We start from the raw sequence: 72089 nt of genomic DNA, 5'->3' as shown, positions 1-72089 counted from the left end.
GCTTCTCTGCATAGATCTCCGAGCCTCCACAGTTGGGTTTTCATGAACCTCAATCTCGTGTTGCAGGCAGTCCCTCAGATCTCATCTTGTATCAGGGAGGAGTTAAGGGCACAATGTCTTTGGTTCCCTGGTGGCGAGTAGGGATGCAGGACTTTGAACCAAAGTCTCCACTGCTGGCTGTTGTCATGCAGAGGTGTGATGTCATCATCATCTACTCTGTCCCACCGGACGCTTTGCTTCCTGTTCAGTGTCTCTTTAGTCTCCAGTTGAATCATTGGGTGACGAGTGGGTGTGGCACATTTCTGTTCAGTGGATACAGTTCGCTGTCAGCTGTTGGATCTGGGCACGCCTAATTTTGTGTCTCTGGTCCAGGCCTGGTGCCGTGGATCACTGTTGCCTTGTGGCTGTGGCTATGTGTTGGGTGCTTGTTATGGCGGGGTAGACATTATGGGAGCACTGAAGCGGTCCTGACTGAGACTGCTAACCCTGTGGTGGATAAGGACAAAAATTAGCCCAATGTCCAGCCTGACTAGAATAAAAAATTTATTAATAATCGTCTAAAGCCTCCGTTGCCCCAGTTGTTACCCCTCTTACTCCTGAACGGGCTACTTTTATGCAAATTCTCTCTCTGTTGTTGGGCCCCATTTATGGGCTGCTGACCCGCCTGTTGCGGGACATAAGGTTTGAGGGAACTAAGCTTGAAGCGGTGCAAACGTGGCTTGCTGTGGCTGTTGATAGATCAGTGCTTATGGATTTGGAGGAGGGGCTGGATACGGACTATACAGGACTCAAGGTCCATGTAGTTGTGCTGCAGTCTGCTGCACTGTGGCTTGTGCCATTTACTTCTGCTTTAGTCAGGTCATCTTTTCTCTGCTCTGTTTATTTTTATCTATTTGGCATCTGACCTGAGCTTCCCAGTCATAGAAGTTCATGTATTTTAGTCCTATCCCTTTCAGTTCGGTCTGTATGGTCACAGTCACTGATGATTCTATTGATAACCTAAAAACTGTTCAGTCATGCTATCTTCAAGGAAATCTTTCCCTAGTTTGTCGTTCTACAACTCTCTGATTCTACCTAAATAAGCAGTTCCTCCCTCACCATCCAATGGTGGCATCATCATTATCTTAGAAACATCAACCTTTTTCTCAGTTTTTCTTTTATTATTTTTATCTGAACTGCTAAGAGAGGTGCCTTGTGGCTGGAAAAACTGCAGTTATGCTTGAAAGGGGTCAAATCTTTAAGAGAGACTGAGGAATATTAAATAAAAATATAAAATAATAAAGGGGATCAATTTAAAACTGAATAACCTACAACCTTTGAATTAGAAGTCTCATTCTCTACCGACTGAGCTAGCCAGGCAACTGATTAGTTAAATTTAAAGAAAAATAAAAAATGTGGCAAAACAATGCATTTCTTTAAAACATCATTTCAAAAAGTAAAAGATGGTCGCACACTCTACTAATTAATAGTTATCTTCAAAAGGAATTCTTCCGTTACTGTTCTTGCTCTGTTCTGCTCTCAACTTGGCTCGCTCTGGGTGCCTGCAGTGGAGAACGGCGCACGCAGCTAAGTGGGTAGGGGAGGGGCTGCTCTGTTGTGTGAAAGGCGCGTGCGCTCCGCGCGGAGACGCGCAGCAGCTCTCTGCTTGTCCCCCCTCCTTTCTGCTCTTGTATTTTTGCGTGTTAAGTGGAGTTACCTCTTTGTTTCTCAGTATCCTCCTCAATCTCAAACTCGTACCTGCTCTTAAACGTAGTACATAATCGCCATACAATGTGTTCTTTACTCAGCAACGTGCCTTTCAGAACAATAAATCCTCATTTATCACTCGTGCAATTCAACAGACCAGAGCTTTCGTTGTCACCGTTAGGTTTCGACTCTGCTCTGTTGATTCCACTTTGACAACTTTTATTCACCACCGGTATTCAACATTCATTCACAGTTTTATGCATACACATGTGTTTAATTTCTACGCGGCCCACACTTCTTCGGGGTCGTCTCTCCAGCCTTATGGCTGGCCTCACGTAATATCTGAGGACTTACAATGCGGCCCACACTTCTTCGGGGTCGTCTCTCCAGCCTTATGGCTGGCCTCACATATGTTAGAGGACTTTAGACTGCGCGGCCCCGGTTCCTTTCGGGGTCGACTCTCCAGCGTTACCCGCCGGCCTCACTTATGCTAGAGGACTTCAGACTGCGCGGCCCCGGTTCCTTTCTGGGTCGACTCTCCAGCGTTATTCGCCGGCCTCACTTATGTTAGAGGACTTCAGTGTCACACTGTATCGTGATTTCCCTTTTTACGCTTTATTCCATTATTTAAACTAAGTCAAAAAATTTGGCAGTTCCAATACTCACTTCCAATACTCCTGATCAAATTTAGAGTGTTCAATTTGACTGATTTGAAATAAATAGGTTCAGTCCTACCTTATTTTGACACCGCGCGGTTCGATCAGTTTCTCGGAGCGGGTCTTAGAACAAGTGGTCCGTCTGGGGTCTCAGGTGCTGTCCTCCTCAGGTCTCTGGACCGGTTTTCACAACCATCCTCTGCTACCATTTTGTTGGAGTTGGACAGCGACACACCACCTGGACGACACTCACTGGAAGAAATAGAGCGGTAGACTTCTACGTTACATTTGTTAGCGTTTTATTCAGAAATCAGGATACAAGTAGACATCATGCATGGACCCCCCTCCTCCGCTGGGACCAGTGGCCCCAGCGCTGGAGAGAAGACGCCGGTTCGGAGTGTTCGGCCATTTTAAATAGCCGAAAGGAACAGTTCTGATTCGTCAGGAGATAAGGGGGTGGGGTTTTCTCATTGGCCCTTGTTCCTTTGCTTCCGCCGTTGTCGCTCCTTCATTGGTTCTTCTCGTCTGCCAATGAGTGCATATGTTGTGAAAAGAAGTGTGGGAAGGGGAGATAGTTGATTTAATAGTCCCTCTCTTGTAAGAAGACTCCCTTCGGGGCCGTATCTCTTCAGGAATGGGGCCTGGATCTTCTCCGAAGGCCGTCCACACACCGGGGGCTTCTTCCCATGTGTGAGTGTGTGAGCGTGTGAGGGGGATAGGTGAAGGGGGGGAAAGTGAGTGGCCTCGAGTGTCTAAAAGGAGAATAATGGCCACATCTGGACCCTTCCTATGCTCTGAGAGTATAGAGAGCTCTTTGTATGTGATCACCTCCGGAATGTGTGGATGCGGAGGAGGGGGGGCTCACAAAACCTCACCAAGCGTCACTGTTATCTTACTTTAGATCAGTCAGGCACCAGAGTGCTCCGCTGGAGATTTTAACTTCCATTCAGTGTTTTCCATCTTACACATAATATTTATGCAAACAATACTAGGCTGTGCTAAGACCACTACGCAGACCAGTGGAGAACCACTGCCCAGACCAGTGGAGAACCACTACCCAGACCAGTAGAGAACCACTGCCCCAGACCAGTGGAGAACCACTACCCCAGACCAGTGGAGAACCACTGCCCGGACCAGTGGAGAACCACTACCCAGACCAGTGGAGAACCACTGCCCAGACCAGTGGAGAACCACCTGTCTCAACTGTGACAAAGCTTTTAACAAAGTTAATGTAATAATGTTTGTTTGATCTTTGATAAAGTAATGTGGGTTAAAATAAATATAATTAAATTAAATAGATTTATTTTATCATATTAAATTCATTTGCATATATAGTTATACATTTATATAAGTACACCTAAATAAACAATAAACAAATGCAAAGACAGTTATTTCACAATATGTTCTGGAGTAGTTAGAATTATACCGTGTTAGTGACAACCAGCCCTTTGAGGGCAGCCATGAGGCTGAGGCCCACTGTGAAAATGAGTTTGACACCCCTGATCTAAGGGAACATTTAAAAATGGAGCAAACTGTTCCATGTCCATTCAGGGACTGCAGGGTTAAATCAAATGTGTACTCGACATAAAATTCTCACAAATGCAGAGAACATCAGAATAACTCTGATTACGATGTGTCTGTTGTAGTGCCAAATGAATCAAATGATTCCCAGGATATTGAACTTTTCCAAGATGCAGCTCTTTCAGATGAAGACAATATCTATTCCAACCCAGTGGCTGGTAGCAGCACTGACGGTTTAGCTGACTAATTGGAACATAATTTGGCAGCCTTCTTTTTGAAACTGCAAACTATTCTCCATGTATCAGAGAGGGCAACACAGGAAATCATTGAGCATGTTGATGAGTTGTTTGCACTATCAAAACCTCTTGTAGAAGAAGCTGTTACGAAAGTACTGAAAAAACGTAACTGCCCTTTAACTGCCACAGTTGTAAGTGATATTGTCCAAGCAGTCTCAGAGAGTAACGTTTTGCACAAATCAATGACATCTGATGCTCCATTGTCAACTGCTAAGAGGAGGAAGTCATATTATGAAAATTAGTTTCCACTTGTTAAAGGGGACATATTATGAAAATTCCACTTTTTTAGTGCTTCTATACGTTAATTTGGGTCTCTGGCATGTCTCCCAACACATGGCCTTGGACCGCCCCCCACCACAACTTTGCAGGTAAAGTTTATTTGAAAGTTGTGTTCATATTACAGACATGAGTTATCAAATAAGTCATAAGTCATCAAATACAACGATTTAATAAGTAAACAAGGTTTAAATGCTAATTAATGGAGGTAAAAACGTTACCCCCGCCCCTGCTTGGTCACTTACTGTTGTCAGATAACACTTTAGTTTACAGATGGAACTTTACTCATGTAGCATTTATATCTTTATGGCGTTCCCGTTACTTGCATTAACACAAACACTTTCACAAACAGTAACTTACATAAACACACTGTATTTGCTACATACTCATACATGCACAAACTATTCACGTACTCGAATCTCTAGCACCACAATGCTGTGGAGCCTGTGGAGTACCTTATTGAGTCTTTACAGCATACATTTATGTATGTGCCCATTCTCTCATCTCTGCAGGAGTTGCTGAAAAAAGCAGATGTATTGGAGAAAGTCCAAGAAGCTACCACACAACAGCCTGGTCAGTATTCTTCAAAGTGTCAAGCAAACTTATCCTCACACCTAAACATTTCATTCCGGTTACAGATTAAACGAGGAGCTCGACATCCAGCAGTCAGCAGCAGCCTGTCATATCTGCATGCACAGCTAGAGTACCTGGACAAAGCAATACAATTACAGTTAGTGAGTACTATTTTACACTGATTAAATAATATGGGGGCACCAGATGTTAATGTTGCTGTGCAGGCACAGTAGCTGCTGAAACATACACTAACCTTTGCAGTATCTTTTTTGTTTGTTGTTACAGGCTTCCCTACATAGTTGTACAAATGAGGACATCAGGCGTTGCGCCTGATGTCCTCAAGCTAAGGGTGATTCTGGATGAAGTTAATGCTGAAAAGCTTAACTTGCACTCTCGCCCTGAGACTGTGAATGTCCTCATACTGGAGCTGAAAAATAAGCTCGACCTGAACTATGACTTTCGCCTGCAATTCCAAGACCCTGAATTTGATAATGCCTTATGCAATTTAGTCAATATAGAGGACCTGCCATCTATCGCAACTGTGAAGTTAGTTAAAGTAACTGAATTGGATCAGAGTTCAGCCAGCACAGATGACACAGTGTTGTTATCAGATATAGAGTCACCTGAGCACCTCTGTAGATGGCCTGAAGTTTTTGTTGTTCCGACATTCTCATACGTGGTGGAGTTTGCATTAAGATAGGGCAACTGTGTGTTTGAGAAGGAAGACACAATCTTGAGGTTAACCAGGGATCAAAAACTAAACATACTGGATGTGATGGCTGCGGAAATGTATAGACATAAGGCATATCCGAGAAGCAAACAGATAGGCAAGGCTGCAGATGCCCTTGTGAATAAACACCCCTGCCTGACAGAGAGAGGTTCCCAAACAGGATGTGAAGCATGGAAGAACAGCCTTCGCTTCAAGATGGGCAACTACAGGACTAAGTTGAGCAGAGCTGGCATAAAAGATGTGGCCGTGAATGCAGGAAAGCGCAGCCGCAGCAACCCGGAGGGTATCCCGGGCCAACATTAAACGACCCAGAAGAGGGGAAATCCAGTTCCTCCCTAACTATCCCTGTGGTGAGAACAAGGACACACTGGAGACCAGAAGGATGGAGATCCTGGAGGAATTCAAGAAGATGCCAGCTGACAGAGACATGGTTCTCGTCCATCAGCACATGCAGCGCACCTTTCCACTCCACCGTGAAGAGATTGTGACGTTAGCTCCTCCCATCGCAGAATTGAAAGACAGATGGCCTGCCCTCTTCTCTGAAGCTCAAGTAAGTAAAACATAATGGGACACTACACAAAAAACAAAGGTGACATGCTTTCTCGCAACTGACCCTCTACGATTGAATCGATACATTTTCCTGTTGCCGTCGAGACATTGGGACCATGTTATTTCCACAGGCAGGGCATGAGAAATGATCGTCTCCAAGAAGTATATCAATCTCGTGCCGGCAGTACGTCCACTCCAAGAAACTTCTTTGGACATTTTCAACAGATGTTATGCCAACCTAGTAAACACGATTGCATACTTAATGTTAAGTTAGATGTCAAAGATCCTGTCTTAACATACATCAATTGCATAAATTGTGCATTCAATCTGCTAAATATATAATACAATACACATTTGTTATAATTTACCTACAATGTGCATTACAGCACGAACTGAGAAATACATTGATGGCAAACACTGTGTGGAAATCCATTGTCCCAGGCCCAGTATCCATTTGTTACCAAGTCTTTTAACTGTGGTGTCTGCCGGCAGTGGCAGTTCTCACAGCAGAGGAAGACAGAGGTCATAACGACCTGTTGGGAAACGTAAATCAAATTTACATTTCAGGCAATAAAATGTTTGTGCACTACTATAAATGTGGAAAGATAATTTACCATTGATGTTAATGAAGATTACTTTTTGTCCACCACTCACCGACACATGTTCTGCATCACAACTGCAAATCTTTTTGGGCAGAGCAAATGGCAGGAGATGAACTGTGTAAAAGATAAAGGGATAATAGTGAGTTCTGCCGGGCAAGTGCAGGTACATCATACAGTAGGACAGGATTGAAAATATCCCATTAAAAAAACTATATATACCTTCTTCACAAAGTGATAGCTCACCACGAGCTTCTTTGGCAATGATACTGGATGGAGCAAGGGCTTTGTAGCTGCCCCCTACAAGTAAGAACCTGTTGTGCCAACTGTCTTGCCGATGTACAGTAACATCAGATTTGGAGCAAAGCATTTATTTGGGACGGCAGTCTGTGCAACAAATCACTGCATCTTTTAATGTGCACACTTGGCACAGTCCCTTTGGGACCTTCCCTGCCTCCAGCATGGCCTCAAGAAGCTGAGGTCTTTCTTCCTGCCATCTTTTAATGGCATAAAGCCTGACGTACTGCATACCTGCAAACTCATGAGGGGTGACAGGGGGGGGGGGGGGTCAAGTGACTTTTTTGTTTTTTTTTCACCACACCACATCCACGTTGTTTGAAGCCTCAAAGCTTTTAGAGCCACAACTACAGTCATTTTATTGTTCTGACCACAAATCTAAATCATGATAATAAACAGTTTAACCCTTGTGTTGCCTTAGGGTCATTTTGACCCGAATCAATATTACACCCTCCCCCCGCCTTTGGGTCATTTTGACCCGATTCAATGTTTCACCCTCCTGTTACATTTATATTTACTAACATATTTTACCCTTTGGGTTCAATTTGACGCCAGCAATTAAAACCTCCAGAAAATTATTAGAATTAATATTGTTTTCCAAGTTTAAGTGTGAGGCACTTTATGTTTGTTTGTTGACTACCGAAAGAACACCGACATTAAACATTGAATGGGGTCAAATTAATCCTAAGGCGGGGGGAGGGTGTAATATTGATTCGGGTCAAAATGACCCTAAGGCAACACAAGGGTTAAGAATAAAAGGTCCTCCGCTCTGACTCAGCCCTATAATGATAGTAATAACAAATATACATTGTCATTATATATAATATGGTTAAAGTCATTCATGAACCAAGTTCCTTTTTTTTTTGCCTGAACAGTCCTCATGGACTTTTCCCTGAATCTGTTCTGTCTCTACCTGTTTGTCACGATACTCATATTATAACTTCTATACATATTACATACCTGCCATAAATATCATGATACCCGATACCAGAATTCAATACAATAACATAAAAACAATATGGTACCATAAATACGAGACTGGTATATTTATCTATAATAGTAATAAATAAAACATCTGTATGGTTCACTTTTTACCAACTTTTTCAACACTTAACAAATGACAGTAATATTAGTATTAATACAGCCAGATATGAATGAAACTACATGGTTCCATCATAGCATTGATTATACACTATGAGGCCGTTAGTCTCTGACCAGATGATACACAGTTCATCAGGATGAGCAGCTGTAGAGTTACAGAACTTTACAGACTGAAACATTTCACTTCTGGCATCTTTTTATTTTTTAAGCCGAAGTCGGTCTCTAAAGCTGCGCCACTTCTCTCGCTGTGAGCGCTGCGCAGCGCAGTGTGCGCAGACAGCTCGACACGGAGCAGTGCGTGCGCTCTGATCACTCTCTTAATGAAGTATCGATACTAAAAATATGCTAAATCACATCGTGTTTAACATACGGGTACTTTGTTAGCATCGCTACACCGTGCAGCGTGACAGCAGTAGATGTAGCGGGCTGACATTCAAGCTAACCTGAACCCCCAAACGATGTCGACATCTGAACGCTGATTGGCCGAGACTCGACACGTCCCATCAAAGATGTTTTATTGCGAAGAGCACCACTTCACACTTTTCTTCTCGTCTCACTGCAATCTCAACGGCAGCGGGCCCCCCCTCCCCCCCCAAACAAAAACTCTTCGGATCTCCACGATTCACGTGGATGACCTATTTTGAGTTCAAAACGGTGAATTTCACCGAAAGGTGACAAGTTTGCAGGTATGGTACTGTCCATGTTCGACCATATGAGGCAGATGAGGCGTCTGTAGGATTTGAATCATGATCCTCTTCAACTGCTTCTAATAATTATTGCAGTTCTTTTATATGAAGATCTTGCGAAATGAAAGTAACAGATGTATAACAATCAGACAGATTCATAAAAGAACTTTGAGCTGGCCATTCCGTGTCATGTTGACCTATATTGTTTTAAGGAAACTAAATTATTCTTCAAAACAACATATATTACATTATGATTAAGCTAAACATAATTTGATGATCAGTAATGAATACTTATGAACTTTGAGTAGAAGCAAAACACCATAGTGTCTTGAATGGATTCAATAATCAAAACAAAAACAACGACAATAGTATTGTAACCAAGTGGGAAAGAGGTGGTAACCATTAAAGCCACTAGAGGGCGCTGTACTTTAGAGAAAGTCAGTAGGACCTAACTAGAGAAGCAGGAGAAAACTGTGTCACGTGACGAACTGGTGGCGTGTTGGTGGTTTTCCGTGTGAGTAAATGTGTTTTAAATGTTGTTTCTATGTTAACATATCGAAAGATGTTAACTAATATGAGTACATAGAAGTAAAAAAAATTATTGTATGTCGCTAAATGTGCCGATGGTGATGTAAAGATGTATGTTACGATCCGTGAGGATATTGTAATGTATTGCGTCATTTATCTATTAATGGACCAAATGTTTAATGTTGTTGATTTCAGAGCTAACTGTATGTGTGGTTTGTTGTCTTTTGTTTCTGTGTTAGCAGAAGAGCTACCACTGCAGTTATTGATGTACTAGATATTCGAAATTGAGTTAGACACAGTACAAATGCCAATGTTTTGGACAATCATTTTATAATTTAGAACCAATTGAACATTTCAAATTAATTTAATACTTCTCTTCAAATAAAGAGAAGTCGAGAAATAAAGATCCCTGAATCTAGTGTTGCGTCTGGTGTATTATTGAATTTCACCTGCCTACAGTATTTAGAGGGAATCTTACTAATGTAGTGAATGGGATATCATAATTCACCCTTGTTCCTGGTGTAGTTCTTTACACAATTATTAAAGTAATGAGTCACACACATCGGTATGACTGTTCCAGGATCGCGATCCCTTTAAGTGTTGTGTTGCTGTTTGTGACGTCGAGCCCCATGCGGGTTTGGTATCTGGGCAGCGCCATCTTGTGTTCATTCATTTTGTGATACGAAATAAACGAGACACACACTTGTGTGCTCAACTTGAGGAATTGTGTTTTGCGTTTTAATGCAACTTCCACACTAATCATATTGTGAGCTGCTTGTACGTCAAATGTGAATATGCCTGCAGAGCAACAGATACAGGGAATTAATGTAAATATTACAGTTGAACTAAACTGTGACCGTTGACTCAATATTGCTTCTATGTTTACACGGTTCATTTAGCACATTACCAATACTTTATTTGTTCTTAGTAATACAAGTTGTAATTAATTTAACTTAGAATTACTTTGAAAGTGTGCGAAGTGTGAGCTCCATATGGCCCCAAACACACCGACTATACAGTATATAGGAGAAAATTAAGCAAGAGGTTGATACTGATAGAACCTTACCTTCTGTACTGTCTGCAACATGTTCTGCAGGTAGTACTTGGTTGCTGCATCTGGCAAGGTTTTTTTAAACATTTGGAGTACACTAGGAAGAAAAGAAGTCATTAAAAATGTAATTATAGAAAAGCAAAGGAATAACAGTGACACAGTATGTTTTGGAATACATACTTTTGGTGGAACTGCAACTCTGTATATTCAGCCGGCCAAATTGTTTTTGTTTTCTCCATCTTACTGCAGGCATGTTGATAAAAACGTTGTCACTTCCACACCCCATTACAATTGTTAACACCAGATACATCGCAGTGTGAAGATTGTTACATTACATTTAAATATAACTTTTGGTAAGTAGCAATTACCTCTTCCATTTTTTGTTTGGCACCGAGTTCAGCTTCATCATCTGACCTGACTGGGTATCAATCCTGCTGCTCAGTTCAGCACTCATGTTGAAGATTCTAAACATTTCTTCTATATCTGAATGGGTATCAATCCTGCTGCTCAGTTCAGCACATTTTTCTGAGATTCTAAACGTCCTCATCAGATCCTTCGTTTCGCAGCCATGGTTCTCTGGTGTCTGTTGGTATCAAACAGAAACTGTAGCCTATTTGACAAAGTTATACTATTGGGCTGGCTGAAGACATGAGCTACAGATTCTAATAACAATTAAAACAAATATAAAGCTAACAACATTATTTGTCTTATCTCCTCCCAGTACTTGAGACATAACAACTAACGTGTAGGTTAGCTTAAATGTACAAGGGCTTTCATAACGGACCACCATCGTCCCTGTGCCCAAGAACACCAAGGTCACCTGCTTGAATGACTACCGCCCGGTAGCACTGACCTCTGTGATCATGAAGTGCTTTGAGCGGCTAGTCAAATCATTCATCTGCTCCTTGCTGCCTCCCACCCTGGACCCTATGCAGTTTGCATACCGGTCCAACAGGTCTACAGACGATGCCATAGCCCTGACGACGCACACCGCCCTCACCCACCTGGACAAAGGGAATACATATGTGAGAATGCTGTTCATTGACTACAGTTCAGCATTCAATACCATCATCCCCTCCAGACTCGTCTCGAAGCTCGTAGACCTGGGACTAAGCACCTCCCTATGTAAATGGGTCTTCGACTTCCTGACGGGGAGGCCACAGGTGGTGAGAATCGGTGACCGCACCTCATCTACAGTCATCACCAACACAGGCACCCCCCAGGGCTGTGTGCTCAGCCCCCTCCTGTTCTCCTTGTTCACACATGACTGTGTAGCTACGCACAGCTCCAACCTCATTGTCAAGTTTGCTGATGACACACCATTGTGGGCCTCATCACTGGCAATGATGAGTCAGCCTACAGAGAGGAGGTTGCTACCCTGACTACATGGTGTCAGGATAATAGCCTCTCTCTCAACATCAGCAAGACAAGGGAGATGATTGTGGACTTCAGGAGACGGCAGGTGGAGGAGCACGCACCCCTGCATATCAACGGTTCTGCAGTGGAAATGGTCAGCTGCTTCAGGTTCCTCGGGGTCAACATCAGTAACGACCTCACCTGGTCTGCTCACACAGACAAGGTGGTCAAAGCGGCCCGGAAGCGCCTCTTCTTCCTTAGGAGACTGAAGAAGTTTGGCATGGATTCAGTCATCCTCACCAATTTCTACAGATGCACAATAGAAAGCATCCTGAGTGGGTGCATCACAGTGTGGTATGGGAGCTGCACAGCCAAGGACCGCAAGGCCCTACGCAGTGTGATCAGGACTGCGGAGTTCATCATCGGTAGGGAGCTCCCAGCCCTGCAGGACACATACCGCACACGATGCCTCAGGAAAACTGGCAGGATCCTAAAGGACTGCCATCATCCAGCCTACCCCGCTGCCTTCTGGAAGGCGGTACCGTAGTATCTGGTCTCGCACACAGAGACTGGAGAACAGTTTCTTCCCGAGAGCCATCAGGCTGCTAAATGGACATTGACAGACTATCGACACTTTTGCACTCGTCACTTTACATACACTGTCACTTTCAGATCACTGCTTGTACTTACACTTTTTATTGCACTACCTGCTTTCACTACCTGCTACTCCCATTTGTCTGTAGTTTAGTTTATTATGTGTATTATATGTTATATGTTAGTATTATGTTCAGAGTACTTGTACAGAGTGTATGTCATGTTATGTTATATTATGTTATGCAATGGTAGTTGTTGTGTGGTGCCTTGTCCTAAGAATTTCAGTGCGCTGTGTCATTCTGTGCCCTGTGTCATTCTGTGCATCTGACAATAAAAGACTTGTAACTTGTAGCTTGTAATAACAGATGTAAGGCTTTTCTTTTTGGTAGCTTAGAGCTTTTTGACTCCAACAATACTTGCTACTCAAGCCATACTTATTTTTACTAAACATACTTACCGCTTGATTTCCTTTGCAGTCAAATATTAAGGCGAGAGATCGATTCAGCGCCAGCGGGAAACATGACACGGACAACATTTGTGACGTGGCACGTAGTCAAGTACACTTCTGACAACCCAATAACTAATATAATAGTTATGTATGTGTGTGTGTGTTTGTACTCTTTGGTCGTGCACACTCAAATTATTATTTTGCAGTTGCACGTTGTCTTTAAAATATGTTCAATAGTTCTTGCTCATCTTTGCAGTAGCTCACAGCTTCTCTCTCTCTCTCTCATGTTATTTTGCCATGTGATCTTCAGGCTGGTCGAGCGGCAGCAGCATTTAGCAGTTGTCTGGACCAAAGGACAGCAGTGATAAGTTAGCACAACACACCCCGGTGGCCTTTGGTTTCTGAAATACTTCCTGTCCGGTTTATATAGTAGGCAGACTATAAAAGCAGAGAGTGAGCAAATATGTGTGTGTGCCTGAATAATTGCTCTGTCAAATTAGTTTTAGTTAGAGCACATTTATTAACAAGCCTTATATCTCAAGCTTGTCATTGTGCCGCGGACATTGAGCGAATGTGTGCACTGCACGATAATAAATAGCTAGTCGAGGTATCTCTACTCTATACATGTCCTCGGTCGTTCGTCTTGCTGATTTATGACAGCGGACGCCCGTCTTGAGATCCACAGGATGAACGTCGAGTGTGAGGAAGTGAATGGGCGAGAACTCATGGTGGAATTTTTAAAAAAGGAGAAGATGTTGGTGTGTTATCTGGTCATCCGTGGATGACAGATTTGCCAGCGGTGACGTTTTAAGAACATCAATGTAAAAGTGTTATCGTTAGCTAAACCGAGACCTGTGCCTGGTCTTCCTTGTTGTGGTAGCCAAACAAATACATCAGTTTCATACTATGAAGTAAGGAATCTCCGTCTGTATGTGTGTCTTTCACATCTTTCGAGAACTATTTATCCGATGCACTGTTGTGCACCGACAGATATGCTAGAGAGGTTCATGTCATTTATGTTCGCTTTCTCTCATTCCAGGCTTCCTGATTGTTTTCACCTGTCATCACACCTGTCTCCTATGCTCATCAGTGTCAGCCCCGCCCCTGATTGGTCCCACCTGTGTCTTGTTACCATGTGCTTAAATTCCCCTGTCTCCCAGTGTTCCTTGTCAGTTCGTCTGGTCTTTTGCCATGATCAGGTCGGGTTAGGTTGTGCTCTTGAAAGTTTTGATCCTCACTACGTGAGCGCTTTCATTTTGTTCACGGCAGAACCGAAAAATAAAGTACTTACAAATACTTTATCTCTGTCTCCCGGTCGTGCAATTGGGTCCTACTTCCTAAGTGTCTGAGATCGTAACAGAACGAACTGACCACATTATGGACCCAGCCGACCCAAGAACGCTTCACGCCGCTCTGTCGGTACAGGGCGTGACGATTTTTCATCACGAGGAAAAACTGGACAAAGTCAGCCGGAAATACAAGAGCTGAGAGGACGCCAGGCCGGGTTCAGGAAGAATTATCTACACAGATGCAACAACTGGTTGCCCAAATGAATAATTTTTCACTCATCAACAGACTGCTCCTCCGGTGACGTCATCCACAGCTGAGAATTTGCCTGTCAATACTCCAGCTGACGACCCAGGTCAGGCTGTTTCCTCCCGTTACGGCTGGCTCTTCCGGAGAGATTTTCCGGAGACTCTTCGAATTGCAGAGCCTTTCTGGTACAGTGTGATCTGCATTTTCAACACAACCCAGCAGCTTTTTATCTGAGCATGGTAAAGTGGCGTTTATTGTGTCTCATTTAACGGGAAGAGCTGCAGCCTGGGCTACTGCAGAATGGTCTAGAGACACCGAACTATGTTACTCATTGGCCGATTTCATAGAGACTATGAGGCGCATTTTGACCACTCATCGCCTGCTACGGAGGCCAGCAGAAGACTGTTTCAAATACGCCAGCTCAACCGTCAGGTGGTTGATTATGCCATCGAGTTTCGTACAGCAGCAGCGGACAGCGGATGGAATGTTCCGGCTCTTCGTGACGCCTTCATGACAGGACTTTCGAACCGATAAAGGACCAGCTGGCTCCACTGGAGACACCCCGGGATCTGGAATCCTCATCGCTGTGGCCATCCGGATCGATAACCGTCTTCGAAAGAGAGAGGAGCGCGACGCAACCGAGATGTTATTCCCAGCTTCCAGAATTCGCCTCGGAGGGTCGCGTCGCCAGCGGAGGATTTCCAGCTCATGTTACCGGACCATCAGAGGACTACACTTCCGAATGACTCCGGTGAACCCATGCAGCTTGGAAGAACCAGGCTTTCTCTGGAGGAGAGGCAGCGCCGTCTACGGGAGGGTTGCTGTTTCTACTGCGGCCAGCCGGGTCATCAACTCGCTTCATGCCCGGGAAAAGATCGTGCTCACCAGTCAAAAGGAGGGCGCTGGTGAGCAAGTTTCCTGCAGACTTCCCTCCTCGACCTGTTACTCAGGTAGACATTTGTATTAACAATAAAACCATTGACCAGGGGGTGTTAATAGACTCAGGGGCTGACGAAAGCCTTATAGACTGGGGCCTAGTCAAACAGCTAAAAATAAAAACTGTCCCGCTATCTCATCCTGTTAGTGCCAGTGCCTTAGACGGCCGCTTGTTGTTCACAGTTACCCATTGCACTGAGCCCATACGGATTACTATAAATAAGGACCATACCGAGAGCATGCAATTTCATATTTTTGAGTCGACTCAGCACCCGATTATTTTGGGGTTTCCTTGGCTGAAGATCCACAATCCTCACATAGACTGGCCTTCAGGAAAGTTAAGGAATGGGGAGAGGATTGTAAGGGCAGGTGTAAACTGCAACCTGTTAATGCACCAACAGACTCTAGTAGGATCATTATAGATCACCCTGACTATCCTGATCTACACAAGGTACCTTCCTGTTACCATGATTTAAAAGAAGCGTTTAACAAGTCTAAAGCCTTGTCGCTACCTCCTCACCGAGATTTTGACTGTCCCATTGATCTCTTACCGGAGCCCCATTCCCAAGGGGAGACTTTACTCGATTTCGAGACCTGAGAGAACAGCAATGGATGAATACATCTCCTCTTCACTCAAATCAGGGATTATCCGTCCTTCATCGTCTCCAGCCGGAGCGGGATTCTTTTTTGTGGGAAAGAAAGACGGGTCTCTGAGACCTTGCATAGACTACAGTCCACTAAATGACATTACGGTGAAGAACCGCTATCCTCTGCCACTCATGTCATCTGCTTTTGAACTGCTTCAACGGCCAAGATATTCACCAAGTTGGATTTAAGAAATGCATATCACTTGGTTAGAATAAAACAAGGGATGAGTGGAAGACTGGATTCAACATTCAGAATGGTCACTATGAGTACTTGTTAATGCCTTTTGGACTGTGCAATGCACCGCTGTTTTTCAAGCTTTTGTGAATGAGGTTTTGGAATTCTTGAATATTTCAGTGTTTGTGTATCTGGATGACATACTGATTTTCTCCCCAGACGCTAAATCTCATGTTAACCATGTCCGCCAAGTTTTGCAGAAACTACTGGATAATCAGCTATATGTCAAGGCAGAGAAGTGCGAGTTCCACACAGAAGAGGTGTCTTTCTTAGGATACATAGTCTCACCTAATCATATCCAAATGGATCCTGCGAAAGTCAGTGCAGTATCCCAGTGGCCCACACCAGACTCCAGGAAAAAGGTTCAGCAGTTCCTAGGATTTGCTAACTTCTATAGGAAGTTTATTAGAGTTTTCAGTTCTGTTGCTGCTCCTCTGCATGTTCTGACTTCTCCTAAGGTTCCTTCAAGTGGACCCCCCAGGCGGATCTTGCTTTCAAACTTCTCAGAGATAGATTCACCTCAGCTCCCATACTCACCATTCCAGATCCCCAGCGCCAGTTTATGGTCGAGGTGGATGCTTCCAATGAGGGAATTGGAGGAGTACTGTCTCAACATTCTGCAGAAGACAACAAGATGCATCCATGTGCTTACCTGTCGCGGAAGTTGACAACGGCAGAGCGGAATTATGACGTGGGAAACAAGGAATTGTTAGCTGTAAAAGCTGCCCTCGAGGAATGGAGACACTGGCTAGAGGGTGCAGAGCAACCGTATTTAGTCTGGACAGATCACAAGAATCTAGAATATATAAGAAAGGCTAAGCGTCTCAACTCCCGTCAGGCCAGGTGGACACTTTTCTTTAGTAGATTCAACTTCACACTCTCTTTTCGTCCCGGTCTCAGAATCAAAACCCGATGCTTTGTCTCGTCTTTACGATCCCGAACCACTTGCGGTAGAGCCCAAGACCATCCTTCCACTTAACCGGGTGATCGGAGCCTTTTCCTGGCAAGTGGAGTCAGACGTTAAAGAGGCAAATGTCATGAATCCAGCGCCTAGCGAGTGTCCCAACAATCTGCTGTTTGTTCCTGAGGCTCTTCACCCAAGGTCATCCACTGGGCTCACTCATCTGTGCTTTCGTGCCATCCGGGAGTAGCAAGAACAATGTTCAGGATTCAACAACGTTTCTGGTGGCCATCCATGAAGAAAAGTGTGGCCGAGTATGTAGCGGCTTGTCCGTGTGTGCGTGTAATAAGACCTCATCTCAAGTTAAGATGGGCTTGCTCCAGCCGCTGCCGATTCCCCATCGTCCTTGGTCACACATTTCGATGGATTTTGTGACAGGATTTCTCATCCAGAGGCAAGACTACGGTTCTAACAGTGGTTGATCGATTTTCAAAGATGGCTCACTTCATCCCATTGACCAAGCTTCCTCTGCCAAAGTCACCGCAGAGGTCATGATGAATCACGATTCAGGATCCATGGATTCCCTAATGACATTGTTTCCGACAGGGTCCACAATTCATTTCCGCCTTCTGGAAAGAGTTTTGTCGACTCATAGGTGCCACCGTCAGCCTGTCATCAGGATATCACCCTCAGTCAAATGGACAGTCGGAGCGCCTGAACCAAGAACTAGAGACTACGCCACGTTGTCTCGCCTCCCGAACCAGACCACCTGGAGTGACCACCTCACATGGGTCGAGGTTGCCCACAATACCCTTCCTACGGCGGCCACAGGTCTCTCTCCATTCCATTGTGTCAATGGTTTCCAGCCTCCACTTTTCCCTAACAACGAGGAAGAGGTGATGGTTCCATCGGCACATGCCATGATCAGACGTTGTCGCAGAGTTTGGGCTGGTGCTCGCCAGTCTCTTCTCCGAAGTTCAGCTCGGATGAAGGCTGTTGCGGACGTTCATCGCAGGGTCGCTCCCTCCTACAGTCCAGGCCAAAAGGTTTGGCTCTCTACCAAAGACTTACCACTCCATGTCGCCTCAAAGAAACTGGCTCCGAGATTTGTGGGTCCGTTTCCAGTGTCCAGAGTCATCAACCCGGCGTCGGTACGCTTGCAACTCCGCAGGACCTTGAGAGTGCACCCAACGTTTCACGTTAGTAAAATCAAGCCGGTGTGTGAGAGCACACTTGTTCCCGCCTCCAAGCCCCCTCCACCGCCCCAGTTCTTTGAAGGGGGTGACGTTTACAAGGTCCGTAAGCTACTGGAGGTCCGTAATAGGGGAGGGCAAGCAATTCCTGGTAGACTGGAAGGGTTACGGTCCTGAGGCTAGAAGCTGGATAGCTGCTTCATTTATCGAAGACAAGACTCTTATCCACGACTTTTACAATCAGCCTGGGCCATCAGGAGTTGGCCCTAGAGGGGGGGGTACTGTTGTGCACCGACATATATGCTAGAGAGGTTCATGTCATTTATGTTCGCTTTCTCTCATTCCAGGCTTCCTGATTGTTTTCACCTGTCATCACACCTGTCTCCTATGCTCATCAGTGTCAGCCCCGCCCTGATTGGTCCCACCTGTGTCTTGTTACCATGTGCTTAAATTCCCCTGTCTCCCAGTGTTCCTTGTCAGTTCGTCTGGTCTTTGCCATGATCAGGTCGGGTTAGGTTGTGCTCTTGAAAAGTTTTTGATCCCTCACTACGTGAGCGCTTTCATTTTGTTCACGGCAGAACCGAAAAATAAAGTACTTACAAATACTTTATCTCTGTCTCCGGGGTCGTGCAATTGGGTCCTACTTCCTAAGTGTCTGAGATCGTAACAGAACGAACTGACCACATTATGGACCCAGCCGACCCAAGAACGCTTCACGCCGCTCTGTCGGTACAGGGCGTGACGATTTTTCATCACGAGGAAAAACTGGACAAAGTCAGCCGGAAATACAAGAGCTGAGAGGACGCCAGGCCGGGTTCAGGAAGAATTATCTACACAGATGCAACAACTGGTTGCCCAAATGAATAATTTTTCACTCATCAACAGACTGCTCCCCCGGTGACCTCATCCACAGCTGAGAATATGCCTGTCAATACTCCAGCTGACGACCCAGGTCAGGCTGTTTCCTCCCGTTACGGCTGGCTCTTCCGGAGAGATTTTCGGGAGACTCTTCGAATTGCAGAGCCTTTCTGGTACAGTGTGATCTGCATTTTCAACACAACCCAGCAGCTTTTTATCTGAGCATGGTAAAGTGGCGTTTATTGTGTCTCATTTAACGGAAGAGCTGCAGCCTGGGCTACTGCAGAATGGTCTAGAGACACCGAACTATGTTACTCATTGGCCGATTTCATAGAGACTATGAGGCGCATTTTGACCACTCATCGCCTGCTACGGAGGCCAGCAGAAGACTGTTTCAAATACGTCAGCTCAACCGTCAGGTGGTTGATTATGCCATCGAGTTTCGTACAGCAGCAGCGGACAGCGGATGGAATGTTCCGGCTCTTCGTGACGCCTTCATGACAGGACTTTCGAACCGATAAAGGACCAGCTGGCTCCACTGGAGACACCCGGGATCTGGAATCCTCATCGCTGTGGCCATCCGGATCGATAACCGTCTTCGAAAGAGAGAGGAGCGTCGACGCAACCGAGATGTTATTCCCAGCTTCCAGAATTCGCCTCGGAGGGTCGCGCCGCCAGCGGAGGATTTCCAGCTCATGTTACCGGACCATCAGAGGACTACACTTCCGAATGACTCCGTGAACCCATGCAGCTTGGAAGAACCAGGCTTTCTCTGGAGGAGAGGCAGCGCCGTCACGGAGGTTGCTGTTTCTACTGCGGCCAGCCGGGTCATCAACTCGCTTCATGCCCGGGAAAAGATCGTGCTCACCAGTCAAAAGGAGGGCGCTGGTGAGCAAGTTTCCCAGACTTCCCTCCTCGACCTGTTACTCAGGTAGACATTTGTATTAACAATCAGACCATTGACCAGGGGGTGTTAATAGACTCAGGGGCTGACGAAAGCCTTATAGACTGGGGCCTAGTCAAACAGCTAAAAATAAAAACTGTCCCGCTATCTCATCCTGTTAGTGCCAGTGCCTTAGACGGCCGCTTGTTGTTCACAGTTACCCATTGCACTGAGCCCATACGGATTACTATAAATAAGGACCATACCGAGAGCATGCAATTTCATATGTTTGAGTCGACTCAGCACCCGATTATTTTGGGGTTTCCTTGGCTGAAGATCCACAATCCTCACATAGACTGGCCTTCAGGGAAAGTTAAGGAATGGGGAGAGGATTGTAAGGGCAGGTGTAAACTGCAACCTGTTAATGCACCAACAGACTCTAGTAGGATCATTATAGATCACCCTGACTATCCTGATCTACACAAGGTACCTTCCTGTTACCATGATTTAAAAGAAGCGTTTAACAAGTCTAAAGCCTTGTCGCTACCTCCTCACCGAGATTTTGACTGTCCCATTGATCTCTTACCGAGCCCCCATTCCCAAGGGAGACTTTACTCGATTTCGAGACCTGAGAGAACAGCAATGGATGAATACATGTCCTCTTCACTCAAATCAGGGATTATCCGTCCTTCATCGTCTCCAGCCGGAGCGGATTCTTTGTGGGAAAGAAAGACGGGTCTCTGAGACCTTGCATAGACTACAGTCCACTAAATGACATTACGGTGAAGAACCGCTATCCTCTGCCACTCATGTCATCTGCTTTTGAACTGCTTCAACGGCCAAGATATTCACCAAGTTGGATTTAAGAAATGCATATCACTTGGTTAGAATAAAACAAGGGATGAGTGGAAGACTGGATTCAACACTCAGAATGGTCAATATGAGTACTTGGTAATGCCTTTTGGACTGTGCAATGCACCGCTGTTTTTCAAGCTTTTGTGAATGAGGTTTTGGAATTCTTGAATATTTCAGTGTTTGTGTATCTGGATGACATACTGATTTTCTCCCCAGACGCTAAATCTCATGTTAACCATGTCCGCCAAGTTTTGCAGAAACTACTGGATAATCAGCTATATGTCAAGGCAGAGAAGTGCGAGTTCCACACAGAAGAGGTGTCTTTCTTAGGATACATAGTCTCACCTAATCATATCCAAATGGATCCTGCGAAAGTCAGTGCAGTATCCCAGTGGCCCACACCAGACTCCAGGAAAAAGGTTCAGCAGTTCCTAGGATTTGCTAACTTCTATAGGAAGTTTATTAGGAATTTCAGTTCTGTTGCTGCTCCTCTGCATGTTCTGACTTCTCCTAAGGTTCCTTCAAGTGGACCCCCCAGGCGGATCTTGCTTTCAAACTTCTCAGAGATAGATTCACCTCAGCTCCCATACTCACCATTCCAGATCCCCAGCGCCAGTTTATGGTCGAGGTGGATGCTTCCAATGAGGGAATTGGAGGAGTACTGTCTCAACGTTCTGCAGAAGACAACAAGATGCATCCATGTGCTTACCTGTCGCGGAAGTTGACAACGGCAGAGCGGAATTATGACGTGGGAAACAAGGAATTGTTAGCTGTAAAAGCTGCCCTCGAGGAATGGAGACACTGGCTAGAGGGTGCAGAGCAACCGTCTCTAGTCTGGACAGATCACAAGAATCTAGAATATATAAGAAAGGCTAAGCGTCTCAACTCCCGTCAGGCCAGGTGGACACTTTTCTTTAGTAGATTCAACTTCACACTCTCTTTTCGTCCCGGTCTCAGAATCAAAACCCGATGCTTTGTCTCGTCTTTACGATCCCGAACCACTTGCGGTAGAGCCCAAGACCATCCTTCCACTTAACCGGGTGATCGGAGCCTTTTCCTGGCAAGTGGAGTCAGACGTTAAAGAGGCAAATGTCATGAATCCAGCGCCTAGCGAGTGTCCCAACAATCTGCTGTTTGTTCCTGAGGCTCTTCACTCCAAGGTCATCCACTGGGCTCACTCATCTGTGCTTTCGTGCCATCCGGGAGTAGCAAGAACAATGTTCAGGATTCAACAACGTTTCTGGTGGCCATCCATGAAGAAAAGTGTGGCCGAGTATGTAGCGGCTTGTCCGGTGTGTGCGTGTAATAAGACCTCATCTCAAGTTAAGATGGGCTTGCTCCAGCCGCTGCCGATTCCCCATCGTCCTTGGTCACACATTTCGATGGATTTTGTGACAGGATTTCCCTCATCCAGAGGCAAGACTACGGTTCTAACAGTGGTTGATCGATTTTCAAAGATGGCTCACTTCATCCCATTGACCAAGCCTTCCTCTGCCAAAGTCACCGCAGAGGTCATGATGAATCACGTATTCAGGATCCATGGATTCCCTAATGACATTGTTTCCGACAGGGGTCCACAATTCATTTCCGCCTTCTGGAAAGAGTTTTGTCGACTCATAGGTGCCACCGTCAGCCTGTCATCAGGATATCACCCTCAGTCAAATGGACAGTCGGAGCGCCTGACCCAAGAACTAGAGAGTACGCCACGTTGTCTCGTCTCCCGAACCAGACCACCTGGAGTGACCACCTCACATGGGTCGAGGTTGCCCACAATACCCTTCCGACGGCGGCCACAGGTCTCTCTCCATTCCATTGTGTCAATGGTTTCCAGCCTCCACTTTTCCCTAACAACGAGGAAGAGGTGATGGTTCCATCGGCACATGCCATGATCAGACGTTGTCGCAGAGTTTGGGCTGGTGCTCGCCAGTCTCTTCTCCGAAGTTCAGCTCGGATGAAGGCTGTTGCGGACGTTCATCGCAGGGTCGCTGCCTCCTACAGTCCAGGCCAAAAGGTTTGGCTCTCTACCAAAGACTTACCACTCCATGTCGCCTCAAAGAAACTGGCTCCGAGATTTGTGGGTCCGTTTCCAGTGTCCAGAGTCATCAACCCGGCCGTCACGCTTGCAACTCCCAGGACCTTGAGAGTGCACCCAACGTTTCACGTTAGTAAAATCAAGCCGGTGTGTGAGAGCACACTTGTTCCCGCCTCCAAGCCCCCTCCACCGCCCCAGTTCTTTGAAGGGGGTGACGTTTACAAGGTCCGTAAGCTACTGGAGGTCCGTAATAGGAGTAGGGACAAGCAATTCCTGGTAGACTGGAAGGGTTACGGTCCTGAGGCTAGAAGCTGGATAGCTGCTTCATTTATCGTAGACAAGACTCTTATCCACGACTTTTACAATCAGCCTGGGCCATCAGGAGTTGGCCCTAGAGGGGGGGGGTACTGTTGTGCACCGACAGATATGCTAGAGAGGTTCATGTCATTTATGTTCGCTTTCTCTCATTCCAGGCTTCCTGATTGTTTTCACCTGTCATCACACCTGTCTCCTATGCTCATCAGTGTCAGCCCTGCCCATGTTTGCTCCCACCTGTGTCTTGTTACCATGTGCTTAAATTCCCCTGTCTCCCAGTGTTCCTTGTCAGTTCGTCTGGTCTTTTGCCATGATCAGGTCGGGTTAGGTTGTGCTCTTGAAAAGTTTTTGATCCCTCACTACGTGAGCGCTTTCATTTTGTTCACGGCAGAACCGAAAAATAAAGTACTTACAAATACTTTATCTCTGTCTCCCGGGTCGTGCAATTGGGTCCTACTTCCTAAGTGTCTGAGATCGTAACATGCACTCGTTTTGCGGGGTATAAAAAGGTGTGCAAGCTGGGATCGGCTCCAGTGCCCTGCGATCCTAAAAAGGATAAGCGGTTCAGATAATGGAATGGAATGTATAAATATATCAACCTTGGGGTTGAGGTGGCCTTTTCTTGTTCCAAGATGCATTTAAATGTTTGAACATAATTAACACTTTGTCATGTACACTGTTAAAACAAATGCAACTAGAAAAGTGCACTCTTAATGCTGTAATGTTTGATTGACTGAACGAACACAATGTGTTCCTTACTCAATCGATACAGGAAATAAGATTCCCAACTAAAGCAAGTGTTGAATCTGCAGCTTCTGACTGGAGAAATGCAACATCAGAAGGAGTGCTGCAAATTATTATATGGATCAATGAGCAAAAACACATCAGTCCAACAACAATAGGGTAGGACTGACCAATCTGATGACCGTGTAAATTCGGGGAACTCCTGTTGAATTGGTGGTGATTAGAAATATTAGGGTTATAAAGGTTAATAACTAACACCTAATGTGTGTCGTAAAAAAGTAACAAAGAAAAGCTTGAATTTACAACATTAAAATTATTTTTCAAGTAAACCCTGCAATTCCGCACTCGGCTCTACTGTCTATTAACTGGTGTGCTGGTGCTGTCAGCCAACACTGCCCTCCAGCAGAAACATCAGTGTCAGCGATCGGCGTCTATTTCACTTGCCTGTATTTCATGTCCTTGGTAGAATGTGCACCAAACTCTGCTGATGGTTAGTTTGACATTTACGCTACACCCCCCCCCCCCCCCCCCCGAGCAAAGACAGACAGTAAAATACCAAGTGTTATATAAAAGGCTTGTCCAGATAGGATTTATTGTAACCGAAGAGGTCAAGTTTGTAATTTGAAGTCTTGTCCGGTCCTCCTCTGCAAGGAGGCGTCCAGGACAAATCATTAAATGGAATCACGACAAGACCTAGCACAACCTGGTGATGTAGTCCGGCCTCTAAAGGGTTTAACGTTCATATTTAATTGGTGACAAACACTCAAATAAGTAGTCTGCAGTGTTGCTTTTTACACCTTGAGAATACACAATGAGTTCTAATGACAGTTATTGACATCAGTATCTGATTGAAAATCCTATAATTTCCAGCCCCTATCCTGCATGACCAGCTGGTAAGTAAAAGGTGAGTCCCACCAAAGTAAACGCTTTAGCAAAAGCAATGGCAGTAGTCACTTTCTGAGAGGGAAATGTTGTCAAAGAACAGTATTTTAATGGTAATTAGCATATAATCACCTCGAAAGGTTATTGTGTTTTCGTAAGATTAGAAAGAGCCATTCATTTTTACAAGAGCGACCTCTTCACAGCGTCCTCCATGTTCTGAACACCGGCCAGAGGTAGGGGTGGGTACCAAAACTGTTTTAAAAGGGCCACGTGCTAAATGATGAAAGACCAGAGTGTCACAGTTCAGCTCCATACCCTCCTTGCTCTATTTTTCAGTCCCTCCCACCTCGTCAGTTTAACTTCCTTCACCTGTTCACTCACCTGCCTCTAATCACTAATCAAGTTCCTATTCAGGCCCCTCCCTTCCAGACATACTGTGCCAGATGTTTCTCTCTTTATTTCCTTGTTTTTTCATGCCAGACTCTCTCGCACTCTCTCACGGTCTAATCTCCTCTCACCGACCCTGCCTGACCCGGTTCAACCCGCCTTGCTCGACTCCCGGTGAACCCACCAGCCTTTTGATCCTGACTGTCTAACTCCGCCTGCTGTTTCGGGTGGTTCAAAAATAATGGTCGTAGATCTCTGGAAACTTGTGGTGCATTTGGATCCATATATAATAATAATAGCTTGGATTTATATAGCGCCTTTCATGAAACCCAAGGACGCTTAACAAAGACATACATTAACACAACAAATGTAACAGAAGCTAGGGGCCGTAGGCCTTGGTGAAGAGGTGGGTTTTGAGGAGTCTTTTGAAGGTGTCCAGAGATGGTGCGTTGCGGAGCTCTATGGGGAGAGAGTTCCAAAGTGTGGGGGCTGTCACACTGAAGGCTCTGTCCCCAAAAGGTCTCCGTCTTGTGTGAGGAATGGAGAGCTGACCCGTGCCTGAGGATCTAAGGTTCCGGGTCTGTGTGTAAGGGTGGAGGAGGTTAGATAAATACTGAGGAGCCAGGGCATTGAGGGATTTGTAGGTGAGGAGGAGGATTTTGTAGGTGATGCGGGACTTGACCGGGAACCAGTGGAGGTGGATGAGGGTGGGAGTGATGTGCTGCCAGGGCTTAGTGCGGGTGAGAACCCTGGCAGCCGAGTTTTGCACATACTGGAGCCTGTTCAGGGCTTTGCTGGGAACCCCGGACAGAACTCCATTGCACTAGTTCAAACGAGAGGTGACGAAAGCGTGGATGAGGGTTTCTGCCACAGAGTCCGAGTGATTGCCGGAGACGTGAGATGTTTTTGAGGTGGAAGAAGGCGGATTTGGTGATGAACCTGATATGAGACTGGAATGATAGTGTTCGGTCTAGGATGACACCCAGGTTGCGGACTTCCGAGGATGGGGAGAAGGATAAGCCGTCAACGCCCAGGTGGAGATCTCCAACCTTCCGGAGCAGGGCCTTGGGAGCCACAACCATGAGCTTGGTTTTGTTGCTGTTGAGTTTTAGGAAGTTAGATGACATCCAGATTTTTATTGCATGTAGGCAGTTTACAAGTGACTGTGGGGGTAGCTGGGTGGATGGTTTGGTGCTGAGATATAGTTGTGTGTCGTCAGCAAATGAATGAAAGCTGAGACCGTGGTGGCGGATGATCTGACCAAGGGGGAGCATGTAGATGGTGAAGAGGAGGGGTCCCAGCACAGAGCCTTGAGGTACGCCATGGTTGACTGGGGCCGGGGTGGAACTGGAGTCTCTGATGGTGACAAACTCTTTTCTGTTTGTGAGGTAGAACTGAAACCAGGAGAGAGCAGAACCGGTGAGGCCAAGGTAGTCAGATAGGCGGGTGAGGAGGATGGTGTGGGAGACTGTCGAAGGCAGCTGAGAGGTCCAGGAGGATGAGGATGCTGATGTGACCAAAATCTGCAGCGATGATGAGGTTATTTGTGATTTTGATGAGGGTGGTCTCTGTGTTGTGGTGTGGTCTGAAGCCAGATTGAAATGTTTTGTAGAGCTCATGGTTGGCCATATGTTGATGGAGTTGGGAGGCCACTGCTCTTTCCAGAGTTTTACTCAGGAAAGGAAGGTTGGAGATCGGTCGGTAGTTGATGCTGTCATCCCCCCGTCCTGTCACGGCCAGGACGGGGGCACGGGGAATTGGGACCCGGGGGGACGGGGAACTGGGATCCGGGGGACGGGGAACTGGGACCGGCCGGGATGGAGATGGGGCAGGGGTAGCTGGCGCCGCCGACGGGACCCAGGGATCAGGGGTCGGCAGCACCGACGGGTCACTGGGAACACGGGTCGGCCTTCCACCGACGGGTCCTGGGGCTCGGGTGTCGGCAGCTCCGACGGGTCCTGTGCAACGGGGGTCGGCAGCTCCGACGGGTCCTGGGGATCGGCAGCTCCGACGGGTCCTGTGCAACGGGGGTCGGCAGCTCCGACGGGTCCTGGGGATCGGCAGCTCCGACGGGTCCTGGGGAACGGGGGTCGGCAGGTCCGACGGGTCCTGGGGTCGGCAGCTCCGACGGGTCCTGGGGCTCGGGGTTCAGCAGCTCTGACGGGTCCTGGGGATCGGGGGTCGGCAGCGCTGATGGGTCACAGGAGGCAGTGACCAGCCCCAGCTGCCCGAGGGCGTAGGTCTGCCTCGCCTCCAGGACCTGGCGGTTAGCCTCGGCCTGGTCCCGCCGCAATGCTGCGACCCGCTCGAGCATCTGCTCCCAGCCGGCGAATGTTCCTCTGGCTGTTCTAGCTCCATCCCTTCCAGGTGCTTTTTTTTCCCCGGGGGAAAAGCTCCAAGGATCATTCACGAACAAGGAGGTTCCATTCGATAACATATTTTATTTGCCAACATACAACACACAGCATACCGCAAGCCTGCGCCTGCTCACTTTCCTCCCAACTCCAGCTCTGCTACACTTTTATATGAGCAGCGTCGGCTGCTGACTAACAACCAGCCAGCAGCCGAGGCCAAATTGGAGACAGCCAATTTAGGCCGGGCCTAACCTACTCCCCCCCCCCCCATGAGCGCTTGGGCGGAGGAGGGGCCCCTGGGGGACCGGGCACAGGAGGAGGGGGCTCTGGGGTTGCCCGGGATGGGGAGCTGAAGCCCGCCGGGACAGGGAACTGGGACCGGCCGGGATGGAGACGGGACCCGGGGATCAGGGGTCGCGGGGAACATGGGTCGGCAGCGCCGACGGGTCCTGGGGATCGGGGTTCAGCATCGGGTCCTGGGGATCGGGGTTCGGCAGTGCCGACGGGTCCTGGGGATCGGGGGTCGGCAGTGGGTCCTGGGGATCGGCAGTGCCGACGGGTCCTGGGGATCGGGGGTCGGCAGTGGGTCCTGGGGATCGGCAGTGCCGACGGGTCCTGGGGATCGGGGGTCAGCAGCGCTGACGGGTCCTTGAGGGCCTCCAGGAAATCCTCCACCTGTGCCCGCCGCATCTCCTCGATCCGGGCCAGCATCTGCCCCAAACCGCCGCATTGCTGGTCCGGCTCTTCTCCTTCCGTCTGCTTTTTTCCCCCCGGGGGCCCCCACGTTGGGCTCCAGTGTAACGGTTCTGTGGCCGTCACCCGTGGGTTTCCCCACAAAGTACCAAGGATTCCCAGACACCAAGGTTCTGTTTGGTAACATTTCTTTCTTTGTCACAGCAGACCGCAAGCATTTGCTCACTCTCTCTCCTTTCCACTCTCAACTGAGAGCTTTTATCAGGCCGGCGTCGGCTGCTGACTGGTTAACAACCAGCCAGCAGCCAAGGCCAAATTGGAGACAGCTGCCACAAGCACATACAGGGTAGAAGAAGGAGAGGGAGCACTGAGGCAGGCGAACATCCAAGGTAGCCACGCCCAGTGGCTGAGGTCTGTTTGGAGGGAGGTGGGCAGGCACCAGGAGCTGCTGATGGATGGACTCGACTTTGTCCTGGAAAAAGTCCAGAAACTGAGTGCAGAGGGCGGGGGCACCTGAGGGGAGGGGGGAAGGGGTCGAGGGGGTGAAGGAGCCGGTTGATGGTGGAAAACAGCAGGCTGGGGTGATTTTGTTGGTTGGTAATGAGGGTGGAGTAGTACTGTGTTTTGGCCTGGGAGAGAGCTACTTTGTAGGCCCTCACATGCTCTTTATAAGCCTCAAGGTGGACAGTGAGGCCAGATCCTTTGTAGTGCCTCTCCAGTTGACGGCCGGTGGACTTCTGGGTGCGGAGTTCAGTGGTGAACCAGGAGACGGGACGGGTATAGGAGACAGTCCGGGTTTTCAGGGGAGAGAGGGAGTCAAGGCTGCCAGATAAAGTGGCGTTGTATTGGGCAACCAGCCCATCAGCAGAGCTGTCATGTGGATCTGAGGCCAGATGGGTCGCTATCAGGTCGTTCAGAGCTGGTGTACTCACTGTCTTGTTGGATGGTACGTTTTGTGCGTTGCCTGGGCAGGGTGACAGGAACAGTGCAGAGAGCAGCGAGATGGTCTGAAACCGCGAGGTCCAGGCACTGCAGATGGGAGGGAGTTGTGCCAGTGCAGCACACCAGATCCAGCGTGTGGCCTTTAGTGTGGGTGGGACTTTTAACATGCTGTGTGAAGGTGAAACAGTCCAACAGTGACAGGAATTCAGTGGCAAACCGGCAGCTGGTAGAGTAACAGCAAGGCCGCCGCCACGACCCATGGAGCGAGGCTTTTGTATGTAGACATATCCAGGTGGAGTGGCTTGATTAAGTGCCATGAAATCCTGCTGATTTTGCCAAGTCTCAGTTAGACAGAGAAAGTCAATTTTCCTGTCAGTGATAATATCATGGATGAGTAGAGCTTTATTGTTGATTGAGCGAGCATTCTGCAGCATAAATGTTGCACTGTTAGTGAATGCTGGGGCAGGCGGTGTGGAGGGAACGACACTGTCAAGACAGACCAGGGACCTCAGATTGTTCAGGGTGCACACGTGTGGTTTGTTGTGATGACGCCTGCAGCAGCAGCAGGGAATGTAGCCAGAACAGCAGCAGCAAACAGTGTAGCCAGAACACAAGGTGGATAGTCCTGGAATCGTGGCATGGAGACGTCCAAACGTGAGCAGCGGAGTGACGTTGGATAATCCACAGTAAATTGATAGCGCCGCTTGGTCGGTGGAGCTAACAGCTGACCGGCGGCTAACAGCTAACCGCTGATCAGTGGAGAAGGCGAGCACACAGAGCCAAATGTGCACAAACTTCTGACCGTTAGCAGCACCAGACAGTAAAGTGTAAATACAACTTAAAGTGATAACGTATTCCTACATGCAATAAATGTAGGCACAGATTTAAACAAAAAGCGAAGTTTTCCTACAGAACTGAGAAGCGGCGACAACACGCCAGCTTCCTCTCACGATAGATTGATGAATGTTTTCAATAGCCATCAAAGCGGTTGTGTGGCAGAGCGGGTCGATGGGGAAGTAGTGCTGACACTGTCGCCGCGAGGGGACAGCTCGGACATTCGCTTCCACGCGTCCGTCAAATCGCAACAATGCCGCCCTATGGCTGCTGCTGGCGGGGTGGGAGGGCTAATTGTGTTTCTGTATGACGAGTGTGCCACCTCGAACTGTTACACAGAGTATTAATAAGCCCAGATGCTATTGGTGTTTTGTATTACTAAAGACGGCTATCCCTACCGGTAGTTCTCCAACACGCTTGCATAGTCACTAAATCTGACGCACTCTTCCTTTTTAATTAGCTTCTTCTGCTTGAAGACAGCACCCCTGCTGTTCAAAAAAACACTTGCATGTTACTGTTTAGGTTCGTTCTCACTTCGAGAACAAGTGCTAAACAGCCACTTCATGATGCTTTCTTCATAAGCTGGTGAACAACAAAAACAAAGTTGAAAGTAGAGCAAATGTTAGACTTCCAACCCACCAGGTGGACGCAAACAAAACTCGAAAGGAATCATATTGTTGTTCTGTGGCTGCAGCATGCAGCGGGATAGTAGCCTACACTTTAAATCTTTGAAGAAACAAGACAAACAACTTTATTCCCCCAAAGAATAGGTCAAGGACACTTGCCAAACATGATGCTAGGAGATTTAGAAAAATAACATTTCACAGAAATACCTTGGAGACCAGTTTTGATGTCACTTGTTATTAAACACATTGATGTATTGGATGCGTGATAATGGCTAATAACTGACATACCGAGTGAACAGTAGCCGTTTCTCAATATGCGTTCTTGTCCGTACTTTTCTGTACTTGTGGACTCGTGCAAAGTCATCAGTCGCAGCCTGAGTACATGTTCCAATTCCAAGTTCGCTTCTCGCAAACACGGTCAAAATACCTGGTTGTGACTTGATCCTCCCACTTTCCGTTGGATGCATCATAGAAGATTTGTGCGTACTCTGGCCAGCCGATATCCTAGAATGCATTCGAACCAGTAACCGGAAACAATAGCGAAGGAGAAAATAAACAACTGACAGTTGACTTTTTATAAATATTACTGTTGTTGAGTTACGGAATGTCATTTTAGGATGTTTTCAGGCGAGAAGTTAGTAGTTTAAAAATCAAATCTGTGGTCGGTTTGTTATGATTCAGCCTAATAAAGAAATGCGCCGTAGATTTGAGGTTCTGCTCGCTCAGTAAGCTCCGCAGCGCCGGGCGGTTAGCGCGCTGTGCGGCTACCGAGCAGTCTGATCTCGGCAGGACTTTTTTAAATGCTCCGCTGGCTCTGACGTCTCCGTAGCGGTTAAACATGATTCATAATTCGGTTTGGAGGATCTAACGAGCACAAAGAGTTTATTATTTATTCACAGATAATGTTAAATCAGTTTGACTGAGGGTTAAGATTCATAACTTAATGTTTAAATTAAACTATTGCGGTGTCTTTTTACTTTTGACCAAATTGTTTACAATTACATGTGTAATATAACTATATAGACATACAAATATATATATATATAGACACACACACACATATACTGTATATGTGTGTGTATATATATATATATATTAGTGCTGTGAAAAATAACGCGTTATGATTAAATTACAGGATTAATTTGTTGTTGTTTTTAACGCATTTAACACATGCGCAGAATGAGTTTTCAATATACCTATTTAATCTGAACTATTTCCCGCTCTAATACAGACGGTCGTGCTGTTCATCGGAAATGATCCTTCCGCAGGTTCACCTACGGAAACCTTGTTACGACTTTTACTTCCTCTAGATCAGGGGTGCTCAATACGTCGATCGCGACCTACCAGTCGATCGCGGCGTAGTATTGGTAGATCGCATGACATTTTAAAAAATTGGGCCGCCCCCCTGTAATCTCCGCCGTACGTCTTTGTTCTTTTATTAAACTAAACGTCTGTTGTTGATCGTCTCTACACAGCAGCATGTCATTCTGTCTCTACGTGTCGCGTTAACACTTCTCGGCTCTCCGTCTCGGGCGCCGCAGAGCTGTGTGTGCGTGCATTGGGACGGAGCAAAAAAAAAGTCACTCCCCCCGGAACCCAAAGACTTTGGTTTCCCGGACGCTGCCCGGCGGGTCATGGGAATAATGCCACCGGATCGCTAGTTGGCATCGTTTATGGTCGGAACCTCCGACTTTCGTTCTTGATTAATGAAAACATTCTTGACAAATGCTTTCGCGTTCGTCCGTCTTGCGCCGGGCCAAGAGTTTCATCTCTAGCGGCACAATACGAATGTCCCCGGCCGTCCCTTTTCATCATGGCCCCAGTTCATGAAGAAAACCCACAGTTAGTTTGCCTCACCAGCTGGTTAAAGGAAAACTAGCTAGGAGGGCCTTTAGATTGTATCATGGTGTAGTTAATGGTTGACAAAAGAGAAAAATGTTCTGTTTAAACATTCTGTTTAGGATGAAGATATATTAATGTTCCATATGGAAGAGAACTGCTAAATAACTGCTGAGTTGCAGCACCATGGTTTGTTTTTTTATGAATAAAAAAATAATGTATAAATGTATATATCCGTCTTGTCATAAATCTTTATGTTTTCACAAAAATATACCGAGAATATCGGTAATATGTGATAATCATGATTAATCCACAGAAACCTGTGATTTGATTACAATTTGTAATCGTTTCACAGCCCTAATATATATATACACACATATATACACGCACATATATATATACAAATATGTATATAACATATTTATTGTGTATATATATATACACATATTTATATATAATCTAAACTATATATATACTGTATATATACACACGTTTTCATTTTTTACACATTATATATACAACCATATGTGTATGATTATTTTATTTTGAATTGTGTGTATATAAATCAAGATAAAAAAATATCCACACACAATTCTAAATGAAATGATATTTAAAGGATAATGGAAAAAGTATGGTTGTCATATTTGGTTTGACTGTAAAAAATTATTTACAGTGAATAATTAGAGTAAACTCTTGAGCAAGAACAGCTGATGTGGTGATGTCATCAAGTCAGCTGCTGTTAGAAATCGCAGAAAAAATGTCCTCCCATCCTTCGGAGTCTGGACTCCCAAGTCCAGACTCCAAAAGAACACAAGTCTGTACTCAGTGTGCTTTGAATTAAGAAACGGCTATCATCTCCATCCATCAGAAAAATGCTAATTTAGTTAATCTATTTTTTCTCTTTCTAATGACAGTTTCTCCATTTTTCCCTCTGATAAACTGACACACTGATCATTTCAGTGAAGAAAAGCAGTGTGTCGCATGCAATATCACGAAGAAAAAAAACTAGAATCATGAGCCCAATTTCACAAATTACAAATTTGTCTCGGAGTGCTTTACAATCTGTACACATAGACATCCCTTCCCCAAAACCTCGCATCGGATCAGGAGAAACTCCCAAATAACCCTTCAGGGGGGGAAAAAAGGGAAGAAACCTTCAGGAGAGCAACAGAGGAGGATCCCTCTCCAGGATGGACAGGTGCAATAGATGTAATGTGTACAGAAGGACAGATTTATAGTTAAAATACATTCAATGAATATGACAGTGTATGAATAGTTCATAGGAGGCATGTTCCACGATGGAGACCTCCACGATCCATCAGGCAGATGGCAGCGGGGAGGAGGAGTGGGCGGAGTCTCAACAGGACAGTGGCGTGGTCGGTAGCAGGAATTCCACGACCCAGACCTCGATGATCCATCAGGCAGATAGGATCTATGTCGTCTCATAGGGTCCGATGACCCCATGAGACGTGAAGTCAAAAGGACTCCGGGGAGAAAGCAGAGTTAGTAACGTGTGATTGAGAGATGAAAATTCATCCCTAAGGAGAGAAAAAAGAGGAGATAGGTGCTCAGGGCATCCTAAAACGTCCCCCGGCAGCAATAAGCCTATAGCAGCATATCAAGGGGCTGGACCAGGGCAAACCTGATTCAGCCCTAACTATAAGCTCTGTCAAAGAGGAAAGTCTTAAGTCTACTCTTAAATGAGGTGACTGTGTCTTCCTCCCGGACTGAAATTGGAAGCTGGTTCCAGAAAAGAGGCGCTTGATAACTAAAGGCTCTCGATACGCGCTTCGAGGAAACGCCCCCTCCATTACTCGACACACGCTTCGAAGCGTCGGCACATCTCGTAACAACACTACTTTTTACGTGTTGTGCTTTTTGGGTTCCAGTACCTGTAACCCTTACAGTACAATCTGGCCAGAACATGAACCCAGCCGACACGTTTCGGGACGGAACCTCTGCTCGGGGTCCAGATGTCGTTGTTTCTTCCAGACCTCCGCCTCACTGCGCCCGGGTCAGAGGCGCGCTTGCCTCCACCGAAGCGTTGTTCTGGGGCTCCTGGTTCCTGTCGGCCATTCCTAGTCCAGTGCTCTCTCGCCTTTGAGCTTCAGCCTTCTGCCTTTCCCTCAGAGAGGTCCCAGATGGCGTACATTGTCTCTCTACTCACGGGCAGAGCCAGGGACTGGGGGACCGCTGACTGGCAACGACAGTCGTTAAGCTGTTCTTCGGTCCAGCTGTTTTCCGAGGAACTGCTGAAGGTCTTCGATCACGCCACACGGGGAAGAGCGCTCGAGGTTTATTAGAGCTGAAGCAGTCGGCGAGCCCCGTGTCGGAAGATTCCATCGAGTTCCGCACCAACGCAGTCGACAGCCGCTGGAACGCTGCCTCGCTTCTTGATGCATTCTACCACGGCCTTTCGGGCTGCATCAAGGAAGAATTGGCGGTTCGAGATCGTCCTGCTGGTTTGGATGAATTGGTCGCTATCTCCATCCGTATCGACAGTCGTCTGCGGGAACGGAGAAAGGAGAGGGATTTTCCGGCCGCTCGACCAATACCGCTCCACCAAGCAGCTTATCCTCGCAGGGTCCCGTCGGAACGGGGCTTTGGCGGTCCGGTCGATATTCCTGAGCCTATGCAGCTGGGGTGGACCAGACTCTCCACAGCTAAACGACAGCGCCACCTGCAGCAGAATCTATGCCTGTACTGCGGCCAAAGTGGTCATTTTGTAACCTGGGGATAGCCCTGGCGGAACCCATCCGCGCCACGGCTTTAGACGGTCATCTCCTCTGCAGGGTCACTTATCAATCCACTCCTCTGCCGATGATCGTGTCAGGTCACAATGAGACACTCTTTTCATCTCATCCATTCACCACAACAACCGGTCATTTTGTGCTATCTGTGGTTTAGGAGACATAATCCACACATTAACTGGGCTTCAGGAACTATTGCAGTGAAGTGCTCATTGCTATGCTGTATGCCTAAATTGTTTCATCGTTGGCTCCTAGTCGGGTTGTCCCCTCTGACTTTACAGATATTTCCGGGGTTCCCAAGGAATACCTTGATCTGAAGGGGGTATTTAACGAGACCCGGGCCAGATCGTTGCCGCCGCATCGTCCATACGACTGTGCCATTGACCTGCTTCCAGGTACAACCCCTCCCAGGGGTAGACTGTTTTCACTATCTGCTCCAGAGACTAAATCCATGGAGAAATATAACAACCCTCTGGTTGCAGGTCTCATTAGACCATCTTCGTCTCCTGCGGGGGCTGGGTTTTTCTTCGTTAGTAAAAAGGACAAGAGCCTGCGGCTGTGCATAGACTATAGAGGACTCAATGACATTACTGTCAAGAACAGGTACCCTCTTCCCCTTATCTCCACTTCATTTGAGCTGCTACAAGGTGCTACCATTTTTTCCAAGCTCGATCTCCGTAATGCTTACCATTTGGTAAGAATTTGAGAGGAGGATGAATGGAAGACTGCCTTTAATACTCCTAGTGGACATTATGAGTATTTAGTTATGTCGTTCGGCCTCATCAATGCTCCTGCAGTCTTCCAGGGGTTGATCAATGAGGTTCTCCGGGATCTGCTCAATGTTAGCGTTTGTGTATCTGGATGACATTCTTGTCTTTTCGAAGTCTCCACAGGAACATGTGGTGCATGTACGTCAAGTCCTCCAAAGGCTTTTGAAGAACAACCTCTTCGTAAAAGCAGAGAAGTGCGAGTTCCACACCACAACGGTATCGTGCCTGGATTTTGTCATCTATGCTGGGGATATCCGGATGGACTCTGCCAAGACGAGAGCAGTCGCTGACTGGCCTGTGCCTGTCATACGGAGGGAACTTCAATGCTTTCTTGGCTTTTGCCAACTTCTACCGGCGGTTCATTCGTAACTACAGTTCCGTGGCTACCCCCCTCACTTCTCTCAAATCCCAACTCGTGGTCATCTGCGGCCGCAGAGGCTTTCAGTGAGTTAAAGTCCCTGTAACAGCTTCCGGGCAGTTACCCGTGGGTTTCCCCCCAAAAGCTCACCATACACCAACGAGGTTCCGTTAGATAACATACTTTATTTGTCACAGCAGACTGCAAGACTGTGCCTCTGCTCACCTCTTCCTCTCTATACTCTCAACTGAGAGCTTTTATCAGGCCAGCTCCGAGGCCAAATTGGAGCCAGCTGCCACACATCCCCACCACCCGATTTAGGCGGGGGCTCCATTCGGCCTAACCTACTCCCCCTCCCCACCATGAGAGCTTGGGCGGAGGAGGGGGCTCTGGGGGACCGGGCACAGGAGGAAGCTCTGGGGTCGGCCGGGACAGGGGGACGGGGAGCTGAAGTCCGCCGGAACGGGGAACTGGGACCGGCCGGGATGGAGACGGGGCAGGGGTAGCTGGCGCCGCCGACGGGACCTGGGGATCAGGGGTCGGCCTTCCGCCGACGGATCCCGGGGAACAGGGGTAGTCGGAAGCTCCGACGGGTCCTGGGGAACGGGGGTCGGCAGCTCCGACGGGTCCTGGGGAACGGGGGTCGGCAGCTCCGACGGGTCATGGGAGGCAGTGACCATCCCCAGCTGCCCGATGGCGTAGGTCCTGGAGGCCCTCCAGGAGCTGGCGGTTAGCCTCGGCCTGGTCCCGCCACATCGCTGCGACCCGCTCGAGCATCTGCTCCCAGCCGCTTAACGGCTCCTCTGGCTTGTCTGGATCCATCCCTTCCAGGTGCTTTTTTCTTTCCGGGGGCCCCACGTTGGGCTCCACTGTAACAGCTTCCGGGCCGTTACCTGTGGGTTTCCCCCAAAAGCTCCAAGGATTACCAGACACCAACGAGGTTCCGTTAGATAACATACTTTCTTTGTCACAGCAGACAGCAAGACTGCGCCTCTGCTCACCTCTTCCTCTCTCCACTCTCAACTGAGAGCTTTTATCAGGCTGGCGTCGGCTGAAGACTGATTGCCAATCAGTCAGAGCAGCTGACTGATTAACAACCAGCCAGAAGGCGAGGCCAAATTGGAGCCGGCTGCCACAGTCCCGTTTTACCTCTGCTCCCATCCTCATGTTTCCAGATTCTGCCCGGCATTTTATCGTGGAGGTGGACGCGAGTAGGAGCAGTCCTTTCTCAGCGGTCGGCTAAGGACCAAAGGGTTCACCCATGTGCCTTCTTCTCCCGGAAGCTGTCCCCTGCAGAGAGGAACTACGACATTGGGAGCTGGGAGTTGTTGGCGGTCAAACTGGTATTGGAGGAGTGGAGACACTGTTTGGAGGGAGCGGAGCAGCAGTTTGTGGTCTGGACGGATCAAAATAATCTGGAATACATCCGCTCGGCCAAATGACTAACCTCTCGTCAAGCTAGGTGGGCACTTTTCTTCAATCACTTTGATTTTTTGCTCTCCTACAGACCAGGCTCCAAGAACATCAAACCCGACGCCTTGTCCCATCAGATCCAGCCTGAGAGCTCTCCTTTTCACCCTGAAGGTATCCTCCCTCCAGAGTGTGTTATTGGTACAGTAACCTGGGAGGTGGAGGACAGGGTAAAACGTTCCAATGCCGAACATCCTGCTCCCAGTGCTTGCCCGGTTAACCTTTTGTTTGTTCTTGCTCACCTCCGTTCGCAGGTGCTCCAGTTGGGTCACTCTCCCCGCCTTGCTTGCCATCCTGGGATCCGACGCACACTAGCAATGCTCAAACAACGCTTTTAGTGACCGTCCATGGAGGAAGACACCAAGGGATTCATTAGTGCTTGCCAAATCTGCGCTCAGCACAAGACCTCCCGCTAGGTAACACAGTTCTCCTCACAGTCATTGATGGATTTTCCAAATCTGCTTGGCTTATCCGACTAACAAAATTGCCTACCGCCAAGGAAATGGCCGAGATTCTGTTACAGGTTTCGCTTGAACGATCTGCCCATGGATGTGGTCTCCGAACGAGTCCCACAATTCACCTCTCGGTTTTGAGCCGAGTTTTGCAGGCTACTTGGGGCCACAGTCAGTCTGTCGTCAGGGTTCCATCCTCAATCTAATGGACAGGCGGAACGCATGAACCAGGAGATGGAGACAGCGTTACGATGCCTCTCCTCCCGCAACCCGCAATCCTGGTCAAAGGAACTTCTGTGGGTTGAGACAACACCCTTTCCAGCTCAGCCACAGGGCTCTCACCCCTCCAGTGTGCCCGTGGATATCAGCCCCCACTCTTCCCGGAGCAGGAACTAAAAGCCAGTGTTCCGTCAGTCCTGGCGTTTATCCAGCGGTGCAGACGCACTTGGAGGCAGGCCCGCGCCATGCTGATGCGCACTTCCGAGCGCTACAAACGGTAGGCCAACAGACGTTGCCTCCCTGTGCCTCAGTATGCTCCAGGACAACGGGTCTGGCTGTTTACACGGGACCTTCCCCTCACGGTTGAGTCCAAGAAATTGGCTCCTCGTTTCGTGGGCCCGTTTCCTGTGTCACGGATCATTAATCCTGCAGCCATCCGGCTGTGTCTACCACCAGCCATGAGAGTCCACCCCACCTTCCACGTCTCCAGGGTTAAACCTGTCGAAGAAAGCCCCCTTCACACCTCCCCCAGACCCCCATCACCCCCCCGGCTCCTCAACGGGGATCCTATCAACACAGTATGTCGCCTACTCAAATCTCGGCGACGGGGTAGGGTACTTAAATACCTCATGGATTGGGAGGGCTATGGGCCGGAGGAGCGACAATGGGTCCCCACTCGTGACGTACTGGACCCCTCCCTGATCATGGCCTTCCACCGTGCTTATCCGGACCAGTCCAGTGGGACGTCAAGGGCTGTCCCTAGAAGGGGAGGTTCTGTCACGACTTCACCACCTTCATAGTTATATTCATCCTGCCTGCCTGTTTAATTAACTATCCTGTCATTCCAGATCCTGTCATCCTCACCTGATTGTCTCTCATTCCCTTCACCTGGTCCTCACGCCCTTCTCACCTGCAGCCCATCCCCTCATTAGTCCCTCAGTATTTAGCTCCCTCACTTCCACTTGTCCTCTGCCAGATTGTCTTGTGTCATTGCCAAACTCTCCAGCGAATTCCAAAATCTTAATTCTGATCTGCCCGTTACGACCGTTTGCCTGTTGACACGATTTAAGATTTTTACCTGCCCCTTTTTTGTTTTCTTGCCTTGTTTGACGGACCACCCGGTTTTGACCCTGCCTGAAATCACCAGGTAAAGATCCTCCTCCTGCATTCCTGTTTACGTGTCGTGCTTTTGGGTTCCAGTACCTGTAACCCTAAACTATCTACTTGAATGTTTACAACAGCTTGGACACATATTACGTTTTAAAGCTAACCTATCTAAAAACCGAGGCCATGCCTTTTGGCTCCCTTGCAGGCTCTCCGCCACCCAGTGGTTTCCCTTTTCATTGGTCACAGAGAGATAACATGCCTTGGAATTAGAATTGGCCCCTCCCTTAAAAAACTTGTTAAACTCAATCGCATCAGGGAAGACTTGAGTAGGTGGGTAACGCTACCAGCTTTCTGGCTGGGCAGGATAACCATGCTCAAAATGAATATACTGCCTAGGTTACTGTACCCCCTACAGATGCTGCCAAATTCATTTCCAAACAGCATCTTCATTGACTTGGATAAAATATTCACACAATTCATCTGGCAAGGCAAAAAGGTTAGAATCAAAATAAGTAAACTACAGAAAAGCAAGCAGCAGGGAGGACTGGGAGTCCCTAAAATAAAGTTCTACTACTGGGCAGCACAAATGCGTTACATATGAGTGGGTGATTCCAGAGGCTACAAATGCATGGATTGACATGGAGTAGACAAATTGTGGATTTCTCACTTTCAAGAACTGTCCCTTCGTAAACTACAAAAGAACAAAGCTGGAGGTGCAAAATAACTTTATTGTATGAAATATATGAAACACCTGGAACAATGGTCTACTTTAGATTAAATACTAATGTTTCACTCTTGGCTCCCATATGAAGGAATCCGGATTCCCCCCCCCCCCCCCCCTCCCCTCATGTCAAGATTCTGTGTTTAGGCTCTGGCGTGAGAAGGGTCTGGACCAGCTTATCAAACTCTATGAGGGAGACGCAATGGACTGGTTTGAGAAACTGAAATACGCTCTCCTGCCGTCCCATTTATTTCGCTATTTACAAATAAGACATATACCAAAAAACGTAGATGCCGCAAACATGTGCTTCCTGGAAGAAATCCTCACACAATCCATACCAAAGAAATTCATCTCATGTCCATTTAACCTTCGGCCTAAAGCTTAATTACTCCACTGACCATATCCGAAAACAGTGGCAGATGGACATTGAGTGTCAGAGGAAAATTTATGGACATCAATTATGGTTAACACACTGAACATCCTGAGCTATAGCACAGATAGAGAACGAATATTCAAAATATTACAAAGACTGCATTGTACATGAAAGACTATCCTTAAGCTCTGGATTTCTAAAGATAGCCCCTCTATGGATGATTGGTACAAGGGGATTTTGAAAGTTATCCCTCTGGGAAAGTTGACCCAAACCCTCCATGACAGTGGTGCCAGGGTTACGGCCCTAGGGCCGGACTCGGCCCGACTGTACGTCACATCCGGCCCGCGGGTGAAAAGGGGAGAATTTTTTTTATCTCTTTTTATTTTTATTTTTTTAATCTGTCGACTGCACGTCACACCTGGTCCGCGGGTGATAAGGGGAGAATATATATATTTTTTTATATATAATGTTTTAAATTTTCGGTGGAATCTGTCAATTGGTCTGTTGCTTCTTCCCGCCTCAGCTGAAGCAGCCCCGGTAGTGCTGATCGAGATGTCGTTTTCAAAAAAGAGGAAGGTTGACACTGAAGGTCGCATCTTTCAGGAAAGATGGAAGGAACAGTATTTATTTTGGGAAGTAGGAGGCAAACCCGTGTGTCTTATTTGTTCTCAACAAGTGGCTGTAGCTAAGGAGTATAACATCAAAAGACACTACGAGACTCACGCCAAGAAATACACGGAGTACACAGGGCAACTTCGGACTCAAAAGCTAAACGAGATAGCATCATCGCTACAGAAACAGCAAGCAGTATTCTCCAAATGTCAAGATACACACGAAGGTTTGTTTTATTTTTATACATATCTTCTGCAACTATTATTTATTTTTTACTGCACCGTTTCTGAAAGAGGAGTGTCTCAATTGTTATACCTATAATGACAATACATTTCATTTCATTTCAAGGGGCAGTGAAGGCAAGCTACATCATCGCTTGGGAAATTGCTAAGGCATCCAAGCCTTTCTCAGAGGGTGCATTTGTCAAGACCTGCATGTTAAAGGTAGCCGAGCTAGTGTGTCCTGACAAGCGACAAGCTTTAGCTAACATAAGCTTATCGAGGCCTACAGTGACGGAGAGAGTTGAGGAACTTTCTGGTGATTTGAAGTCAACTAAAAGACAAGGTTAAGTCCTTCATTGCATTCTCTATTGCTCTCGACGAGAGCACTGACGTGACTGATGTAGCCCAATTTGCGATATTTATTCGCGGAGTGGATGCTTCCCTGAATGTCACTGAGGAGTTTGTGTCAGTGGTGCCAATGACAGACACCACCACAGCTAACGACTTGTTTGTTAGCCTTGTCGGGGCCCTGGACAACCTGGAGGTGGACTGGAGTCGCGCTGTCAGTGTGGCTACCGACGGTGCGCCTTCTATGATAGGAAGGAAGGCAGGAGTAGTTGTGAAATTGAGAGAAAAGGTAAATGCGGCTAATCCAGAGCAAGTATTCTGGAACTTTCACTGTATACTGCACCATGAGGCTTTGTGCTGCAAGAGTCTGAAAATGGACCATGTCATGCGTGTTGTTATTGAGACTGTGAATTTTATCAGAGCCAGAGGACTTAACCATAGGCAATTTGACGCTTTTTTATTGGAAAACGACATTCATCATGGCCTTCCCTATCACACCGATGTGCGTTGGTTGAGCCGAGGCGCAGTGCTCAAACATTTCTACAAACTACACACAGAGATAGCCAAGTTCATGCAGGGTAAAGGGAAGCCTGTGGTGGAATTGGACGACCCAGAATGGACCAGGGATCTTGCCTTTTTAGTGGACATTACGGAACACCTAAATGTGTTGAATGTTTCTATGCAGGGCCGCAACAAACTCGTCACAGAGTATTATGATAGTGTTCGTACTTTTCAAAGTAAACTGGAGTTATGGAAGATGCAGCCCACTTCCCCTGTCTAAAATCTCAGCCTGTCAATCACCAGAGTATGGACCAGTACGCAAACTTGCTTTCCGGACTCAGGCATGAGTTGGACAATCGATTCACGGTTTTTACTTTACTGGAAAAGGAGTTTGCGCTTTTTCGCTCTCCATTCACCATTGACGCTTCCGAGGTCCCAGAGGCGATCCAAATGGAACTGATAGAACTGCAGTGTTGCACCCGTTGAAGGATAACTATGCATCTTTTTCAATCGAATCATTCTATCTGTCATGATCTGGAGTTTGTGTCTTGTTTTGAAGGCCTTGTGTCGTCTGTCTCCCTGTGATTGTCTGCCCTGGCCCTGATTGTTTCCTTCTGTGTGATTGCTGGTCCTGACTTCATTGTGTTCACCTGTGTCTCGTTCCCCGTTGTCCAATCACCTCCGCCTGCCTGTGTATGTAAACCCTGTTCGTCTCATTCCCAGTCTGGCTTCGTACTGTTTGGTCAGCGTTTTTGTCGTCCGTTCTGGTTTGTTGGATTAAAGATTGTTTTTTGCAGTAATGTCGGCATTTGGGTCCTCTCTCTCTGCGACATCCGTGACTTATCATGACAGAACGAAGCCACCAATAATGGACCCAGCCTTCAGTTTCCGCTGCACGGTTCCTGCCTGGCCAGCTTAGGCTCATGTTCTTCTCGAGGAGATGTGGGAGTCCCTCCGGGCCCTGGAGTCAATGACGCCAGCTCCAGTCCCCAGTGTTCCATCGCCGGTTCCAGTCCCCGGTGTTCCGTCACAAGCTCCAGACCCCGAGGTTCCTGTCCCCGGTGTTCCGCCGCCGGCTCCAGCCCCCGATGTTCCAGTCCCCGATGTTCCATCACCGGTTTCAGTCCCCGATGTTCCAGTCCCCGGTGTTCCGTCACCGGCTCCAGACCCCGGTGTTCCGCCGCCGGGTCCAGACCCCGAGGTTCCAGTCGCCGGTGTTCCGTCACCGGCTCCTGTCCCCGGTGTTCCGCCGCCGGCTCCAGCCCCCGATGTTCCAGTCCCCGGTGTTCCGTCGCCGGTTCCAGCCCCCGATGTTCCGTCACCGGCTCCAGACCCCGGTGTTCCGCCGCCGGGTCCAGCCCTCGATGTTCCAGTCCCCGGTGTTCCATCACCGGTTCCAGTCCCCGATGTTCCAGTCCCCGGTGTTCCGCCTCCGTCCTGCACAGCTACGGTTCTCCCCATCCCGCCTCCGTCCCATCCAGCCCCAGTTCCCCGTGAACCGTCCCGTCCAGCCCCGGTTCCCCATGTCTCGTCTCCTGGTCCCACAGAGCCCCCATCCCCAGACCCCGGTACCCCTGTGACTTCCTCTCCTGAGCCCGGTCCCCTAGCTCCCCGCTCATGTCCTCCGGCCCGCCCTTCAGAGCGCGCCCCTTGGCCTGGTAATCGTCCCCGGACTGCTTCTGCAGCTAGTGAAAATGTGCTCACCTGTGTGCGCGCATCACGGCTGAGCGATGCGCGCGCTACTCTGTGAGCGCTGCGCGTGCAGACGGCATTTAACGGAGCGGAGCAGCGTGTGCGCTCTGATCGCTCTTTTAATGAAGTATCGATACTAAAAATATGCTAATTCACATCGTTTTTAATGTACAGGTACTTCGTTAGTATCGCTACACCGTGCAGCGTGACAGCAGCAGATGTAGCGGACTAACATTCAAGCTAACCTAACTTCCCAAACGCTGTGGACATCTGAATGCTGATTGGCCGAGACACGACACGTCCCATCAAAGATGTTCTATTGCGAAGAGCACCACTCCACGTTTCACTGCAATCTCAACGGCAGCGGGCGGGCCAGGTAAAAAAAATTATAAATCGGAACGCGTCTCTGGTATTGTTCAAATGTGTAGCAATTCAAACAAATTCAGTACGATCGACAAACAAACAAATCATAATGTATTAATATGTACATTGGAATGTATTTGTAAATCCTGTGTGCATATACAGGACTGTCTCAGAAAATTAGAATATTGTGATGAAGTTCTTTATTTTCTGTAATGCAATTAAATAAACAAATGTCATGCATTCTGGATTCATTACAAATCAACTGAAATATTGCAAGCCTTTTATTCTTTTAATATTGCTGATTATGGCTTACAGCTTAAGAAAACTCAAATATCCTATCTCTAAATATTAGAATATCATGAAAAAGTATACTAGTAGGGTATTAAACAAATCACTTGAATTGTCTAATTAACTCGAAACACCTGCAAGGGTTTCCTGAGCCTTGACAAACACTCAGCTGTTATAAACTTTTTTTTTACTTGGTCTGAGGAAATATTAAAATTTTGATAGGATTTTAGAGTTTTCTTAAGCTGTAAGTCATAATCAGCAATATTAAAAGAATAAAAGGCTTGCAATATTTCAGTTGATTTGTAATGAATCCAGAATGCATGACATTTTTGTTTTTTTAATTGCATTACAGAAAATAAAGAACTTTATCACAATATTCTAATTTTCTGAGAGTCCTGTATATATATTTGTGAATCTTTGCATTTGAGTCTGTGTGCATTTGCAATTATTGAGACTGATCTGACCCGATACACTGGCTCCCTGTAACATCAAGAATCACATTAAAAATTCTTCTCCTCACCTACAAAGCCTTGATTGTTGATGCACCATCATATCTTAAGGCGATTATAGGACCATATTGCCCCACTAGAGAGCTGTGTTTACTAAATGCGGGGCTACTTGTGGTTCCTAGAGTCCTAAAAGGTAGGATGGAGCCGGAGCCTTCAGTTATCAAGCTCCTCTTTTATGGAACCATGCAGCTTCCACTTTCAGTCTGGGGGGCAGACGCAGTCACCATATTTGACTACACTTAAGACTTTCCTTTTAAATAGCCCTTATAGTTAGGACTGGCTCAGGTTTACCCTGGTCCAGCCCCTAGATATGCTGCTATAGGCGTATAGGCTCCTGGGGGACTTTTTAGAATACACTGAGCTCCTCTCGCCTCGCTCGTTATGGACAAATGTATGTCTCTTCATTGCACATTACTGTAGCAGGTCTCACGCCGCTACCCGTGGGTTTCCCCCAAAAGCTCCAAGGATAACCAGATAACAGCGAGGTTCCGTTGGATAACATATTTATTTGTCAACACACAGCAGACAGTTCGACAACGCGTCTGCTCACCTCTCTCCCTACCTCCAGCTCTGCTGCCCTTTTTATATGAGCAGCATCGGCTGCTGACTGATTGTCAGTCAGCAGCCGAGGCCAGATTGGAGTAAGCTGCCACAATTACTAACTCTACTTCTTCCATGGAGTCTTTGTGCCTTCTTGCCTTATAGGACCTGGCTGTATCTGAAACTGGTCCTTGTTTCTGGGGCTTGCCCCTGCTTCCTGCCTCCTTTTTTGTGCCTCCTGCCTCAAGGACCTGGCCTCCTGCATGGCCCTGCCGATGCCCCATGCTGGATCTGTCAAGCATGGACAAAACCTTCCGGATACACTGATCTATATAAGCTTCATGCACCGCTTTTTCAGTCTGTTGTCTTAAGTCCAGTTGATCTGGGCTCAGCTGTAGTTTCTCTGCCAAAGTTCTTCTTTCAAATGGGTCTTGGAGAGATTTTAGTGGGTCGGGTCTTCTCGGAAGAGAAGTGCTCGCACTCCCACTCCCGCAGTCATATCATATTAAAAAAGCACCTGTTGAGAACATGCACCCTTTGGACCAGATGACTTTGGCCCAAAGCTGAATCTATTTTAGGACGCTGATAAGCTCATTTATATCTTGAATCAGTAATAGGCTAAACTGCTTCTTAGACCCGTCTCTTCTGGGGCAAAAATGATTCGGCCCCAGCAATATTTATAAATATTATTGATATTCTTATTCTAATTTTTGTATACTTTTTTTTCGTGGCTCAAATTGGGTGGGGCCAGGCCTCATGGCCCTCTATTGGCCAGCCACCACTGGTCAAAGAGTTTTATTTTGCAGTGAAGCAATGCTTTGGAATACAATGAATGGCAAAATATGGTGACAGGACATTTAACTTCCAGTTGCAAATTAATAAACGTTTTTTGTTGTGTCAAATAGACCATTGATATCATAAAAATAAAAGTTGCAACAGAGAGGATCCAATATGACCAACATTTCAGTTAAAGGGTAAACTGACCTGAAAATTAGATGCTTTTAATAATTAAGATGATAGACAAAATACAATTAAAATTGTTTTAAATCATTACAAAAACTTCGCTGCACATCAGCCCTGGTCTCACACCGCCTTGGACTTCATGACAGACCTGCCACCCTCACAAGGGAACACTGTCATCGTCACGGTAGAAGACCCCTTCTGCAAGGCGGCCCACTTACTTGCTCTGCCCAGCCACGGGACTCATCATGATCTGCCTGATTTTAACACGATAAGCAAAGGTTTTGCTCAAGCTGAATCTGCAATTTGGCAACTGCTACTATGATAACTCGACCTGATCATCCACAAAATGTCTAATATAAAAACATGAACGATACTAAAGCAGCACCCAAAGTAACAACCGAGTCATTATTTGAAACTGAAAAATGTCTTGTTCATCTTCAAAATAACTTGAAGACTGAAGACTAGTCCTGCTATATAGCCTTTCACAGGCCGCTGAGGCAGGTAGGTGTGTTTAGCTTCAGACTAGCTTACATACACCATCACAATTAAAAGATCAGACACCCTCCCCCACCAGGGAGTGCACTCAGGTATGTATTGCTCTCCATACCTGAGTGCAATGACACTCAGGAATGGAATTTTTAAACTGTTTCAGCAAGTCATACAGCTCCTTAAAACTCTCAACCTTTAACGCAGAACACCAGCGCACAAAAGGAGCTGTCAAGTCACAGGCAAATTTAAGGTGTGTCTGCTTATTCCCTTTACTCCACGCCTGGAAACATTGGTGGTACGCCTCTGGGACTAAGTCGTTAGCTTTTAATACAGCTGACTTGATTCAATAATTTTTACAATCTGCCTACGAAAACGCTCCAAGGCCTCCTGTGCTCCACCGTCAGTGCGCATTGCAGCTCTCTCGTGTCAGCCACATACTCGAACAGAGAAAATTCTGCAACAAATGCAGGTTACCCAAAATATCAAAAGGCCCATCCGAAGGCTCCGGTTACAGTGAGGAACTCTCCAGGTCGACAGAACTGACAGCTACAAATGTACCCAAATGTCAGCAGAGATAACTTTGCTTTTTCATTCTGGTTGCACAGTTGTTCCAACGCCAATTGCTTGACAACCAGTCCAACCCTTTCCAGGATCGTGTTTTTTTTTTAGGGGAATTTTTTTTCAATGAATGCAAATGACACTGTGGTGGTTAAAATGTTTCAAATTGTGTGATTCCACAACATATAAACATAGTGTGCAGTAAACTTTTCCATTGTGTTATATTAGACAAAGATGAATGAGAGGGCACACACACCTCTTTCCTCTGAGATGAGGTTCAAGAACGCCAGACATAGATAGACACAGCGGCCTTGTGCTTCTCCAGTCTTAACCGGTAGAGAGGAGACTGCAGAGCGAGGACCAGGAGGCTCAGACACAATAAGATAAGAGAAGTAACGAGGGGAGAGACGTCGGCAAGAAACCTCCACATTCCTTAAAGTAACTGGCTAGGACTGGGACAGAGGTCAAACTAATATGTAATGAGGGAGTGGACGGAGGCGGCACATGAGTGTGATAGTATAAATAATATGTCAATGTGTTTGTTCGGCGGTTGGGAAAGATGGATGTGGAGGAGGTTCTTGTCTTTAATACCGGACCCAGCTCAGGTTTATTTGTGAAACTGTTGGTTACAAATAAATCTATGTGAATTGAACTCTGATCCAAACTCTGTGTTCTGTGGGTGTTTGATTACTGAGGTCCAGTGGGTGAGTACCCTGTGGCGTCTCACCAGCAGTTAGATAGGAGAGAGAAACAAGTTTATAAGCATCAGGTTAAGAGATTAGTCAGAATGGACCAAAAAGGAAGAAATCCAGCCACAACAACACACTCATTGGTTTTAAATCTGACATTAGGCTCTTAACAAAAACTAGAAAAGCACACCACCGTCTCAAACACTTCAAGGACCTATATCTGACATTGCTTATGCTGGCTTACGCTTGACCAACTTGTCTGTCAAGGACCTCAAAAAAGTTCCCTCTTGTGAGAGTTATAGGGTTCTTTGCCATCTAAAAATAGAACTACCTGCCCTGAACGGTTAATAACTGCATGTCGGCTGAAAATGGGGAATGTGGGGATAGAAAAGAGCTGAAGAGGTTGGGGACTGAGAGCGAGGGCAGAAGAAGTAGCCTGGCATTAATCAGAGTGGACCGAGTGGCTGACTCCACAGGATGTTAATGACTTGTATCAGCAGTGGAGAGGGATTAACAACATGCTTTGTGTAAGTGTTAGAGAGGGAGAGAGATAGATCAGCTGGATGAAGTCGCTTATCCATACTGGTATTGTACAAAGACCCTTCAACTCCCTATTAATCTTACACACACACAGCTCCATACACGCGATTAGAAATGAATCGCGCACTGCAACAAGGCGCCAATCAGCAGTAAAAGGACGGGATAATGAGATGGACGGTGGAAGAACATGAGACGTGTGACGACAAAGAGACGGAGGTTAAGAGTCTGACTCAGCATATGTTTTTCAACAAAGACTTTAATTCAATTCAATTCAGTTTATTTGTATAGCCCAATTTCACAAATTACAAATTTGTCTCGGAGTGCTTTACAATCTGTAGACATAGACATCCCTGCCCCAAAACCTCACATCGGACCAGGAAAAACTCCCAAATAACCCCTCTAGGAGGAAAAATGGAAGAAACCTTCAGGAGAGCAACAGAAGAGGATCCCTCTCCAGGATGGACAGGTGCAATAGATGTAATGTGTACAGAAGGACAGATTTAGAGTTAAAATACATTCAATGAATATGACAGAGTGTATGAATAGTTCATAGTAGGCGTATTCCACGATCCATCTGGCAGATGGAGGTAGAGAGGAGTGGGCGGAGTCTCAACAGTGGGCGGAGTCTCAACAGGCCAGTGGCGTAGTCGGTAGCAGGAATTCCACGACCCAGACCTCGATGATCCATCAGCCAGATAGGATCTATGCCGTCTCATAGGGTCATCGGACCCTATGAGACGTGAAGTCAAAAGGACTCCGGGGAGAAAGCAGAGTTAGTAATGTGTGATGGAGAGATGAAAATTCATCTCTAAGGAAAGAAAAAAAGAGGAGATAGGTGCTCAGTGCATCCTAAAACGTCCCCCAGCAGCTATAAGCCTATAGCAGCATATCCAGGGGCTGGACCAGGGCAAACCTGATTCAGCCCTAACTATAAGCTCTGTCAAAGAGGAAAGTCTAAAGTCTACTCTTAAATGAGGTGACTGTCTGCCTCCCGGACTGAAATTGGAAGCTGGTTCCATAAAAGAGGAGCTTGATAACTAAAGGCTCTGGCTCCCATTCTATTTTAAGACTCTAGGAACTACAAGTAGTCCCGCATTTAGTGAGCGCAGCTCTCTAGTCGGGCAATATGGTACTACAAGCTCCTTAAGATATGATGGTGCATCACCAATCAAGGCTTTGTAGGTTAAGAGAAGAATTTTAAAAGTGATTCTTGATGTTACGGGGAGCTAGTGCAGGAGTGATGTGTTCTCTTTTCTTAGTTTTAGTGAGAATACGAGCTGCAGCATTCTGGATCAACTGGAGGGACCTAAGAGACTTATTAGAGCAGCCTGATAATAAGGAGTTGCAGTAATCCAGTCTCGAAGTAACGAACGCGTGAACCAATTTTTCTGCATCTTTTTGAGACAAGATGTGCCTGATTTTTGAAATATTACGTAGATGAAAGAATGCAGTCCTTGAGATTTGCTTTACGTGGGAGTTAAAGGACAAGTCCCGATCAAAGATAACGCCGAGATTCTTTACAGTGGTGTTGGATGCTAGAGCAATGCCATCTACAGAAACCACATCACCAGATAATTGATCTGAGGTGCTCAGGGCCGAGTAAAATTACTTCGGTTTTGTCTGAGTTTAACATCAAGAAGTTGCAGGTCATCCATGTTTGTATGTCTTTAAGACATGCTTGAATTGTACTTAGTTGGTTGGTCTCCTCTGGTTTTATCGATAGATATAGTTGAGTATCATCTGCATAACAATGAAAGTTTCCTGATAATATTGCCCAGAGGAAGCATGTATAAGGTAAATAAAATTGGTCCAAGCACAGAACCTTGTGAAACTCCGTGACTAACGTTGGTGGTTATCGAGGCTTCATCGTTTACAAATACAAACTGAGATCGATCTGATAAATAGGATTTAAGCCAACTTAGTGCGGTGCCTGAAATGCCAATCGACTGCTCCAGTCTCTATAATAGGATGTCATGGTCAATGGTGTCGAATGCAGCACTAAGGTCTAATAAGACCAGTACAGAGATGAGTCCTTTATCTGATGCCATTAGGAGGTCATTTGTAATTTTCACCAGTGCTGTCTCTGTGCTGTGGTGTTTTCTAAATCCTGACTGAAACTCCTCAAATAAACTATTATGATGCAGAAAGTCACACAACTGATTTGCGACCACTTTCTCAAGGATCTTGGAGAGGAAGGGGAGGTTAGAGATCGGTCTGTAGTTAGCCAACACCTCTGGATCCAGAGTGGGCTTCTTCAGGAGAGGTTTAATTACAGCTACTTTGAAGGAATGTGGCACGTGGCCTGTTAACAAAGACACATTGATAATATCTAATAGAGAGCTGCCAATTAAAGGCAAAACGTCTTTAAGCAGCCTCGTCCGGATGGGGTCCAAGAGACAGGTAGACATGTTAGAAGTAGAAACCGTTGAAGATAATTGGTCACGGTTGATGGGAGAAAAGCCATCTAAATATACACCAGGGCATACAGCGGTTTCCAAAGCCATTCCACTTGAGGACAGATTGGCACTGGTTAAGGGCAAGAGATTATTAATATTGTCCCTAATAGTTAGCTGTGAGTGGGTTTCTGTACTCTCTAACTGAAGCCAATCAAGTCCAACAATGAGATGAATGCAGCACTAAGGCAATCATTATCAACATCCACATGATTATTAAAATCTCCTACAATAATAACTATCAGTTTTAAGAACCAAGCTTGATATAAATTCTGAAAATTCAGGTATAAACTCTGAATATGGACCTAGTGGCCGGTACAGAATCACAAATAGAATTGGCTGTAGTGTCTTCCAGGTTGGATGTGAAAGACTAAGAACAAGGCTTTCAAATGAGTTGTAGTTTAATTCAGGTTTAGGATTTATTAATAGGCTCGAGTCAAAGATGGCTGCTACTCCACCTCCTCGACCGGTGCCTCGAGGAATGTGAGTATTAATATGACTTGGAGGAGTCGATTCATTTAGGCAGACATATTCGTCATGACGAAGCCATGTTTCAGTTAGACAACATAAATCAATGTGATTATCTGATATTAAATCATTTAGTAACACAGCTTTAGATGACAGAGATCTAATATTTAGGAGACTACATTTAATAGTCCTGTTTTTTTGCACTGCTGAAATAATGGTGTTAATTTGTATAAGGTTATTGTGTACGACTCGACTCCTCTTCTGCTTACTTTTGATTTATTTAATTCAAGTGGCCGTGGGACAGACAGTCTCTACTCTAGAGTTGTGGGTGGGTAACTGCTCGAATGCAAGAGCAGAGAAGGGTGTTAAACTACAACTCTGCTCCCGGTTCCTGATCTGAACCCTGGGTTGTCATGGATTAGGTCCGGTGATCAACTTGGTCATATTCGCAGAAATGAGACGTGCTTCGTCCAACGTGGAATGGATGCCGTCTCTCCTCATCAGATCAGGTTTTCCCCAGAAAATCTTCCAGTTGTCTACGTAGCCCACATTATTCGCCGGGCACCACCTCGACAGCCAGCGGTTGAAAGACAACATTCGGCTAAACAATTCGTCAGTCAGCAAATTTGGGAGAGGGCCAGAGAAAACTACGGTGTCCGACAATGTCTTGGCATAAGCACACACCGATTCCACATTAATTTGAGTGACTTCCGACCGGCGGGCTCAGGAGTCATTACCACCGGCGTGTATTACAATCTGACTATCTCCGCTTGTCCTTAGCCAGCAGTTTCAAACAAGACTCCACGTCGCCCGCTCTGGCCCCCGGGAGGCACACAACTGTGGTCCGCGGCTTCGCTATTTTCACGTTCCTGACTATAGAGCTCCTGATAACCAGGGTGTGCTCCTCAGCGGGTGTGTCGCTGAACAGGGAAAACTGGTTTGAAACGTGAAGTGGTTGGTGCACAGCGGGCTTCTGTCTAGACTTACTACTCCTGCGAACAGTTACCCAGCCTCCCGGCTGTTCGGGCACTGCTGGAGAACAGCTAGCAGCTGACTGTAGCTCCGCGCCGACTACGGGAGAGGGCGGGCTAAATAGCATAGCTGTCTGAGCTTCGATGGCACGTAGCCGTGCATCTAACCCACTTAGACCTGCCTCCAACCTAGCAAATAAACTACACTTGTTGCATGTATCGTTATCATTCAGGGAGGCAGAGGGATAAGTATACATGTGACACACTGAGCAAGAGGGAGCGGGAGGGAGAGAAGAAGAAGTCATGCTCGCTGCTGAGCTGGCAACCGGAGCTTACCGGAAGAGTGAGATGATGCATCATGTTAGCTCCTTGGTCACTGGTCACGTAATTGCTTACAGCAATAAGTGCCTCAAACTCAGCTGCGGCCTCTCAAGCTTGTTATTTATTTTTGTTTAGTACTTGAAATCTTCTTCGTCGAGAAATGAGATGAGCGAATCGATACACCATGAGCCACCAAAAAACAACTGAGGAAGGAGTGAAACAGGTGCAATCACCAAACCTGTATGTGACCGGAACGCCCCAGACACAGGGTCCTTAGAGGCCCCACTGTTAACCTTAACTGCTGCTCCTCTTGAGAGGCAGTCGACTCAACCTCCACGAGAGCCCTCATGGAGGTTGTAGGATCAATGTCCTAAATGTCCTTCACTGGGAGTGTTCATGAATGATTCATCACAAGATCTTTGCAGGAAGACAACGCCGCCGCCAGTTTGACTGCGGAATCCGCTGCACCGTTTCCTCTGGTGACAAATCTGACGAATTACCATGAACTGCACATTTAACAATGGCCAATGAGGCCTGTAAAGTCATGGAGTGCACAAGTTCTGCAATGAGAGAACCGTGCGTGGTTTACCATCCGCACTGTTAGAAGTGGGACAAATAAATGCGAATTTTTCTGGGATTAGCAAGGGGATCCGTGGACCAGGCCGGGAAGTATCGAATGCGGAATGTTAGTAATAAAACAGATCAAAGGTGACCCCAGTTCAATTAGACTACAACAACAGGAAAGCAACCAGGCATCCATCAGGCCGACGGGGAGAGTGGCTGTAAGATCAAATAAAAGCGTTGAGGCGATCGCTGGGACGATAAGCAGAGAGCCAGGTGCGAAGAGAACAAGGGTCCTGAGTGGTCAGCTGAGGCGTTTACAACCGGTGACCCTCTGACTGAACTCACTCAGGGGCCCCACTCGACACAAGATGTAAACATGGCACCTCTTGTGATATTCAAATGAAGACTTGTTTAATTATGTGTTCGGAGCCCATAGCCCAACCATATGGGCCCAGAGGTGATGTTACTGCGGAGTGAATAAACACAAGCCTGGATTCATGTATGCTAACCTGCCTGTAGATCAATGTTCTTTGATATGATAATGTAATCTATGTCTCCCATATGTTCTGTATCCTGACCCCCGGTTAGAGTGTGTTTGATGTCACTGCCCGCGGGAAGTCTCACCAAGTCTGAAAGGAGCTGTAAAGAGGGTACCCTAAGTGCCTGAGAGATAAGAGGAGACACCCGGAGACAGGTCACAGAGGTGACCCAGCTCATCTAAACCAGCTAAGACAACAGTCCTCCTCTTTGATGGGGAGACATAGAGTCTCCCCAGAACCACCCAGGAAGAGACCCCCCCCCCCCCCCCATCAGCACCCCGGGGGGGACGGAGATCCGGTAAAAGTAGGAAGAGCCAGAGGGTATAAAGGTGACGAACAGAGAGGGAAGAGAGAGTTTTTAGTTGTTGTGATTTTGCTTCAGGCTTCCGTGAGAGAACTCAATTGTACTTGTACTTTGTTTATTTCTTCTTTCTTTTTTTGAATAAAATACTTGCTGCCTTGCAGTCTTAAAACTTTACCCTCGGTTTGTGGACCTACTTTTTGTGAGACCTATTTCTTCACCTGTCGACCCACCCGAGGAGACCGAAGGCGGAGACCCGAGAGCGGCACGCGCAGCCCCCGAGGTGAGTGAGCTACATCTGCACGGCTACACCCACTGACCTCAGTTACCAAAGCACATACTGATTCCTCACACACCTCCACTGACATTTTGTACTGACGAGAGAAATCGCTGCAGCTGGTAGACCTCCGGCTCTCGGCCGAGCCGTGGTTGGTTCTGGGACCGAGAGAGGGATTCGTAACCCTCGAGTCCTCGTCGTGTCCCGCCAGCCGCTCTACGAGCCTTGTACCCTCGAGCGTGTTGGGGTGAGACCAGATAATTGAATACCCAGCGTTTCTCTCCGCGGAGATCGTTCCGACATCATCTCGGGGTGTCGCGCGCCGAGCAGAGCACTGTCGATGTGCACGCGCATCGCTCATCAGGCCCGAACGGTCGCAGAATCATATAGAGGGAGTTCCTGATCTCCGCCTCCCTCCCCCTTAACACGGTCTTCGCCCTCGCTCGAGTTCCTCTTTCCCCCTCGAAGCGCAAGGCGAGGATACCGTGACCGGGGTGACCGTCAGACGAGAGGCCGGGCATCGTGACCCGTGGCCCCGCGTCCTCTCCTGAGCGACAGGTTGTCAGCGCGCGGTGAAGCGCTGCGCCTGGGCGTCGCCGACGTGCTTTTACAACAGTTTGCTACACTTCTGTCCTTAGAGCATGCTTATTTCCCTCAATAAAGTTACCGGTGTGAGCCGACTCGCACCTCAAACCTTCCCCGCTCCTCTCCCGTCTCCTTCCCCCCCCTCCCCGCTCCTCTCCTTTCCTCTCCTCTCCCGTTTCCCATACACGAGAATAAGCGGCGTGACTTTTCTTTCCGTCTTCCACCCGAGGCGATCGAATCGTTTACGCACGTTCTCAACGGCACGCATTAAGCCTCTGCCGGAGAATTGCACCATTGAAGTGACATACACCATTTGCGTATGCCGAGTCAGTGTATATATTATATACCCTGTCTTAACCGACAGGCAAGACAGGTAAGAGCTTTTAACTCACCTGCCTGTGCAAACAGAGGATAGACCAACACTTCAGCCAAGAGGGTCTGGAACGAGGTTGACTCCGGTGTGGTAGAAACCACAGCAAAACCTGCCACAGGACCCGAACTTGATCTAAAAATGAACAATCAAAAAACAGAGATCTGGGGTGACAGTAATGGCTCGGCCTCCATTAGCACGCGCCTGAGTAGGTCGTTGGCTACTGCCATGTAATCGTGAGGAATGCCTTCATGAGGAAGGCCCGCTTGAGCGTATTGTGCGGCTGCTAAACCCCGGTAACAGAGAGGTATGCCTCTCTCAGCGGCATCGGGTTGCGTGCTAAAATAAGTTACTTATACTTGCTTATGCTCACCTTTTTGCTGTGTCAGGACTAGGGTTGGGTACCGGAAACCGGTGCCAATGTGGTACCGGTTCCAATACAACCGGTATTACCCGGACCGAAACGCAACGCACATTTCAGTGCTTCTTTCCGGTGCCTGAGCCGATTGAAATTGAAAAAAACTATTGTTGTGAACTTCTCTGGTGACTCCGCCCTGTCAGCAGGTTACGATATCCTATCATATTTAAGTTTGACAGCGGAGGCATGCGTCGTGTTTGACTGCGTGAACCCGTGCCGAGCACACCAGCGTCAGGCTGGGTGCGATGGGGAGACCGTCACCGGTCCCCCTGAACACGTGGAGACCGATGATGACGAGCAGCCTTAATTCAGATTAGTACCGTATCGTTGATTGCAAGTCTTGCATTCATAAAAGTAGCCCAAGAAATAAATTAGCCATTATAACCATGTTTAAGCTAGCTCGTAGCTAGCGCTAGCTCGTAGCTGGCACTAGCTACGAGCGTGACAGTCTGCCAGCAGATGTGTTGATGTACAGCGATCCCAGCTGTATACCCAGTGTTACCGGGAATATAATGACGGAGGAATAAAGACCGTGGGGCATCACTTTGTTTCAGTGTAACTCTCGCTGTCAGAAGCAAAACTTTATTTGTCACGTGTCATCTTCAGTACCTCTGATTGGTTGTTCTCTTTGCCCATCAAAACAGTGACAGGATTAACCCTATAAAGTCTGCACATGACAATACATATCATATAATGGAGAACATATATTGTGTATGTTAACAGTCTGATATTCGTTGTTTGTCAGTGCTCCATGATAACGGCTTCTACAGGGAATATGGCCAAAGAGGTTTTTAATGTCCTCATTGTGCGGTTTTTTTTTAAAGTATCGGTTCAGGCACCGTTTAGGCACCGGTATCGTTTTAAAAGTACCGGTTTAGCACCGGTATCGGAAAAAACCCAAACGATACCCATCCCTAGTCAGGACTGCATTAGCGAACCCCTGTTTTTCAGCAACATATAGTTAAAACAGTTTTGAGTAGACAGGGTTCGTCAAGGGAGGCGCACTGATGATCAGTTTTTAAATGTACCAACGCCTCCTCCGCAGTGTCTGACACTGTCGGAAAGTTCTTTTGAAAACAGCCGATTTAACCAGATTTCGAAGAGGTTGAGACTTGAGAGCATAATCTGAAATCCACAGACAGCCATAACCTGCCATTTACCAAAAATTTAAGCATTTGTTTGGTCATTGTGTGGCGTGGTGCTGTCACAATTAACTAGTCGGACCTTGTAGTTTTCGTCCGAGATTTTTAACTTAACAGAACATAATATTTATCTTTTGGTTAAAGATTAATTGTGAATCTTGATAGCCTTGTGGCAAACATGTGTACAGGTATTGTAGAACGCCTAAGCTAAGGTAAATGCAAACAAATATCGCAAATTTGGGTGCGAGGGGACACTGAAAAATTAACATTTATTGCTCTTAGGTCATGAATCAAGCCATTTTTTGGCACGGGATAAAGAAGAGTATTACACGGACTACTGGCAGTATTACTAACACTACTTCGAACAAACCGGAAATGGTTTCTCTTGCTTGAATGTGTCTGTTCAAGTCTCTATAATCGATGCACAACCATAGGGTGCCATCTTTTTTTCTGGTGAGGAGTATGATGATTTTGACTTTCTGACCCAGCCATGTGCTATTGGATCATGAAGGTAACCCTTCATTTCCTGATAGAGTGGGCTAGGCACAGATATGTACGTGCGCTTGACTGGTTCAGTGTCTTTGAGAGAAATAGACATCTGCAATGTGTCGATATAGCCAATGTCATCATCCGATCTGGAGAAGGAGTGACACTCTTCTCGAAGCATCTGTTTCACTGTTGCTCTCAGATCCCCTCTGAGGTGACTTAAATCCACAGGTGGATCCCACTGCTCACTGTCATGACTTGTAGGTTTCATGCTAGTGTGATTCACTGTGGCTTGTGTTTCACTCTTCTCAAAGATCTGAGTGGGCAGGACCGTCATAATCAGGGGTGCACATAACTGGTACGCAGGTACGCATTGGCGAAACTAATCAACAATGCGTAATGCCACTTGTGTTACTTTGCGCCTTTGCGTACTGGACCGATCTGATATTGATCGTCTCTAACCAACAGCATGTCATTTCTGTCTCCGCGCGCCGCAGAGCTCCAATGCTGGCGTGTGCGATGTGTTTGAGAACATTGAAGCCTATGATGGGACGAGACCGGTGCCAACCTTTCATCACAAGCACTGGAAAGATCAGTTTTTCAGCTTTGTCAGTTTCAGAAGCTAGCCTAAAAGTCATTTCAACCCATCCCAAATAAGGCATTTCAGTTCCATTTGCAGCAGTCAATGTCAGATCATTAGGTGAGTCCAAGATCTCTGAAACATCTCTCAGCTTTGTTGTTGGTAATTATTCCTCTTTCCATCTTTTATCAATTATGGATACCTGAGAACCTGTGTCCCATAGAGCTTGAACTTGGTGGTTATTCAGGTGACATTCAACAAGACACTGCCTACCAACTAGTGAGGTGACTTTGTGGGCATGGCCAGCTCTAGTTGACAGCGGTGGATCATTGGCCTTTTTCCCTTTACCGGAGGATTTTTCACAGTAGCTTGACATGTGGGTACATTTCTTCCTATGTTCAGCCCAGTTTTGTTGTTGACATGTTTTGGAACAGTACATGATTTCTTTACAGGATGAGCATTGTTTCAGTCTGCCAGGTGAAGCAGCACAGCCACAGTTTAAACATTTCTGGGACTCCTCACCGGTTATGGTTAACCCCGTCCCTCGGTGTTGACCAGTCCCCGTTTAAAGGGACCCTCTCAGGTTGTCTAGCTCATCTGTATTTACATCCAGCTTGAAAATGCTCTCCTCTTCCGCATTGGTAGCAGTGCATACAAGGTTCATTCAGTCCGGTCTGCTGGCACGCAAAACATCTCCATGGAGCACGTGTAACACGGTTGGCAAAGTAACTTGGTCCATACTGAGGCTGACTGTACTGATTGTAAAACCGCTGCGGTGAAGCAGATGTCTGTGGATCTCTATCGGGCCGTGGCTGAAACCGAGGCTGCTGTAAACTTTCTTTAACCTGGGCTATTTTTGCGCTGAGGCCCTTTAAAGAAGCTACACCTGTCCGAAGCGCCTGTATTTCAGTCAGCAGTTCAGGAGAGACCTTAGTTTGGGCTTCCATCTCTGGGCACTTAGCAGTTAGTACATTGTCTGATTGCACTACACTTGCACTTGTAGCTGACTGTGGGGTGGTAAACTTCTTTTTGTTTCTTCTTTCCATCTCAGTAGCACAAGCAGTGTTTAACCCCTCTAGCAAAAGCTCATCTGCGGTTTCAGAATCTAGTAGGAGGGGCTGCATGCCTATCCTGATAGTCATTTTGGAGTCCAGTGAGTAATGTGTGCAGACACATTCGCTGAACTAAGGTTGGGTCATACTTCAGTCCGGATTCTGACTCCTGGGAAGCAAACGGTACTTTCTGCTTTCTTTGCTGTTTTGTGCTTCTGCAGCTAACTGTTTGTAAAGTTCAGTGGCACTTTTTTCTTGGAAGTGTGAGCGCAGGATACGTCTAAGTGTAGAGAGTGTCAAGTGAGGTTTTCCTTCCAAATAGCTGGGAGCCGGGGGAAATAGTACAGCATCTACGATCTCTATTTCAGGATAATTTCTGTTAAATCCATTCTCAATCTGATGAGCTGGAAAAAGTCAGTTTCTCCTTCTGATCTAGTTCACTAATTTGCCCTGCGATCTTGAAATCTTTGCGCAAACCTGTAACTCGGCTGCACACTGCACTGTGGACTGATGGTCGGTTGGGGCTGGTACTGCGTCTCAGGATCCCGAGAGGTAGCGGAGAGCGGCTCCACTCGTCCCTTGGTATGCTGCTCGGCAGTTCTTTTTTTCGTCTTTGTTCGTCTTTGTCGCTGCTGTTAACACAGCTTCCTCAGCCTGTGGTGTTCCAGGACCTGTGTCAGTGGTTAGATCTGCGATGTGATCATTTAGAAGTAACAGTTCTGACATAATAATAATAATAATCATTTATTTTATATAGCGCTTCTCAAGGCACCTGAAGTCGGTTTACAGCGTCCAGAGTCCAGTAGTCATACACACACACACAGTCATACCGGTGGTGGTAAGCTACATCAGTAGCCACAGCTGCCCTGGGGCAGACTGACGGAAGCGTGGCTGCCATTCAGCGCCTACGGCCCCTCCGACCACCACCAACATTCATTCACATCCATACGAACCGGGGTGAGGTTGCGGTGCATGTCTTTATGATGACATACCTATATCTTCCAGCTCTGACAGCTAATCTCTGTCCAGGTATTTTATAATGTGCGTCAGAAACGACATGCATGATTTCCCTTCAATCCTCGCTCTCTGCTCACCAATAATATGTAGAAAATCACACACTGCCAGCAAATCGTCTTTTGTCAGTGCATGTAGTTTTATCTCCTCCTGTAGCTCTTCCAACGCCGTCATGTTCACAGGTCAGTAGAAACGCTTACTGTGCAGGAGTTGACTACGAAGTGGATGTTCGTTGATGTCCTCGATGATCTTAACTGGTCTCGGTGACATGTACTCAGTCCACAGCTTCTAGCTCTCCTCGAATAGCAACACCTTTCACACTGCGCCTGGGTTATTTAATGTGGGGATTTAGCTGTCTCATGGTTCAGTTGCTTGGTCGTAGACACCAAACGTCTAAGGAGCAATCCCAGCGGTGCCTCCAAAATCTTACGCCCCTGAATAAGGGGAGAAATAATCACATGAGTGATATTATGGTGTCTTTACAGCAAGCTGGTTTACTAGAATCCACTTAGACACATTTACAATATAAACATTAACAGAACAAACAGCATTGTTACATAGATACATCAACAGATGAACCAAACGACACAACTGCATCACACAGCGATGAGCCTATCCAACAGGCTAGTCGGCGCTAGCCAACGAGGTAATCGGCGCTAGCGCTAGCTAACGAGCTAATCGGCGGTAGCGCCACATGGACAAATACCCTCTACACTTTTATCTCTGAACTTAATTTAACAACATACATTCTCTCGTAGCCTCGGACTCATCAGGAAATACATTTATATATAGTTATTTAATTTGAAAGACTGGATGGTATATATTGAATACTACACCTGTGCTGATGTATACTTTATAAATTAAGATACTATCCAAAAACGAAAAATAAAAAATTATTTTAAAAAAACATACCTAAAGGTGCGTTCACACCAAAAGCGATGAGATTTTTCGCGTCGCCCAAAACGCGCGAGTTTACTCGCTCGACCGTTTGCTGTGTTCACGCCATAAGCGTCGAGACGCTCCGCGAGGGGCGGGCTTATCTCCGTGTCTCGTCTCCGTAAAGACTTATCATTTCCTTCATCCACCACGGAATGACTAACCGCTAGTTCTGCTTTATACTTGTTGTGGACATCCCACACACTAACGCCCTCGTGTTTGGGTTCATGACATCACCCGTAGGCTCATACAGCTCGGTCACTTTCACCGATGAAGTTACTGTTACGACTGAAAGACTTCCGCTTCAAGCGCTACAAGAGCGGAACATCTAAACGCGTGTTATTGTGTTCATAACATTATTATCTGTCTTGTTCTGATTCAACTGCGGCGGGACAGCGATGACACGCGGAGCAACTCGAGAGCTGATTGGCCCGAGTTGCGAGATTACCACCTCAAAGTTGAAATATTTCAACTAGGGGCGAAAATATTGCGTCTATCGCGGCCACATGCGCCTGTACGTTGACTTTTCATGGGATTCGGTCGCGCAAAAAAATCGCATCGCTTTTGGTGTGAACGCACCTTTCGTCTCTGCTCCTCCTGAGTTTCTCCCGCGGTTGTGTCTTTGAAAATCTTCTTCTGTTGCTAACTTCGGGACTATTTGGGGTAAATAGGATGTCTATGCAGCGAATAGGTTTACAGATGCGCTCCTTAGTGCCATCTATCGTCGGGGAGTTTGAAAAGGAACGAACGCGCCTCGGCCCAAAATCTGAATTCTTTGCCGTGATTAATTGGTTGTGTGTCGTGAGTGCGTGTGGAAACATGCAAAAGCGTGTGTCGGTAGCTCTATGTAATATACTTCTAAATAGATCAATATTGAGGTATAGACAGTTTGTTTTTGTAGTTGTTTTATACTATTATACAGACAGTTTCTTGTGATCTTCCCATTTGAGGAATTCTAATACACCCAGCTATCCCTTATCTATAACCTCTTATTCTTAGAAGATTATAGGGGTTGGAGCTGATCCCGTTGAGGATGTTGGCTCACATGGCTGAGTTTATGGTCTCAATCTCAAGTATCATGTCTTCTTCAATGCAGCATGATAAACATTTAGTAAATGATGTTCCATTTTGAGTAAAATAGACCATAAAGCAAAGTATGGGACAGGGCTACATTGCGATGATCCAAGTTCACTTCTTACATTCATTTAATATATAAAAGCTAGTGTAACTTAACTTTCTCATTGCTCATTTCATTTTGAACATTTTAGGCATAACACACTGGATGCAGGACGTTAGCCCTGGCCTGTTCAAATGTTTTAGCCATGATCCAAACTGAGCCAGGGATTATTATTTACTTAATTGAATACACAGGCTTGCACCAAATAGTTACACGATATTGGTTAACATATTTCTTGAAATATTTGTTCCGTGCTGCGTATATTTATACATGAGCGCTCCAACTTTTGGATAGCACGGACGAGACGGTAGATGGGAATTTCACACTTTGCTGCTGGCCAAAAGTCCAGCTAAAATAAGAGGCAGGTTAACTCAGCAGATGGGATAGGGAAACATTTGATTTGTATACAACTTGTCAGAGACGGGTTTCCTCCTTGTGTCTGTGACTGTCTGTCTTTGGCATATGAGTTCATGCTGTCTACTTTAGCACAATAGTCCATTTCACGTAGACCCTGAGAATTATAGCTTTCACGTCAGATTCGCCTCCTGTCTGAAAACTACCCTACCTTTTTCACATTTCTTCACTTAGTCCCCAACCACAACATTCATTCAGACTTTGACTGTGCAAACTCCCGAAAAAACAGAAAATGGAATAACATTGTAACAATAAGAAATAAATGTGGTTTTTTCTCTCATTCTCTAATCCGCTATGCTATTCTCCCGTGGATGGTCTAAAAACAGAGAAACAAATCCATCCCATACATTCAATCAATTATTTGCATTTTTTATTTAATTTACTATAAGATGCGCAACTGCCACTTGGAGAGCATTATCTGGAGCAAACTGAGTCACCTCCCAGTCTTGTGTTCTGCTAACAATGCTATGAGTGGATCCATATCTCCCTGGTTGACAACTAGATCTATGCTGAGTGTTGATATACAAACAATATGTTTGTCACATTCCCAGCTTGTAATTCCATGTTCACGGCTAAAGTTATGCGCAGACATCCTCTTATCATGCAAACCTTGATGACCTGCAACTTCCTGATGTTAAACTCTGACAAAACTGAGTTCATTTTACTCTGCCCTGAACACCTCATGGATCAATTATCTGGTGATGTGGTTTGTGTAGATGGCATTGCCCTGGCATCTAACACCACTGTAATTAATCTCGGCATTATCTTTGATCAGAACTTGTCCTTAAACTCCCACATAAAGTAAATCTCAAGGACTGCATTTTTTCATCTACATGACATTTAAAAAATCAGGCACATCTCGTCACGCGTGTGTTCCTTCTAGACTAGATTACTGCAACTCCTTGTTACCAGGCAAGTCTCTTAAGTCCCTCCAGTTGATCCAGAATGCTGCATCTCGTGTACACACTAAAACTATCTAAAGAGATCACATTACCCCTGTATTAGCTGCTCTGCTCTGGCGCCCTGTAAAATCAAGAATCACATTTAAAATTCTCCTCCTAGCCTACAAATGTTATGTGTAGCACGGAGATCGAACCCAAACAATAAAGCCATGATTGATGATGCTCCAACATATCTTAAGGAGCTTGTAGTACCATATAGCCCCACTAGAGAGCTGCGCTTACTAAATGCGAGGCTACTTGTGGTTCCTAGAGTCTTCAAAAGTAGGATGGCAGCCAGAGCCTTCAGTTATTAAGCTCCTCTTTTATGGAACCAGCTTCCACCTTCAGTCCAGGAGGCAGACAGTCACCTCATTTAAGAGTAGACTTAAGACTTTCCCCTTTGATAGTGCTTATAGTTAGGGCTGAATCAGGTTCATCTGGTTCAGCCCTTTGTGGCTATCGGCTGGTGGGGGACGTTTTAGGATACACTGAGCACCTATCTCCTCTTCTCTCTCTACTTATGGATGAATTTTCATGTCTCCATTGCATATCATTAACTCTGCTTGCTCCCCGGAGTCGTTGTGACTTTGTCTCATAGGACCGGGCTGGGTCTGATGCCATTGCCCTGCTGATGTTCCCCACCTACTCCTCCCCTCTACCTCCATCTGCACTCTAAAAAAACAAATTGAGTCAACTTAAAAAAGTGAGGCAACTAGCTGCAAAGCCTTTTTGAGTTCACTCAACTCAGGGCTAATGTGTTGTCAACTTATGATAAGAAGTTCACTCAAAGTGATATCTTACGTTTGTCAAACGTAACATTACTATTCAGACGTACTTATGTATTTAAGTTAACACTACTTAAAATATTGCATTTGATAGTTACATCTACTCATGTACTTAAGTTCAGAACACTTAAAATATTAAATTGTGTGTTCTTGTAGATTAAAAACATACATCAACAGCACTTAACATTTTTTGTTGAGAAATGTTTTGTTGAGAGAACTTACTTTTAACTTAAAATGTTTTGTTGAGAGAACTTACTTTTAACTTAAAATGTTTTGTTACTAAATTTCACTGCCCATTATTTGAGTACACTCAACATTCTTTGCAACGTTGCCTTCATTTAAATTAATTAAAAATGTACACCGTTTTCTTTGGAAAGTCAGTTAAAGAAAACAAACTTCAAACACAAAATGTTTATAAACAATAACTAAACATTTGTTTGCATAACTATATGAATTCCAGGTGTCAACACTTGAACATAGACAGCAGAGGGTCAACATCCTTAAAAATCAAAATGGCTGCATAAAGAGAAAAAAAAGAAAAAATTCTGTTTTGTGAATCCAAAATCAAGGCCTTGAAACAAGCTTTGGAACATGGTTGTGACACGTGTGTAGCCGTCACGAGTAGGTTCCCCCCCCCTAAAGCACCAATAAGCAACAAGTAGCCAGAGGGATATTCGGTAATAAGGTTTATTCCGACAGCAGACCGTGTCTCTGCTCTCCACGCTCCTCTCATCTCCTGTCTGTCCAGCTCCTTTATGGAGACAGACTCAGATAACCAACACAGATCGTCATCAGCTGGACTGATTACCAATCTGTTTACCAATCAGTCCAGCTGATGACAATCAGACACCGTTCCCTGAACCACACCCCCGCTCCACCCACTCTGCAGTATTCCCAGTTCAACTCCTTTCACGTAAGATTCCTCCGGGTCTGTATTCTACACAAAAACAAGCATACAGAGACTATAATAAATATTCACCGCCTCTTTCTTTTTTTTTCTTCCCATTCTGTAACAATACAATTTAAAAGTCAAAAGACATTTTTATGCAGATTTTAAAAACTAAAATATACCACTTTCATACAAGAGTCACCTCCTACACATTAGTATTATAGTATTTCAATCTTCATAGTCTGTTAAATTAAATAACTAAATTGAGCAAAATACAGGGAAACATTTGCTCTCACGGTACAGGCTCCCTTTAATTCAATAAGTGACAAAAACCTGAACTGGAGCAAATCTGCCATTAAACAATGGACAATATCCTTCCAAATCTAATCCATATCTAAGTATAATAAACAAACAATGGTATCAAAAACCAATGTATTTTAAACAGGGGCTAAAGAAAATATTTTTATATTATTTAAAATATAAGATTAAAGTAGTATATATATGTATTTACATATATATATGTATTTATATATGTATTTGTATATATATATATATATATGTGTGTGTGTTTACTGACATACATGCGCAGTGGCCTTAGTTACCTCAGCAGATGCCCAAACCACTATATTAAGTTTTCTCAACTTAACATTTTAAGTGGATTCCACTCTTTATTAATGAAATTGACATTTTGAGTTAGTTCAACTTTTTTCAAAGGCATTTGTTGACTCAACTTTAAAAAATGTGTTCGGACAACAAATTTGAAGTTGGGCTTTTTAGAGTGTGCCTGATGGATTGTGGAGGTCTGGACCATGCCTACTACCAACTATTCATACAATATATCACTCATTGAATGTGTCATAAATCTGTAATGCTTCCTTCTGTACACATGACATATATTGATTCTGTCCATCCTGGATAGGGATCCTCCTCTGTTGCTCTCCTTAAGGATTCTCCCCTTTTTTTCCCTGTGAAAGGGTTTTTTCGATTTCTTGGGAGTTTTTCCTGATCCGATGTGAGGTCCTGTGACAGGGATGTCGTATGTGTACAGATTGTCAAGCTCTTTGTAGCAAATTTGAGACGTTGGGCTATAAAAAATAAACTGAATTGAATTGATCAGCAGTGGAGACCTGGGCTTTATTTTATACCCAGTAATAACCACCCACTGGTGTCATCACAGGAGATGAACGTCACCTCACTTTTTGTACTCTTTTTATTTGCTCTCAAATGCTTATTACTGCTTCTCACTCAGAATGTTCTGCTTTTCAATCTAACTACCTCTGTCTGTCTTTCTGCCACACCAATGTAAAGCTCTTTTCTGCTCCTCCCTAAAAAAAACGCTGACAGACATGTTTCTGAAATGACTTTTCCCTGTGAAAAGTCCCACTGGCCAGCCAATCGCTCAGAGTTACTAAAAGGGCAAAGAAATCCCTCGCTAGTAGCTCGACGACACATTCTTTGATAACACATCTAGCATAGAAGCTGCTCCCTGGGGAGAATTCAGGGGGAATACATGAAACCAGAGCACAGAGTGAAATTCCATGTAGCCTAAGTGGAAATAAAGATTGTTTATCCATCTAGTAAAAGGACTCCATCCTCAGAGGTCACCAAGATCCTCACAGAAGACGATACCTGTTTTTGAGTTCTTTAAATTGTATTGCTTTTGCTTTTTGTGGGTGAACAAAGATGCGTTGTATGTTTGAGCCATCTCTGTTTACAGCAAGTTGTGTCCAAGCTAAAAAAAAACGCATATGGTTGCCTATCGATCACTCACGAGCATTGTTGGTCGCTAATTAGCAAGCTCACACACTAAGCTAAGATGGTGCTGGTGAAAATCAGCGTGCTTACATTTCCACTGTGACGTTTACTGATGTATTTTATGTAGTAGAAAATAAACAGTTTAAACATGTTAAATGTGTGTTAACTCCACAGCTTATATCTAGCATCTAACCAAAAACACCATTGAATGAGAATATCCAACTCCATCGAATCACTCAAAGTTAATTCAATCCTTGTCAAGTCATCTTCAGGATGTAGCTGATGCATCCGTGGTGATGCAGCGAAATAATCAGGTTTAAACAACAGGAAGAAAAAAAAACATGAATCATTCAGTTCTCATTACTGAGGGCTCTGACTCTGCTTTCTGCTGAGGAGAGCACCTCATACAGACGAGTCCTATCTCTGTAACATCTTTGTTTGCTTTAGTAGGAGAACCTGCCTCTGTGGATCAGTGTAAATATTAACTAATAAAAAAATAGTTCTGGTTATCTCCAGGGCCTTAGAAAGCAACATTATGTGATTATGAGCTACTCCCACAAAGCCAGGAACCAGAGAAGTCTGAAAATTGTGATGTCATCAAGTACAATGTTTGGAGCTGCTCCATCGTCAATGAACAGGAGACTGACTTTGTCTATTTGTGAGCTCATCTTAGCTTTAATCTATTGTAGTGTTCTTAGTTATGAAAAGGAAAATGTACACAACTTTTCCCCTCGCTGCTCTGTTTCTCTATTTTGTCAATGGAGAAGCTACTTGCTCACACTTGATGACAACGCACATTTTGAGTTGTTCATAAACTATTTCAGGCTGACCCCAATGCTTCAAAGCATCAACCGTTACCATGGTATATGACGTCCAAATCATGTCCCCAAAATCCCAAATATATAGCCCATGAAACAAAGAATAGCAATTTCACAATTCAATTCAATTCAGTTCATTTGTATAGCCCAATTTCACAAATCACAAATTTGTCTCGGAGTGCTTTACAATCTGTACACAGATATCCCTGTCCCAAAACCTCACATCGGATCAGGAAAAACTCCCAAATAACCCTTCAGGGGGGAAAAAGGGAAGAAACCTTCAGGAGAGCAACATAGGAGGATCCCTCTCCAGGATGGACAGGTGCAATAGATGTAATGTGTACAGAAGGACAGATTTAGAGTTAAAATACATTCAATGAATATGACAGAGTGTATGAATAGTTCATAGTAGGCATATTCCACGATGGAGACCTCCACGATCCATCAGGCAGATGGAGGAGGAGTGGGCGGAGTCTCAACAGTGGGCGGAGTCTCAACAGGGCAGTGGCGTTGTTGGTAGCAGGAAATCCACGATCCAGACCTCGATGATCCATCAGGCAGATAGGATCTATGCCGTCTCATAGGGTCCGATGACCCCATGAGACGTGAAGTCAAAAGGACTCCGGGGAGAAAGCAGAGTTAGTAATATGTGATGGAGAGATGACAATTCATCCATAAGGAGACAAAAAAGAGGAGATAGGTGCTCAGTGCATCCTAAAACGTCCCCCGGCAGCTTATAAGCCTATAGCAGCATATCCAGGGGCTGGACCAGGACAAACCTGATTCAGCCCTAACTATAAGGTCTGTCTGTTCACATTATTCATGATTTATCAGCATTATATATTATGTTATTTTCTGTTGTATTGAGAAGGTGTGTGTTCAGCTCAGGAGTTTGATAGACAGCCTAAACAAAGCCAGGTCTCTTTTTTTATACATTTGGTTATTTACCTACATATTTGCGGATACATCTTTTTTGTAATTCTGTAATTATTTTGATGCGATTTTGAACACAATTTGTAGCCATTTTGGTTTCAATGGAAAAAGAAATCCTCGAAGTATGATTTGTCTCTCTCATTCAACAAATGGAAAAGTAAATCACAATAAGATAATAATATCACACAGCAGGGTGCCGCTATTCTTTTGTGTATGGAAGTACCTGAAAATAAGAATTGTTTTTCTTTGTTAGCTTAGTATAAGCAAATCATATCTACATATTCCTTTCCACAGTGAGCCATGCTGCACTGTTATGTTCCTTCAGTATAGCGTTTCACCAATCGCTTGGAAAGGGAGGGGGCGACAGAGTGGGGTGAGTCAGATGCTATCTGCAACATCACCGCAACTAACCACTAAAACCTTCACAAACTTTGTTTTTCCAATTTACCCAATTATGTTTTGTGGTTGCAGGAGTTTATTACCCATTTGTCTTAGTTTGTAGTTCAAAACGTTGCTGCTTAAAGCCCTTGAAAAGAAGCAGACTCATTCTCTCATTAGCAGCTCTCCCTGGTGCCTGCAGAAGCTCGTTATTGGTGCTCAGGGTATTGATTATGGAACAGGTTCAACAGCAGATCACCAGATGAGATAACAAGGCCAATCACAGTTAATAAGCTTCTTTTTCACCTAATTACTGAATTTGATGCACATGGTTCTGATAACATTTTGTAGAAAGGTAGCAACAGATACTAGAGAACATTACCAAGACTTGATGCAAGTGTATTCTTATTTTGTACGGCTGCTGGATTACGCAATAACAAAATCACACAAGATTTCATCTTGTCAAAAGTTATCAGGCTCCAACTAATGTGTTTCTGTCCATACCACCAATGACCAAACCAAACCAATCAGTGTTGGGTAAAACCAATGACAAAGTCTCTTTTAACGTGCATCCTCTACTCGCCAGCAAGGGGCGGCTCCTTCAATTATAAAAAGAAGTCTGAATTTATGGAGAAAATTACTCTACTTCTCTCGATTTAGTCCCTCAGTAAAAATGTTAAACATGAGTTTGTGGTCTCAATCTCTTCTTCCATACAACATGATGTTCATTTAGTAATGTATGGTACATTTGGCCAAGTGGCAGTCCACAAACCGATGTATAAATTCAAGATATCCACGTCACCTTTTTATATACAGTGTATGGACATACATGCTAGGTTGGAGGCAGGTCTAAGTGGGTTAGATGCACGGCTCCGCGCTATCGAAGCTCAGACAGCTATGCTAGTTAGCCCGCCCTCTCCCGTAGTCGGCGCGGAGCTACAGTCAGCTGTTAGCTGTGCCCCGGCGGTAACCGTGCAGCCGGATGGTTGGGTAACTGTTCGCAGGAGTCGTAAGTCTACACAGAAGCCCGCTGTGCACCAACCACTTCACGTTTCGAACCAGTTTTCCCTGCTCAGCGACACACCCGCTGAGGAACACACCCTGGTTATCGGGAGCTCTATAGTCAGGAACGTGAAAATAGCGAAGCCACGGACCAGAGTCGTGTGCCTCCCGGGGGCCAGAGCGGGCGACGTGGAGTCTTGTTTGAAGCTGCTGGCTAAGGATAAGCGGAGATACAGTCAGATTGTAATACACGCCGGTGGTAATGACGCCGAGCCCGCCGCTCGGAACTCACTAAAATTAATGTGGAATCGTGTGTGCTTATGCCAAGACGTTGTCGGACACCGTAATTTTCTCTGGCCCTCTCCCAAATTTGCAGACAGACGAATTGTATAGCCGAATGTCGTCTTTCAACCGCTGGCTGTCGAGGTGGTGCCCAGCGAATAATGTGGGCTACGAGACAACTGGAAGACTTTCTGGGAAAACCTGATCTGATGAGGAGAGACGGCATTCATCCCACGTTGGACGGAGCGTCTCATTTCTGCGAATATGACCAAGTTGATCACCGGACTTAATCTATGACAACCCAGGTTTCAGATCAGGAACCGGGAGCAGAGTTGTAGTTTAACACCCTTCTCTGCTCTTCCATTCGAGCAGTTACCCACCCTTGACTTTAGAGTAGAGACTGTGTCTGTCCCACGGCCACTTCAATTAAATAAATCAAAAGTAAGCAGAAGAGGAGTCGTACACAATAACCTTATACAAGTTAACACAATTATTTCAGCAGTGCAACAAAATAGGTCTATTAAATGTGGTCTCCTAAATATTCGATCTCTGTCATCTAAAGCTGTGTTACTGAATGATTTAATATCAGATAATCACATTGATTTATGTTGCCTAACTGAAACCTGGCTGAGCCATGAAGAATATGTCTGCCTGAATGAATCGACTCTCCAAGTCATATTAATACTCACATTCCTCGAGGCACCGGTCGAGGAGGTGGAGTAGCAGCCATCTTTGAATCGAGCCTATTAATTAATCCTCAACCAAAATTACACTACACCTCATTTGAAAACCTTGTTCTTAGTCTTTCACATCCAACCTGGAAAACACTACAGCCAATTCGATTTGTGATTCTGTACCGGCCACCAGGTCCATATTCAGAGTTTATATCTGAATTCTCAGAATTTATATCAAGTTTGGTTCTTAAAACCGATAAAGTTATTATTGTTGGAGATTTTAATATCCATGTGGATGTTGATAATGATTGCCTTAGTGCTGCATTCATCTCCTTGTTGGACTCGATTGGCTTCTGTCAGAGAGTACAGAAACCCACTCACAGCTTTGGCCA

The 72089-nt window shown here is 46.0% G+C and overlaps 1 long non-coding RNA gene and 3 pseudogenes across 1 annotated transcript in view; 2 read left to right on the top strand and 2 right to left on the bottom strand.

The window, feature by feature from the left end:
* Positions 1-5040, top strand: part of LOC130202324 (uncharacterized) — an 11307-nt gene extending 6267 nt beyond the window's left edge. The window contains exon 3 of the long non-coding RNA XR_008833333.1: positions 4948-5040. This is a non-coding gene — a long non-coding RNA (uncharacterized LOC130202324). The remainder of the gene's footprint in view (positions 1-4947) is intronic.
* A 20690-nt stretch (positions 5041-25730) lies between these two features.
* On the bottom strand, positions 25731-27665 carry LOC130203046 (uncharacterized; annotated as a pseudogene).
* A 6372-nt stretch (positions 27666-34037) lies between these two features.
* On the bottom strand, positions 34038-50962 carry LOC130202319 (uncharacterized; annotated as a pseudogene).
* A 12879-nt stretch (positions 50963-63841) lies between these two features.
* LOC130203045 (uncharacterized) lies at positions 63842-64601 on the top strand (annotated as a pseudogene).
* The last annotated feature ends 7488 nt before the right edge of the window (positions 64602-72089 follow it).

This window comes from Pseudoliparis swirei, chromosome 12 (assembly GCF_029220125.1).
Source record: "Pseudoliparis swirei isolate HS2019 ecotype Mariana Trench chromosome 12, NWPU_hadal_v1, whole genome shotgun sequence".
Classification (NCBI taxonomy): domain Eukaryota; kingdom Metazoa; phylum Chordata; class Actinopteri; order Perciformes; family Liparidae; genus Pseudoliparis; species Pseudoliparis swirei.
This window is presented reverse-complemented; position numbering and strand designations above follow the sequence as displayed.